The sequence below is a fragment of the Caloenas nicobarica genome, chromosome 4, assembly GCF_036013445.1.
Source record: "Caloenas nicobarica isolate bCalNic1 chromosome 4, bCalNic1.hap1, whole genome shotgun sequence".
Taxonomy (NCBI): Eukaryota; Metazoa; Chordata; class Aves; order Columbiformes; family Columbidae; genus Caloenas; species Caloenas nicobarica.
This window is the reverse complement of record NC_088248.1, coordinates 50,531,333-50,602,979: the sequence shown is the minus strand read 5'-3', so window position 1 is coordinate 50,602,979 and position 71,647 is coordinate 50,531,333. Positions and strand designations below refer to the sequence as shown.

The 71,647-nt window shown below is 44.0% G+C and overlaps 1 protein-coding gene across 2 annotated transcripts; it reads left to right on the top strand.

The window, feature by feature from the left end:
- The first annotated feature begins 21,447 nt into the window (after positions 1–21,447).
- PDGFRA (platelet derived growth factor receptor alpha) lies at positions 21,448–56,146 on the top strand. 2 transcript variants are annotated; one of them, XM_065633777.1, is made up of 23 exons: positions 21,448–21,579; positions 28,585–28,645; positions 30,030–30,344; positions 33,361–33,624; positions 34,321–34,451; positions 35,822–35,993; positions 36,097–36,286; positions 36,810–36,925; positions 37,406–37,532; positions 38,537–38,730; positions 39,093–39,187; positions 39,298–39,430; positions 43,405–43,509; positions 44,208–44,318; positions 44,595–44,748; positions 45,839–46,005; positions 47,152–47,267; positions 47,813–47,935; positions 48,548–48,659; positions 50,476–50,575; positions 50,696–50,801; positions 51,505–51,740; positions 52,778–56,146. In XM_065633777.1, exons 2-23 carry the CDS (start codon positions 28,597–28,599, stop codon positions 52,923–52,925), a joined length of 3,264 nt encoding a protein of 1,087 aa, XP_065489849.1. In that variant the 5' UTR covers positions 21,448–21,579; positions 28,585–28,596; the 3' UTR covers positions 52,926–56,146. The 2 variants fall into 2 exon arrangements, with proteins under 2 accessions (XP_065489849.1, XP_065489848.1); XM_065633776.1 differs by lacking the exon at positions 21,448–21,579 and adding an exon at positions 21,883–21,984.
- The last annotated feature ends 15,501 nt before the right edge of the window (positions 56,147–71,647 follow it).

Genomic DNA, 71,647 nt, shown 5'->3' with positions numbered 1-71,647 from the left:
ATTCTCTGACAAAAATGAATGGAAAGCTATCATTGCCTTTATGCTGCTTTAGATGATTTTATTTATTTATTTAAGATTCTCAGTTTCCTGAAATAGTAGAAAGTATTGCTTGTTGGATCTTTCCCTGATCTATTTCTTAGAGAAGAATTATTGACATTCCTCCTTCTTATGTTGAGTGAGGAGGATGAAAATAATGGACCACTGAGTACAGCTTGTTGGCCAAAGACCAAATTTTGGAAATGCTGCTGGCTATATTAGTTACAACTCAAGATCAGCTCAACAAAAAGGAATGCTGGTGAAGGCTGGTGCATTTGTCCGTATCCACTTTTGCATTCAACAGGTTGCCATTCCAGTCTTTTGCATCTTCCAATAAGTTACCTGGAAGTTTGGAAGAAAAAAGTGTCTGATTTCTAGAAAGGCCTACACTTTTAGAGTATGTTTGTCTGAAACCAGTGACAAAGTACTATTTGATTTCATTGACTGCAGAGTCAGTTCCCAAGGTAATATTGATGGACATAAGAACTTTCAATGTATAAAACCTAGATTGTATAATAGTATAACACAAGACAGCTACTCCTATGATACTCTCCTATGCATTCAATCATACGTTATTCCTCAAACACATTTTCAAACATTTCATACATTTTCAAACAGCAAAAATTAATGTGCTTTATTAAATGCTCAGTGAGATAATTTTTATGTTGAATTACTGCACACATGAGGTTTTTCTGTCATTTCGTGGCCATCAGAATGTTGACTTTGAGATTCAGGAACACTACCAAAGCCTTAGTGCAGATTCAGAAAGATAAATATATTTCTGGTATTCAGGGTGAAAACTTGCAGTCTTCAGTCTGAAGATGGTAAGACACTATAATGAGAGGGTATTTGTTACAAAAAAGAAAACAGAAATACACTTTCAGGTTGTAAGGCACCTTGGGAAGAAATTTCTTTTCTTTCTTTTTTTTTTTTTTTTTTTTTTAACTGAAATGTACACACAGATTATTTTCTGTTAATAAAGAATGGTAATAATTAAAGAACACATTTGAAAACAATTTTACTGCAAGCATAACAACCTAAGGAAAAGTGAAATAACATTTCTAAAATACAGGCTTGAGCCACTTCAGCACAATTATTTTCCTCTATTGACTGTGTCCCAGCCTGCTTAAATAAATAGCTTAGATGCCTGAATGCCTGAAGCAAGGCAAAATGAACCCTCATTGGCCAGAAGAAAACTGAAGTATGGGAATTTGCTATGCTATATATTTTACAGGGTGTCAGAGCTTCCCGTTGTTTCCCATTTATTCGGACTTCAGAAATGTGAGAACTGTTAAAGACAAGACAACCTCCCACCCTTTGCTCTACGTAATGATTGTAAAGTGTTGTAAGTATGCCTCAGCATTTATGCACTTTTTTTTTTTTAGTAGTGAAATAACATCAATATTGCCAAAAGATTGATTTTATTTTTAAGGTGCCTAGAATACCCAGCAGTGTGTTCAAATTTTTTGAGAAACATAATCATTAAACTGCATAGAGGATTTCAGCTTGAAATACTCAAAAGAGTGTCAGAGAGAGATAGACACTTTACTAGAAGCAAACAGTTCCCTTGCTTGGAGCACAAAGAGCTGTCTTGTTTATAGTGTTTCAAGTGAACCATTTCAGAGGTACTGCAGAGGTTTTACAAGAGGAGTTGACAGTGCTATTGTTAATCCCACTCATCAGTATACAGGGATTTCCCCTTGGGAACCAAGCCCAACAAGCCTCTGAATCAGAAGACTTTCTTATTTAATGACTTCTTTACAGACTTGATCCTGCTCCCACTTCTGTTGGATGAGCAAAAGACATTGCACACATGTGCTCTAAAGAGAAATCTTGCAAATAGTTTCTAACAGGAGGGAACTGTAGGTCGGTGCTTTTAGAATTTCATGACCATTGATTAATCTCATCACTATGGCTATACACTGGAAATGTATCCAGGCTTTTAATTAGAGAATTCAGTATCGTTTAAGCACACTTCAAAGGTTAAGTATGTGATGAAGTGTTTTCCTGAATCACTCCCTGGAGACACCTCCCTCTTTCCATTGAATGCAGAGGCAACCAGCTCATCCTGGGTACCTGTGTGGAGACAGCCAGAGCTGCCTGCTCCAAGTTCTTTCTCAGTGGATATAGCTCTGAAATAAGGTTGGACAGTTTCCCGTTTCCCCATCCTGTATGACAAACCATCAGACAGTGTCTCTCTCTCCAGCTCTGACTCTCAGCGTAAAAAAAACTCCTTCAAGCTGGCATTAGACTCTTTTGGGCAAGTTGTGCTGCTCTTTATATCAGAGCTCTGAAGGCTGCGGGAGGCTTCTTCAGCACAGGACTTCTGCTCATAAGTTTATCTGGACCCCCCGTTTGTTTTCTTAATACTAAATGTTGACTCTTAATGCCTGGGGGAAAACCAGTTGTGGATGTATTCCCTGCCAGATTGGAAAATTTCCCAACTTTTACGGGGACATACAAAGGCATAGCTGAGATTTTTCTACTTTTCCTAGATTTTCCTAGATTTTTCCTGCTTAATTTGCACACAGGGGTGTTGGTGTAGTAAGAGGCAGGAGGATTTTCAAATTTGGGGTTTTTTTAAATGTATGTGTGAGGTCTAATTTCCAGTCCTGCCCTCTCCTCACTCCATATCTTCATCTTCTTGTGAACTTTCTACAGTTCTTCCTGGGCAAGTTTATTCCTTAGAGTGAGTAGCAGCCTTTCAAACAGGCTTTATTTTGAATTAGGGGATCTAACGGAGGAAATCTGAAATACCTTTGACTTAGGAATAGCAATTATAGGCAGATGCATAGGCAGCCTGGGCTAGTAATTCGACATCAGCCCTTTGGCAGGCAAGAAATGAAACCCACTAGCGAGAAAACAGGGGATAGGTGGGTCAAACCCCTTGCTCCTCCCAGTTCCCCCATCCCCATCCAACCTGTACCATGGCTGTGAGAGCATGGGGTGGGATTCAGAGTGAGCTCATAGAGCAGCTCATGCTTGGTTGCTGGATGGCAGGTATGTGATGCCAGTGTAAAGGATGGGAATTTCTGCTCTCCCCATCATGGAGCTGAGAGCTGTTGAGGGAATGCAGCTCATGCAGCCTTGGCAAAGAGGCAAAGACTGGGCAAAAACCAAAAAGGTCTGATTTATATATGCAATACTATTTTGACAGCTTTATAAGGAAAAAGAGAAGGAAGTAGAAAATGGTATAATACAGGTAACCACACATAAACTTCTGTGAGGTTTTATCCAGAAGCACCTTCACACATGATATAGAGCAGTTCTAGATGGAGGCAGCACACACAGCATAAAATATTAAATGTACTTTTATCAATGACATTACTTCTTTATATTAATGTTGACCTCAGTTTCAAGTCATCTTTATAAGTTTCCGTATTGGGCCCCAGAGTTACTCTGCTGGTATATTTTCCAAACTGGGAGGATTTCTTGGCATTCTTTGCTTCCTCTTCCTCAACACTGCTAATTCATGGAGCACTTCTGCAGTTCCACAAGGCTGGGAAACTCATACTGCACACCCAAAATCAAGGCTGGGATGATAAAAGAACCTTTCATGTCATGGGTGAAAAATACTGATGCCTTTTTTAAATGAAAAGGAAACGATACTTTGAAATGTCAAACACACACATATATATACACAGATTTTTTTTTCAAGTACACGTAATACGGATGAATAAATTTAATATGAACAAGTGTTCAGTTTGAGAAGACTCTCAATTGAACAGAAATTTCCTGGCGTAGTTTATATTAAATGGCAGGTAACATACACCTGCTTTGTTCTCCTACCTGATTCTCCTTTCATACATAAGGTGTGCAGCAATGTGGTGTTAGTGCAATGGGACTCCTCCTGATTTGGACCTATGTAGGCAAGAGTGGGACCTCTTTATGCTGAGCTGATGAACAGTTTGTTAAACTGCTCAGGAAAATATTTTGACAGATGAGAAAAAAAGCCTATAACACAGCATTCAATATGTTCAGTTGGTGTTGCTGTCATTTAACAGCGGGGTGAAATTTGACAACATAAATTTCTCATAAGTTTTCTCAGGAAAGCCAAATTTTTTTCTTGATTTCAGTGGTACAGAACCTGGTCTATCAAGCAAGTACTGTCATTCCCAGAGGGCTCAGCCCATTTTCAGATTTATGGGGTTAACTCCCTTACAGTTTGATTTAAAATAGTTATAATGGGCTGTGCGAAGGTTTCAAATGATTAATTATTTGAGTAATACTGCTTTTTGCAGTAAAAGGACCAACTGTTATTTCCATTCCTCCAGAGTTCTTAAGAGTTACGGCCTCTTCCTGGCATAATTTGGAAAAGAGTGCTGATTTGCTCCATTTTAAAAGCAGCTCTAAGCATGATGGGAAAATGTTACGTACCAGATCTTCTTTCAGTGAAATCACCACTGCTGCATTTTAATATTTAGAAAGAACAACACTAGCAAGAATCCTGCGATCTGTTTTTATTCTTGCATAGAAACATAATCAACTGTCTCAGGAGGGAATAAGACTTCATGAAACTGAAGCCTGGGAAAAATGTTACGCTATCATGTCAGTGGTTGTGTTTATGATGATAGGAAAGTTTTTCTGCTTTGAAACCAAGAGCAGGTGGAGCAATATGATTCGTTTTCTACATTGGCTTTCTCTCCTGTAAGAATTGAAGTGTATCAAAACAAATCAGTAAAGGAGTTTTCTGTTTGTATTTGTTCTACGTGCACTTGATACCTATTTATCAATATCACGCTGAATCCCAAATCCCTGACCTGGAGCTGAGCTGCAGCTTTGCTCAAGAACAAAACAGTTGTGTCAGTGCCTGAGAGTCTGGGTAACAGAAGGCTGCAAGCATTGCCTAAAATAAGATGTTTAGGACTTGGTGTGCTGTTTTTAAGAGAGAAAAAGGTGCAGCCATTTTTAGATGACAGGCCATGGTAATATTTCTGGGGTAAAAACTCTTTGGGATAAATTCCTTGGTGTAAATTCTTTGGTGGCTGGGTGGCGGAAGATGTCCTAGCACAGCTGTTTGTCCTTATCCTCCTACCACTTGTGTCTGCCTGTGGAGCAGCTCCCATAAAGCCCTTCCCTTTTTATAGTCAACAGAGATGGTCCAGGTTAACTTAATTGGTTTAAAGAGGGGATTTTTGCTAACCTGACCTGTTTTATCAGAAACATATTAGGGAACAATTCATGAGCAGCTGAGCAGACAGTACAGGAACTGATGGAGTTTCCATGTGAGGATGGGTGAAAGGAGCAGAGGAGATGAGACGCTCTAAAATCCAAGCTGCTATGATGGTAACAAACTCAGTTGCTCAGCAGGTCATATTAGCCTGGGCATGGTGCCATGCAGCTGAGGGGACAACGCGCAGTCAGCAGTGGCTCTGGGATCTCTGTAACATGTCCTGCTGTGTACTGTAGACATCTACTTTGTGTTTTCTTCAGACCATTCATGCTACAACTGTTTTTATGAGGCAAAAAGAGCCTCAGACTTGACAAGATGCACAGACTTGAAGTCCAAAATGAAGTTATTAGCTCATCTAATGTGGGCTCCCATATATCTCAGGATATTAAATTTCACCTATTTATTTTCTGCAGGCTGGAACTAATCCAAAGCCTACTGCAGCCTCTGGACTTATTCCAGCAAATTCAATGGGTTCTGATTCAGGCTTTGAATCAAGCCTTAACTTTATACATTTTTGATTATTGAAAGGACTCTAATCCCCTCCTGCCTCCATGTGTGCTGATACAGAGACCTCATTTTCCATTGGTTAATACTGGAATTTGTCACTCTGCAGGAAACACGCTACATTTTAAATCAATGCAGTCAATCAGTGTATTTTTCTAATAGATTTTGTGGGTATGTTAGTGGAGCCATGTGGCACAAACTCAGGACATGGTTGACATTAATTATTTCTAAAACTCAATCAGCTGTGAGCATAGAAACAGAAGTATCATCCTTCAGCTTCAAAATACATGTCTCTGCCCCCTGAGTCACAGATTATGTCCCCAGAGGTGGAAGGTGAGTCACACACTCACAGGGGTAAACCAGTATCCCTATTCAGGTACATACTCTCAAAGCTTTGTGGAAAAAAAAAAATCTGACTGGCTGCTGGAGTAAGGAAAAGCAGGAATTTCCCTTACACTGTTCACAAAAATAACAAGTGGAAAGCTGAAAGTTTGGTCCAAGGCAAAATGTTTTTGTTTCTGGAAGCAGCAGAGAAAAAGGGGAGATGAGAGATGACAAGGTAAACTCATGAAACAAGGGTGGCATTTGCACTGTGAGCCTGAGCAGACAGAAGGAAATATTTCCCTCTGCCTTGGGGAAGTCTCCGTTCTGTGTCTCTCAGCAACCAAGAGGCAATAAGTATACGCAAGTGAGAGGAAGCTGGCACAGTACCAGCCCCTATATACAATTATTTGAAGAAACTTAGATGTGAGTGCTGAAGAGAAAAGAGCCCCTGAGAACATGAAATGATAGGAGCTGTGTGCAGAGTTACTTAGGAAATACCCACAAACTTCATTCCCTTTATAATTTCAAAAAGAAAATAGAATCAACGTGTTGAAAGCAGAGTGCAAGGGTTAATCGTTTTACAGATATAAATAACAGGAGGTCCAGATCACTCTGCAAATACAGCTTCCAGCTATGCCTGACTTAGCAGTGTTCCTTTACTTGGGATAGTGTAATAAGACAATTCAGCACATCGTCAAGGTATTTTGCGGTACTCTGTCATCTCCAGCCAACTTCTGAAGGGTTGTGTGGTGAGAAGGGAACTTCACAAACTGATGCACTAACAACGTGCCGAGCTGCTCTCAGAGGAGTGTGCCAGGTCTCAGTGAAGTTAACAGGTTGCAGTCTTGGTTCCATTCCCATTCTTTTTTCTGTCTCCTGCTCTAGAATTTTAATACAGTACTGGGGAGAAACTGTAGCTACCAGCTAATTAGTGCAAGCTTCAGAAAAGTGTAATCTTCCTGATGACCTGTCCAGTAACCTAGGAAATCCTGAGCAAACACTGAGCTTCTAACAAGTCAATTAATGAACTATTGGGGCAATTAATGTTTTCCTTTTATTTAGGACCTTTAAACATCATAATGAATAAATTTATTCCTCTCTGCACTGCAGTGGTTTGTGCAGTGTCGTAATTCAGCACTAATTCTCAGCATGGGCAGATCTCAGCCTCTTCTATGTAACTATAAGCTATGGAAAATCAGACTGCAGTTACTACAGCCACCAGCAAGGGAAGAACTGGTGTGTATATAGTGGAGATTACTGATGAGGGAGATGCCTCCTCCCCGTAACAGGAGCCATTACCTCACAGCTTGGTTCTCCAAGCTGGGGATGGGATACAGCAGTTTTGATGCCCATTTGCCTTTGCTGTATCATTCTTCTGGCAAAACAAATGCTCTTCAGGATTATACGGAGCCTGGTCCTCTGAGACAAGGGCCATGAGAGGTCTTTTACCTCCTAGGTGAAGCTAAGCACAGCTCTGTCCTCGCTGCTCTCAAGCTGCTGCAGGCCACTTGGTGACCAGACCACCGTTTTAGAGGACCATGTCTAATCTCATCACTCTGGTGCTTGGAAACATTTTGATCACCAGCCTAAATATGTGCATGATTGATATTTACTTCTTTACTGTTATTTTATTTACCAATATCTGTTAATACATTTATTCTTTTGCTTTTTCTTAAATGAGTCTTCTCCCTTCTGGTATTTACTCAGCTGATACATTCCTGGATTAGCTAGAGGAGGAAACAATGAATTATGGAAATCTTTCTCTAGCAGAGGCATCTTGTAAAGTTATCTACATTGCTACAGAAGTGCAGCAATGCCCTTCTCTTCTGAGAAAAAAAGATGTGTTCTAAGGGATGAAAACACAGAAGAAGCATTGCACAACTTTGCTGGCTTATGAGAATCTGTCAAGTCATGTTAATAAAATAATATTCTTGAAATCAAAGTTTAAGGTGCTGCTGCCAACTTGAAATTATGCCCATGTCTGCAAATTAGGTTATTATCAAAGTGGCAAGCAATATATAATACAATAAACAAACTTGGCATATCTTCTCTCTTTTATGAGGGAACTATTCAGATTATTTTTTTTCCACTAAGAATACCCTTGTGAAATGTAAAACCCAAAGATTAGGAAAACAAACTAGTAAGAACAAATAATGTGACAAAAATATTTCAAAGAGATTTCAAAAGAAATGCTAGAGATAGCATTTCAAAACCATGCTATCAGGACTTGATTTTTTCTAAGTTTTACTCCAACAGAAATCATAACAACCTGATAGTGATCAAAGTTTGTAATGAAGCAAATTTAATGCCATGATATAATTTTTTGATCTATGTCACCACACCCTTTGGAAAAATGAATGACCTTTGCACCTCAAAATCCTTTGATACGAGTATAGGAAATGAAAAATCAATCTAAAATGTTATTTTCTGTTCAAAGCAGTTGTCAAATAAAGTAAAAATCAGCCAAATCAGCCTAAATATTGTGTGTATTCACATTCTTCTGAGATTTCTTGTATGAATGTTATCTACATTACTGAAAATACTGCATATCTCATTTTCATGAGGCAGCATACCACACACTCATCAATATTTTAATAAAATTGAGTATTTTTTCAAACTCTCCTGTCTTTTGATGTACTATACGAACACTTACGATTACAGTCACGCTGCCCGTTGAACCCCTGCTCAGTCACATCAGCTCTAATCAGATGATACTGGTGGCAGAAGGAGAAGGAGCTGGGAAGGAGCTGTCTGCATTTTATTGGTCCCATCCGTGTTTTTCACCACTGTCTATTCTCAGAATGTTTAGAGAAGTCTTGGATTCCTAGATGCACCAATCCCATCACAATCTCCCTCTCTCTTGAGTGTGTATCTCTTGACTCAGTCCAGAGCTGCAGTATCTGCTCTGCCTGTGCCACCAGCACAGCTCAAAGCATCAGTGCTGGTTTTGCCTCAAAGGAACAAACATCGATCCGTCTTTCTCTTGACCCAATTTTTCTCTGTCCTTGGTCCAGTAAATGGGAATATGCTTCAGTCTGAAGACAGACAGATGGAGGAAGAGTCTCAGGATGTGTCTGTCTGTTGCAATAGCTTGAAAATGAGCCAGCACGACTACACCATTGCACAAAGTAGTAAACAAGCCCAACTGGAGCACGGAGTTGAGATATGTCGGGTGTTCAGTGTCAGCTCTTGAGCTGGGGAAGGTCACTACACAGCAGGGATGGTTAAATTCTTCTCTCTTTTTTTTTTTTTTAAATTTTTTCTATATGTGCTGGGAAAAAAGTGAAAAAAATAAATTAATAAAGAAATGTGGAAGTTGGGAGCCTGACAGTGTTTAAATGGATTTTTCTAGTTTACAATTTGGGTTTTTTTAATATTGTCAAAAAAACCCAAGAGATCTATTAGAGAGAAAAAAACCAAACCAAACCAACAAACAACAAACCCCTCTCACAAACATCTGTTAAAAATTTCCAGTAAAAAGCAGTGACCTGTTTTGGCTAGTTGAAGCTTTTTCGTTTATGTTAGCTGCCAGAAGGCCATTTGAAGCAGTGATTTTGCACTGCTAGCCATAGAGGCATTTTGGATGGAAAATGCCCTACTGAGCTACACTCACTGTCTCAATTTTCTTCCATAGTGATGCTGAAAGAGAACCTCTGACATGAGGTGATGTATATATGGGTATAGCACATTGAAGTTTTTTAAACATCTTACAGTAAGTTCTGGGAACATTGATCTCAACCTAGGTGCCAGGTAGTATAGCCAAACAGAAAGACGTTTTATGTATGATATCCAGAGGTACAGGTTTTGACCAAATGCTTGCGGAGTCCCTGATTAATTCTTATGTAGTTAGTACCATGATATGTTTGGGAAAGATCAATGCTTGCCAAAATATGCTGTTTGGTCTAATTAATTATTTTTCAAGATTAAAAGCTACTATACTACCTCTGAGTAATGTTGTTCACTACTTAAATCCCTCAGCAACTTCAGAAAATATTTAGTAAAATATTTAGTATGTTACAGATTTTTTGTGATCTTTTTAAAAAAAAATTATCTTACATCAGTGTAAACCAGGAGAAACCCCCCCCCACTTCAGTGTGCTTGGCTATTTATTCTGCTGCACCAGTGCTGTGCTTCTGGGATGTCACCATCAGCAGAATTTGGTGAGAGGAGGGGGAAGCAGGCAGGGTGGTGGTTTACCAGCCTACAGCAGGCATAGGTGTCCTGACAAATTTAAGATTTTTACTGATGCAATTGTCCTCAGGATCAGGACCTCTACATTTGCATAGCTGTCTGGTGATTGCAGAAGCCTCTTTATCTGCATCCTTCCTCTACACGATAGCAGCAAATCCAGTGTCTCCGTCAGATACAGTGTACAGCCTCTGTGAAGAGTGTCAGATGTTGCTAGCGTGATGCTCGCCGCACTCAGAGAGCATCAGCCCGGTTGCTCAGCAGGGAACAAGGGACTGGCTCAGTAATATCCACCAGTTCAGAAGACAAGTCCAGAGAATTTCTGCACAATTTTGGGAGTATGTGCTAGGCAGGTAGGATGCCCACTGCCTGTGTGCAGAACGTAGAACAATGGAAGACACTACAGAGAAGAATGAAAGATGCAATAGTTGAAAGCAGCTCTTGCAGGGTTATGGAAGGATTTAATGAAACTCTGAATCTACTTTATGAAATCTACTTGCTTGCAGCATCATTAGCTGGCAGGTTAACCTGGCTGCAGATAGCAAGGGATCTCCTTGCCCCACCACTCTGTGCATTGCCACTGAGGGGTCCTGGGCAGCCTGTGTGTCTCACCAGCTCTGTCCCACCAGCTCTGTGTGAGGTGGAATCCCATTGTGTTTCTTCCAGAGGCGCCTGTAAATCCCCAGGGGCAGGAGCTGATTTCGGATGGCTTACAAGATCGCTTGACACGCCTGTGTAGAGCCTGCTGCTCTGCTGTGAGGGGTTGAGGAATCTAAGCAAATGGTCAGCTTCTTGAGATTTAGGAAACAGTCTGGTATTTAGGCTAGAGTAAAAACAAATGTTCCCTGCAAGAGCAGATGAGGATGCTGTGTTTCACTTCCTGGAATTTAGGGCTGGCGAAAACAGAATCCTTTTAATTCATATCATATCAAGGTCTTCTGCACATTCTTTCTGAATGGGAGATGCTCAAGTGGAAAGTTGGCTCCGATTTTTATGTGTTTCCAAAACAAAGTCATTTTGTTAGTATTCTTAACATAGATCGAATGAGAGAAATGAAAACACTAAAAACTTTTCTTAGAACCCTACCTTTAGAACACTGTTTTTTCTGAGAGACATCTAAGAGACCCCTGTAGATACAGTTTGTTACATATAATGTTATACTCTCAGATATTCTGTATTACCATTTCAGTTTTCCAAAACTGAAAAACATCACAGGTGATCACTGTGACTTCGAGGAACACAGGGTCATCCTCTTGGTCCAGTTCTTTGCTCATTGTAACTTATCGTCTCTCAGCTCTGCCTCCACTGTTAACCTGAAGAATGACACAAAGCATAACTATAAAATTGCTTTTTGGCTAGGTTAGAGCTTCTGTAGAATCCCTCTTCTTTCATCTCTCCTTCCTGTGATCCCCAGAGCTGAACCCTCCTGGTGCTCCAGGGCTGGAGCCACAGGGATGGTCTTTTCCATGCTCCAAAGCCACGAAGACATGACGAGGAAAGAGTGACCTCATGAGCAGCCTGTGACCTGTGTGGCTGGTGGCTGCACACCTTCCATCTCTGTTCTGTCTCAAGGACAGCCAGGTTGCTGCTTGGGCATGCCAGCAAGCATGTCCTCAAATGTGTTACTGTCCTGCCCCTCTGGCCACATCTGCAGGCTTATTGTGTGGTGGGACTGGTCCTCAGGCCTCCCTAGCAAATGGTAGAGACCCAGGTCCACATGGATATAGTCATTACATTGCCATATTAACGTATCACATTCAAGTTCTGACATCAGGGTGACACCAGATTTCTCAGCGCTGACTCCTTGCCAAGGAGTGCTTGCCACAGTGCTGGGATCTTTTGGGCTCACCTCCTGCTCTCAGAATCCAAACAAGGTCAAAAGAGTCACTTCGCGCATGTTTTACCCTCTGGAGAGGTTGAAAGCTTTTGTCCCTGCAGAACACCTCACCACAGACTACTTTAGGTTTGACTTTTGTGGTGTCTCCTTTCTGCTGCGGCTCCTGGAGACGCCACAGGAGTTGCAGAGCTGGTGGAGCTGTGGAGCTGGGTGGTGGGAGCCCGTGGTGCCTGTGCTCACAGATGCCACTCGTTTTATTTTTGTTTCTGGGTGGAAAGCCAGCAGTTGATTCTAATACCATTTTCAATGCGTCTCTCTCAGAGTCTGGCTCTCTTCTTCTGTAACACTGTGACGCTGAGATATTCTGGGACACTTTTACTAACCGTGGCAGATACACATTCCTGGAGGCTGGAGCAAGGGCGTTTTTTAGTGCAGGGCCACATGTTTGAGTGATTCCAGCTGAGAAACCCAATCTCTCTGGTGGTCTGACAGAGCCCAGGTTTCCTGACCTTCATAAAACTGTGCCACCCACCGCAGTAAGAACCCTCCTCGATGCCACACACCATCTCCCTTCTCACTGCACACCCCAGTGACCTGGGACTTCATACCTGCTACTCCTGGGTTTGGGCAGGCAGAGCAGTTTAGAGGCAAGGGGGGCGCTGAGGAGAAGGGAAGAAAGGAAGCTACCCATGAATTACAGCAGGCTTCATTCAGGCTCCAGTAGACCCTCTGAGGGATCCAGTGTGGTTTTTTGAAAGCCAATTTGTTACATCCTTAATTCCAAATAATCCCTGCTACTGAAATGGGATGCAAACATCCTCTGCTGTAATCCTGCTTCCACCTTTACTCCTCAAAATAATTGAGGGGTGATAGTTACACAAGGTGACTGCCTACTCTAGCTCCTCTTGTCCCCCTTATCTCCATTCAGATGCTAATGATGGTTTAAACCAATGTTTGTGATTCACGAGCCTTAAGCAAAGCTAGGCAGAAGGTCTGTAGACAGTACAGGAGCTAGCTACTCTCCTTCTTTTCCTAAGTCAATATTGGGATAGGCAGTAGTGAAAAAAGCCAACATACGGAGAAGGAATTTGAAGCCGGGAGAGCTTCAGAAGCTGTCAGAATAGGCAGCCCCACAGGGCAAAGGGCAGTGGAGGGGCACTGGCAGGTGCTAAGTGGGCTGGGGGACCATTTGTCTTCCAGAAGAAAAAAAAAGCACTCAACTCTTCAGATATTTACAACGGCTTCTGTCCACTCAAACTGTCTAACAACCTATATATTTTAATCTCCCATAAGCAGAGCTGCATACTTATGACTTTCCTGCTAATGGCAAAGGCTACAGTTGTACTTCGGAGCACTGTTTTGATCAGCCCCCAGCTGCGCAGCTGCTGATGCTTGTGGAGTAAAGCATTTCCTTGCACCCTTCATCTTGTCAAGCTGACTAAATCCTACTATGTTTTGGAAAATGATAATCAGAGCAGGCCTCATAGATTCATTCAGACCACCAGAGACTCTGCTTGCAGTTTTCTTAACATGAAAGTTCCATAGAGGTGTGGATTAAACTGTACTTTTTCCTTATAGTAGCATAAAGCATATTGGGAGAAAAATAACTAAGGAGAGAAAATATAAGTTCAGTGATAGATAGGAATTGGGAGAATTTATTTGGATTTACTTTGGCTCTACAAATGTTTTCTCCCATCACAAAGAGGGAGGGAAAGGAAATTCTGTATTCTCTTGACAATGAGAGCACATTTCTATTCCCTTTGACTATGAAAATAGAAAATAGGGATGAAGTGACCTGTTCCTACTCTATTCCTTCTTTGCGGTGTCATCAATTGATGGACAAAGAGAGCCAGCAAAGAGCATTGTTCTGATTTGGACTTTTTTTGTATCCTTATAGCTATTTCTTCGGCACGTAGCCTGTTAATGTGGGACAAAGGAAGCAAAACACAGATGGGAATAGGGTCCAGGAAGGTGAGAGATTATCCCATTATTCCCTTTTTATGAGAGAAACCTCAAATCGGTAAAATCAGGCTGGTACCCATCTTCCTGGCTCTTGCAGTACAGGTCTTTTCAGAGCTGAGGTCTGGGCTCTCCCACGTTTGCTTCCTGCATCCCTCTGAGGCACCCATGCAGGGCGGAGGAAGGATGGTGGATAAGCTCGTGGCACTGGGGCATGATGTGTGTCTCACTGCTCCGTAACTCTACAAACCTGCTCAACAAGCACTTGAAAAGGTCGCTCTGTGAAAGAGTCAGCTTCACCATGACGTCTTTGTTCACTGATTCAGCAAGGAGTCCTCTAGCAAAAAGAAGGTGGACAAGGCTTGGTATTCCTGTACTTTTGAAATAACAAACAAGATTTGACTCCTACATCCCAACCACACTTTAAAAGAGCAAAACAAATTTTCCAAGTCAGTGCTTTTCATACACCACAAGGAATCAAAGAGAGGTGCAGCTGATTCTCATTTTTGCCCTCTTTTCCTACAGACTCTGAAGAAAGATCTGGTTAACCTGTGGTGAAAAACTGGGACCACTCAAGAGAACAATATTTTGTTGGAGCTGAATGTTAGGCCTGAAAAAAATCAGCCAGTGTCTTCTCACCAACTATTATACAATCAAATTATGGTGAAATAGTTTCTATGAGGGACATGGGCCTAAGAAATGAAGTGATATTGGACACAGAAACTACTAAAGGACATCTTGTTGTCTGATTCACAGGAGCTAGAAAAATGTCTAGTAATTTATGGATCTTCAGTTTTTCAGCATTCCTTTCGTGACTGTTTTCAGAGTTTGCTTCCCAGGGACATGAAGCCAGTGTGTTGAGTTTAGCAGTCAGATAACAAGGTTTTCACCATAAAAAAAACTGTCGACAAGTGAGGTATAAATTCAGATTCATTGCCGTGCCTGTGTTGTGGCTAGAAGAGTGAAATGCTCACCAGCAAGAAGAAACTTGCTACTGCCACAGCAGCAATCACATCATTTTAACTGTTTGTTTGTTTGTTTGTTTTAATTTGGAGGAAATGCCTGCAAAATGATAAGTTTCTGTACATAACATATTTTAAACACAGTTGGTTATCAAGGGTTAACTTGGTTAGTGGAACCAAAGCGAAAGTTTTAAACCACTGCTGCCATGGAGAACAAATGCTTTCAAGGCTCCTATAGCATATGTTATTTAAAACAGCACTGAAACAATGTTCTGGTTTGAATTATTTTTCTTCACAGTACTTCTCTAACTTTATTGCCAAAGAAAAGTCTTCCAGAGCCAATTTTTAATTGTAATTATACCAGATTCAATCTGGCATATTTCCCTTGAAGCTGGAGTTACACCAGATTTACACAAAGCAGAACCTGTCCCAGTTTTCACACTAGACACTTTCTCAAAAGACAATTTAGGTTAAAAACTGGGGTATCTGACTAAAACAGCCAGAAGTCCAAGGATCGACATCTACCTACATACTGCTATATCCTCTGTTCATGAGTCATGCCAGAGCTCCCCTGGCTGAGCTGAGCCTGAGCTGTAGCTTCACTGCCATGGCTGCAGGAAGGGACATATCTCTGCATTTTCCTCTCATCTCACTTCTTATTTCTTCCTCTTCAACCACCTTGCTCAACTGAAGTGCATATAATGGAGTACTCTAAAGGATCGTCAACAATGCACAGGCAAATGAACGTGTAACTGAAGTAGCAAGTGTTCCCCGCAGAATTAGATGAAGCTCAGAATGAAATCTGGTTAACCTCAGACAAAAGGAAAAGCCCAAATAGTCTTTTCTAGAAGTTACAAAAAAGAGAGGAACAGTTTCCCCTGACTTTTCAGTGTCAGTCCCTCTTGCCTCCCAACTGAAGGAAGAAAACTGAGTGTGCAGGCTTCAGTCACCGGCACTCTTGGAGTGGCTCTATGTGTGATTTGCATCTGTTTCGTTTCTTCCATCACAGATTACTGTTACGGAACAGACCTCAGTTTTGCGTCTGAGTAGAGGAAACACACAGCGCTGCAACAAGAATGACAATGTGATTCACACCTCCTGCCAATGCACCTCCAGCACTATCTTGGTAAATATAAGTAAAATGAATGCTTGAATTCAATGACTAAGAGGAATGACTACATTTATTTCCAGGTCTGGAGCTTTCTGCTGATTTTGTCAATACCAATGCTGATCCTTGCAGTTCTTAATAGCGGATTAGGGATTGGCCTGTTTTGGAAAGTATTGGATGAAACTCAAAACCTCCACTGTTTCCATACAAACCCCAACTCTTCATGCTCTTAGGAGGCATTGATGGCTTTTCTTCCCCTTCATCTCTGGCATGAGGAGACCTATGCTTAGAATCTCCATTGCCACAGAAACAGAGGGACAGTGTTTTGTTTGTCATGGTATTTTGGAGCATGAAATATGCAGAGGTGAGGGATCCTTTTGGAAGGCCAATTACAATTCAGAAACCTTGGCCATGGCTCCAGTTATTCTACAGCAAATCATCACAAAGGGATGTGTTGTTTATCACTAAGCATCAGAAGAAAATCTGTCCTGAGATGAAGCAAAAAAATGACATCCCATGTCTGGAGCATAGGCAATTCAGGATAGTCAGTAAACAGGTTTGTCTCTCTTGAGTTTCCTCCCTCACGATGCTCAGACTACCTTGGCTCTTCTGTGCCCATGGGAGGGAAGTACAGTGGATGAGGTCAGCCAGGGCATGTGTGGGGGTTGATGCTGACACAGACCAGGGCTGGCCTGTGCCCATTGTGTCCAGGGTGACTGTGACCACTATGTCCAGGGTGGCCTCCGCACCAGCCAGGTTCCCCATGCAGATCTCAGGGCTGAGTCCCTGAGCACAGCTGCCCGAGAGAGCAAAGCTGATACTAATAGTAAATAGACAAAGAACCAAAGCAGCCTGGTCTGGCTGTGTTTGTGTCCTGCTGTAATCCATTAATTGCTGCAGCTTGAAAGAACAAAGGCAGAGATAATAGTCTCGGGAGTTATGAACCGAAATCAAACCTGGGCTGAATCAGCAGAGGAGGTCCTTTGATTTCAGAGAGAAAACGTTTCATTTGTGGCGCGGGAGGAATTGCTCTCTCTTCTTTACTTGCAGCATGCCACATCCCGAGCTGCTGAGCCCGGCTCACGGCAGCTCGGGGACGTACAGGGCTGGACCTGCAGGGAAGAAGTCCTCAGATTCTCGAGGATGGGAGGGCAGCCCGTCTTCCCCGTCCTCACCAAACCCGGTCGATCCCGTAATTAACAACAGAAACACCAGAGACTGGCGGGGCGCCCGATGCCCCCGGCTCCGCCGGTCTCGCTGCTCCCGCGGGCTCCGCTGCCCTCTAGTGTCACGGGCGGCGGCGGCGCTGCCCGGGCACCCACGTCTGGTGGTGAAGGGGGGCTCCGGGGGCTCCCCGCCCCGGGGGCTGGGGGGCTGGGGCAGCGCGAAGGGCGGAGCAAGGCGTTGGTGAAGCGCTGGCGGGAGGAACAACCCGTCTTCCCCTCGCCTTTCTGGGCTGCCTTACCTCATCTCTACCTCATCAACTAGGTTCGGGCCACTTCTGAACCAGAGTGGCCTTTTCATTCTGTTTCAGTTAAAAAGTCAGGGCGGGAGTAGAAGGAAAAACAAAGCTTGTTTTTCAAACATTAAGGCTTCCACGGCTGTTTTGGCATCTTTTAATGGCAAGAGCCAAATGGAACAATGAAGGCAAAACGTTGCAGCAGCAGCGGTCTCAGTGAGAAAACGACGGGCACGGGGAACTACCTTAACCAACCATGTGGAGAATCAAAATAAAGGTTAGCGAGGGCAGACTGGGCAACTCAGGGCAGCCCATAATTTCTTTTGTCTGGCTTCCTGCTCTCCCGGTAATACGGAATCCCTGCTATTCAGAGTCACATCGCTTTGAACAAACAGAATAAGAGAATCTGATGCTGTGGAAAGAGGGAAAGAAAAAAACAACAAACAAACTAAAACACAAAACCCCCCACCCCAACAACTGGTAGGACTGCAAATGCACACAGTGCCCTCCTGCAGGCAGCACACCTCTCCCGGGGGGGCTAGGGGGCTTGGCGGTCCCCTGACTTGCTCTCCTTCTGTAGCAGGAAGCCCTCACCGCTGTGTTCTCCTCCCTCCACGGTAGATGCGAGCACAGATTTATAGCGACGATGAGAGGCTGTTCTGCCTCCTTCCTCACTCGGGGGGTTGAGAGGTCTCTGCTCCAGGCTGGAGCTGCTCTTTACCAGACTGGTGCTCCTGCTCCAAAAGCCTGAGCCGGCTGCGGCTGACCCCCGTACCGTGCGTCTCTGCAACATGGGTAACGATAATCAAACCCAGACCTGCCTTCCCACCGAGACAAAAGGCTGCGGCCCCGTGGCGGGGCTTCCCGCGGGGCCCCGAGCCGGGGCACCCCCTCTCGCCCGCTCGCGCCCCGCAGGAGGCCGTTCAGACCCCACATGAGCCACCTATTAGGCTGCCTAATAGCCTCAGCCAGCTAAACGCTGCCCGGCTCACCCTTGGGAGCGAGTTGCAGGGCAGGGCTCATTATTCGCAGCAAATTGGGACTCCTTGAGGATGGGGGGGCGCTGATCTGCTCCCAGCTCCCCTGGAAGCGTCCGAGAGCGGAGCGAGCCGCCCTGCAAAAACCCGCCCCGTCGGAGCTCGCTGCCCGGACTCTGCGGGCGCTGCGGGGTGGAACACACCCCCGGGGGGGCAGGTTGGGAGCATAAACAGGCGAGAGTGGCTCTAGCCCGGCCGCCGCAGTTTTGTTTAAGACGTGCAGCTTCCATCTGTTGCCGCATAAACACACGCTAGCGGGATGCCTTATGCTCCAGCCTTTCAGGGGAGGGGAAGGCGGGAGGAGAGGGGCGAGGAGAGGGGGCTGCAGTGGTGCAAATCCCCCCACCCCCAGCCTGTCCTCTCGCTAACCCCAAGTCCCCCGCTCCTCCCTGGACTGGACCCCCCTGAGCCGCACGGGGCGGGGGGGAGAGCTCAGGACCCGTCCTGGAGGGTTTATTTTAACTACCACCTCCTCTGCGCGGGACCAATCCATAGGCACCGCCGGCATTTCGGAGGGGGATCGGCCCAGCAGCTGCCCGTCCCGGGCTGTGCGGTCTCTCCCCGGTGCGGCGAGCGTGGGGACAGTGCGGTCCGGTCCTTCGCGTGGGGAAGGGTGAAGCCACGTCGGGGAAAGTGTCACTGCTCCCCGGAGAGGCCCTGGGCGACGGCGACACCACCGTCCCTTTCCCCACAGAGGCCGTCGGGCTCCCCGCCCGCAGCGCCAGGCTGGCCGGGCCGGCAGCTTTGCCAGTGCTCCAATTTGCAATTTTTGTTTTTCGCTGGGTCTTGTGAGATCCCACGTGGAAGCCGTTAACAACCGCTCGATAATGATCACGACAAAGACATTATTCAAATGAGGCAGGTAATTGCAACCAGAAGGCGCGTCCTCCCCTTCCTTTTGCTCCTTTCTTTTTGTGAGGGTAACTCTCGCATTATGTCCCATCCTGGCGGTACTTCGCCAGGAATCACCGCCATCGCCTCGCACGTTAAACCAGATACGTTCACGCCGGTAAATCACGGCCCGAGCCTGGCAGGGCAGGGCGGGATCGCCTCGGAGCTCCCAGGCAGTTATTTGTCGTCGGTCTGAACCGCACATCTTTATGCGGCTTAAATTTGTGAGAGCCTGCAACTCTGACCCAAATCATGAGAGGACCTTGCCCTCCACAAATTAAGGGGTTCAGGTTGCTGAGTGCGCTCGCCCCCCCCGCCCAGGTAGAGAGTTCCAGGGTGCAGGGTTGTTTGTTTGTTTCTTTCCCCCCCCCCCCTTTTTTTTTTTTGGCCATGCTTTTGACTCACTGGGAGCCTGTTGTTTATTCACAAGCATTACGGTATCCTGTTAGCATTCCGACCAGGGGCTGCTCACAGCCCCAACTCCGATGATTTCCTGGAGGAACATGTGGAAGCAATAGCGGAGCTGTGCACTCACCCGAGCCGAGGATGCACTAGTGGAGGGCGTGCAAAAGGCCGGGAACACCGCCGGGGACCCTGCGAGCCCAGCCCGGGGCACCTCAGCCTGAGCGTGCTTTTCAGGGGAGACGGTTTTGCTTTCTGTCCCCGTTCCCTTCGGGGCATCTTTGCTTCAGAGGCTTAATTCAGCTTCGCTTAGGAAAGAGAAAAAGCATCGGATCCTGCCGCTTGACTTCGAGGACAAATTTTCTGTTGTTTAATACTAAAAGTAAAAAAGAGGTGCAAGGGAAGAGGGGTCGGGGAAGGAGGGCCAGACTCGGGAGGAGAGGAAGCGGGAGAAGCCCCGGGGCGCAGCTCTGGGGCCGGTGCCCTCCCCAGGAGGCAGGCGGGCAGGGCCTCCCGCGCTGCGCCTTTCCTGGGGCTGCAGTGCCCCCTCTCCCGCGGCCGCCGCATCGCCCCGCCGGCCGCTTTCCGCACGGAGCCTGCAGCAGAAGGGCTGCGAGGGCAGCTCCCCCGGCCACCCCTTATCGCCAGCAGATAGCGACGGCCAACAAAGCAGAGATACCCGGTGCTGGCTCCCCAGCGAGGATCAAAGCTCCGTCTGGAGCGTGTTCAAACAGGACGGACTCGGACGTGCGCTGCCCTCGCCTCCGCAGGCACCTCCGGCCCTCGCCGTGCCCGCTGTCTTGGTCATTACTGGGGTTTTTTTTTGCGCTGGGCAAAGCAAAGGCAGAGAGCAACAGAAGAGCTTTCCCGGTCCCGGCGGAGCAGCGGGGTTTGGGGGGGCTGGCTCCTGTCGAAGGTTACCTTTCGTTGTGTCTTTCATTCCTAAATGTTAGTGATTCGTCTCTCCCCCTCTCTCAGTGCCTCCTGCTCCCGGCTGGCTCTCGGCCGTCCATCCGTCTCTCTAGCCCAAGCCCAAGATCAGTGGTGTATAAAGGACACAAGGAAGCCGCAAATTCGTTTCCAGATCAACCTCCCCATCCATAAACTCACACTGTGACCGTGAACACCGAGCCCGGCGCACGACCCACTGTCCTAGAGGGTTTGAGGAGGGAAGGCTCATTCATGAAATTGGGAGCATTCGGAGTTTTCATGAAAGTTTTTTGGGTTGGCTTTTTCTTTTTTTTCTTCTTTCTCCCCCTGCAGTGCAAAACTCTCCCCTTTCCTCCCCCTCGCCCCTGCCATATGGCTAACCTCCCCCCTCCCCTGCAAGGCTGGTGAAATCTGGAGGCAGAGATTGGCCCCCCTGCCTGCGTAAGAGCCTCCCGCCGGCGCGCCCGCCTCCGGCCGCGGGGCTGGGGGCGCCGGGCGAGCCAGGGCGGCTCTTATTCTGAAGGGGCCGGAGGGGGGCTTCATTTCCTGACAGCTATTTACTTAAAGCAAATGATTAGTTTTGGAAGGATGGACTATAACATTGAATCAATTACGGGACGCGGTTTGTGAGACCATTACAGTCGGATCGGGAGGGAGGGCGAGCGGGAGGGAAGGAGCGCGGCCGAGTGGGGAAAGTCACGAAAGACGTGGACGTATTTTGGATATTTTACAATCTGCAGGACTGGGGCTGCGGATTATAAAGGAGAAGGTAAGCTGTGAGCGGCAGTTTCCCTACCCTTTCATTTTTTTTTCACTTTTTCTTCCGCTTTTTTTCCTCTTTTCTTTCCCGCTACACTGTATTTTTTTCTTTTTATTTTATTTTATTTGTCCCCCTACCTCAATGCTTTGAGCCGGGCGTGGGGCTCCGTCCCGCGGGGCGCAGGCGGCGGCGGGCGCCGGTGGTCCCCGCGGAGGGAAATGGGGGGCCGGCGCTCCGCGGACCGTCGGGGCGCGGCGGCGAGCGGCGCAGGCAGCGTTAATGACAAACACATTGGGACGGCGGGGGCCACCGCGCCGCATTCCTGCCGCGGGGGCGGGAGCGACCCGCTGGGTCTCCGCGGGAAGCGGCGGTGCCCGCCCGCGGGGACGGGGAGACGCGCTCCGACAAAATAAGGTAGGGTCGCGCTCAGCCGCTTCCCCTTTTCTCGCATCCCTTGCTGCCTTCACCCCGCTTCTCTCTCGTCCCTTCCCCCATCCCTTGTTTTTCGCCACCTTACTCTCTTCGAATTCCCTTTCCCACCTCACTCCCCGTGCCCGGGTAACCTAAAATGCTCCGAGATCTCGGGAGGGGGCACGCACACAAACCTCCCCGCAAGCAGCCCGATCTCCATCTCTGCGCGCCCCGTCTTTTTTTTTTTACACGTCTCAGAGGAAGGGAAGATGCTGAATTTAGGCAGGACTGGTACCTGGAGCCTTTCCAGTTTACAGCCTTCTCTCGCAAGGGGAACGCCAGCTCTGCCGCATGCCCCGCCGGACTGCTGGAGCCCACCGCCTCCTACCCTGAGGGTGGGCAAAATCTTCGCGGCCACCGTTTGGATTTTTGTCAAGCGCGAAGATTGCAAACTTGCCAGCCTCTGCCAGGCTGGAGTCCCCTGGAAAAGTCCTAGGAGCAAGTAGGAAATGGCTTTTTGGCTGTCTGCGGCGTTGCTCAACATTTTTGGACGCGGATCCCACAGGAGCCGTTCCAGAGAACAGGACTTGGACAGCTTTTTCTGGAGCCAGCATCGACAGAACTAGCGAGGCAGCAGCAGCCATCGGACGCAGCCGCCAGCCCCCGGGGCTTGCCCGCACCCCGGCAGGAGGCTTTGGGGCAGAGGCGGGGGCGATGCTCTGGCTCTCGCCCGCGCCGGGGGCAGGTTTCCACCACCCCTCGACGGCATTCTCGGCGCGGTCTTTGCAAATGCTCCATCTCTCTGGTGTTCCTCCGGGGCCCAAAGCTGCGCACCCGGGACGGACAGGGCATCACCTCGGCCCAAATGGGGACCGATGGACCCGTTCCCAGGGCTGAGAGCACGTCGCCCTCCCTTGGTCCCACAGCTTAGAGCCAGGACGCAACGTCTGGTCCCCATGCCGAGACTCCCACCTCCTTTCCAGACCCCGCGCCCTCAGGGTCCATGCCTCGCCTGATGGAGAGGGCTGGAGAAGAAACCCGCGGGTAGCAGCGCCAGCAAAATTAGCCAGCCCCGGAGAGAAACACGGCTTTGCTCTGCTCTTCTCTGTCCCCCTTACCCCACTTTTCTTTCTCCTGGCTACCTCGCATTAGAAAAAATTTAAAAAAAATCTCTCCAGTTTGGCAAAGGCTTTCCTATTGTTTCCCAGACAAACAGCGGAGTGGCTGGGAGTTGCCATCTCTGCTAGGTTTGCTCGGTGTCCCGGGCAGCCTTTGATCAACAGCAGCTCCAGCCGTCGGGCTCCGCCGAGAGGCCGCGGATGAAGGGGCAGCCGCGGCAGCGCTGCTGCCCCGCTCCCTGCGGGCTGCTGCCCGGGCTCCCCGCGGGCAGGCAGGCTCTGGAAAGCCTCCGCAGGCTGATGTGGGCTCGAGAGTGTAAATGTAACCCTCCCCATCCTTCTCATCCCCATCCCCACTGGCCGTAGGCTGCCCACTGTCTGCCCGACGGGGCGCACCAGGGGGAAGGGGGGCTTGTTATGCCCTCGGCATCTCCCAGGGCTCATGCAGAGCCCAGTTGGGGTCCCAGTTTGGCTGCCTTAACTCCATGTCCCTGGATGGCACAAGACACGGGATCAAAGCAAGGAGACAGGCATCAAAGGTTCCTCTGTCATGGGTTGATCAAAATCTGAACTGCTGAGATCCGACTTTTAACTCTGGGTCTAGAAACGTTAGGGAAAGGTCTCCCAGCAAGGGACTTTGGTTTTAGCTTCTAATTAACAAAGAACATTTTAGAAAGGCCCTCAGCTAAACAGTGGTTTAGGCAACCTCAAGGCTTAAAAAACCCCCAAAAAACTTCGAAGGAAAATGAGACTGCACAAAGCCCTGGGATTTAGGAGTCCACAAGCAAACCAGCTTTCCTAGCCTACCGGCGCTCTCCCACTGCTTTAAAATGAGACCCCTTGTTCTAGTAGTCCTCTCCAGGCAGCAAGGGGCCGGAGATGTGCCAGTCTGGTTACCATTGGGTACTGGGGCCATCTTCACTGTTATTTGTTCCTTGATGTATGGGAAATCTTCGTGCAGCTGTGAGAATAATACATAGGTATTAGGTTTCAAGAAAGCAGGAAGTAATAAATAGTTTAATAAAATACCTCTCTACAGTACTACAGTACCAAGCTAGGATTTGAGTACAATGTATATAGGCAGAAAAAGTCTTGCATACCCCAGACCTCACTGGTTATTTCCAGCTATACCAGTTGGTCTAAAAATGAGGGTGAAATGTATAACCTTGTACACTCCTTGCCTCGCTTGCATCGTTAGGTCATCGTGGCCACAATGGCACTGCTTCTGTGCATGAACTGTGAAAATTTTAATAGAAGATGTTTGCTTCACTTGATTAAAGACTAGGGAATGACTTCTGAGAGATTTCTTTTTCTGGTGGTGGCAAGAATTGCTGGTAATTTTAAAAAAGCAAGCAAGTAAGCAAGTAATCCTTTCTCTCCCTCTTGCCTTGAGCTCCTGCTTGACTCATCTCTTTTAAGCCAATAAAGCTTTGCGTGCGCACCCAAGGGAAAAGTTTGCAACAGCTAGGCTTCCTAGCTCTTGTGGTCAACAGAGATGGATTGATTTTTCCATGCAATGCTTCTGAGCACTTGAGTTGGGGTCTGAGGTATTCTTTGGTTTGATCCTGAGAACTTAAGTGAGATGGAATACTTGTCTGTTTGCTGAGACAGTCTGGAAAATCCTCTTTGGACTAAGTGAGGAAATTTAAACTTTACAAATTTCCCTCCACCTTTAGCTCCTTGACTGGTGGAGTCTGTCCTTGAGGGTTTGGCTGAAGAATCAGGGCTGACTGGAAGGCTCGTTGGGTAGCAGCCATCACCGTGTGTCCTGCAGAACCTGAAGTGCTCTGCAGGAGCCCAGCACTGGGCTAGTCTTGGTGTGTAGTTATTCTTGCATACAGGCTATGCTGGATGCAAATACTTGTAAAGGGCTGTGGAACAAGCTTCATTTTAGGAGAACATTTGTGCCAGTCTTTTGCATTGAAGAAATTTTCTTTTGTCCTTTGTGCCTTTTCCCAGTGAAACCTTTAGACCTGCCTGTTAGTGCTGTGGGGCAGCCCTGCCCTTGTGGAGAACTGAGGTTGCAGTTTGGGAATAGAGAAACAATAAATGTTTCAGGAGGTCCTTTCTGAACCTTTACATTCGGCTAGTGACATATACCACAAGGTAGAAATGTCCTCCTCTTTTCTTGGGCTTGTTGTAGCTCTTCCTGGAAAAGATCAGTCTTCCCAGAAGGACTGACTGCCACTCTGACAAAATCACCACTGAAATTATCCAGCCCTCTCATAAGCAGCATAATCACATCATTACGTGCCAAGATTTGCAATCCAACTACTGTTCTATCACTTATGCAAATACATAGCAATAGGGACCAGTTTGGTTTTATTACTTTTTTTTAAATTGGAGAACTCTCATGAAATTAAAATAGAAGAATTTTGAATTTTTAACTTGATCCAGGAGACCCAGTTTAGATTCCATGTGCTAGGGAGACTAGCTTTGCCTTCTGTCTCATTAATGTGGATCAACATTGCCATCCTGTGGCCAAGAGGACGAACTGTTGTGACTGAGTAGCTGGCAGGAGAGAGGTCTGTATAGTCTCCAGTCTTGTGGTAGGTCGGCTAGTTTTCTGTTTTGAAAGAGGTCTCCGATTTACAGCAATATGAAAAAAATATATACCGCTGGCTCTTCTTGGTCCACCACCGTGCTTTCTCTCTAGGTCATGTAGAGCAATCATTTTCTAATCACATACTTTCATCAGCTTTCTGGATATTGCTTTTGTTTTCTATGGTGCAGTCAACAAAACCATTCTTGATAGGAAGCCAGCACTTCGCAGTGAGTGTTTAGAAGATTGAGCCCTTGCTGATAACAGTTCCTCAGATGTTCTTTTCCTGATTTTTCTTTCATTGAAGCACATGAGAGATACCAACATTTCAGTCAGTTCCTTTCAAAACCCAGTGGTTAAAGTAGATGCAAGACTTTTTTACCCTGGGCAACGAGTCTCCCCGCAGAGAGTTTGGCAAACCCTTCATGGCATCATCTAGCTTTCACTATACATGTCCAGGTTTCTATTTTAGCTAGCAATGTTCAAGGTATGCAAGAAATTAAGGTTGGCTCAAAGTTATGCTTCAGCTTGCATAAATCTACTGGCTTCAGCGAGGTTATGCCAATTTATGGTTTGATAGAATGGTGTTAGGAACTGAACCTGATGCTGTTACTCAGAGCTGATTTAGGACAAAGAGTGCTGCTCTACTGCAAGGAAGGTAAACAAGCCAAATAAGTGCATACAAAAAATTAGGTGATTGTAAATAAACAAAACCGTGGTAAGTGTAGCGGTTTGGTGTTGTGGAAATGAGAAGTGGGAAATTGTTCTCACATTAAACCTTGACTTCAGCACTGATGTGCGAGGATATGCTCTAGATGGGACTCTAGCATGCTTAAGTTGGATGCATGTGTAATTAAATCCAATTCAAATAGATTCTGAGTACAGATGATGGTGAATCCTTAGTATATTATTCTCTTTCACAGTGTGGAAGTGTTGCTCTGGGTCTTGATGAGATTAGCAGGTCATTGGAGAAAGATCAAAGCTCTGGGTTGTGAAAGAATAGCCAGCTGGAAAACACAAATTTGTTTAAGTCCTTGTGTTTTTAAACTGCAATGGTAGACTGAGGCGCTCAGCTCTTCTTGATTTCTATGGCAGTCCAACCAAGACAGCAAATTCGAAGTAGCACTTTGGAAATGACATCACCTGTACTTGCATCAGCATAGTCATGGGGCTTCACTCCTCACTACATGCACAGACAGCTCTGCAGCAATGCAAGTCCACTTTGGCAGAGCTTCTTCAGACTGGTGTGCAAGAGCTGAGCTAGGTTTGTGTTTTCTCCTTCTGTGCTGCATCACTTGCATTGAATAGTCTGCAAAACTGCACATTGTCTTGCGGATCTTGGGAAGCTAGGAGTCAAATCAATAAAGCAGACCTTGGTAAGTCTTTAAAGATTTACAGTGGGTTGCTTTATCAGAAAAAAATACTTACGGGATATAAATGTGATAAAAATGAAAAAAGAGGCTGAGACTCAGGGACTTTGATGTCCGAGAGTCTGTTATCAATGGGAGACAGATACATAAACACATGGCAATTGTTGCTAATTGAAGAATCAGGCAAAATGCCTTTTCTCTGCTGGAATGTTGTCAGCTGAATTTCTGAAGTTGTTTGTACATATTTTTGAGGCTGGTAGTTTGTAAGTCTTCTAATCCTGCTTCTGAGCCCTTTAGGTTTGAGTCAAGTATCAAATATGTTTTGCTTTTCAGAAGCACGCTGTCTGCTCCACATGTTGTAAAGGGAAAGAGGGACTAATTCAAAAACACGCCTTGGCATGTCATAATCATTTAACTCCCATACAGCACTGGCATAGTCATAATAACTACATGTACCTGTGTGCTTTCTTAACTCAGTGTCATGAGCTGAATACCAGAGGATGGATAGAAACTCTCCGGAACCTTTGAGAAGTAGTCCCTGTCTTGGCACATCATCCTTTATTTTGCTCCTTGGTCTGTGTTTCAGATTAGGGACTTTTCCATGCAGTCTTTTTTTTTAATCTGTATTGGCTTTGGGCCAGATCCAGTTACTATTAAAGTCACCAACAAAACATCCATTGATTTCAACGGGACCAGGGGTTGTAGGAGATTTTCCTTTGGAAATTATCTAGCAGGCTGCTTGAGGGTTTTAAGTAGAAATGTCGTTAGATGGCACAAAAATTACATAAATGCTTATTGTCATGGTTGTGTCTTCAAGACTGATGCCTTAGGATTATATGTTTGAAAGCTGAAATTATCGCATGTGATCTATGACTCTCCACACTGTTAGGGAGAAGAGATGCTCTCCGAATGGCAGTGCTGGCCTACAGTCTGCCATGGGTTTATTCCATTATAAAATTTCAACATATGTTTTAAATAGCATGTCTCTCGATCAAGGGAATTCTTGCTAAGTAAGCAATAAACACTATTGTATTGTATTGTATTCAGTAAGCTATATATATACACATATGTACAATGGCAAAACAAAAATATCACTCAGGATTGTATGATTTGTATGAAAAGTAGCTTTTAAATATGCTTTTTCTCCACAAAAGCTACTTGCAGCTAAAAGTTCAGAACTTACTGCATCCTCACCGATGCTTGTGAGGGTACTGCATCTGTGCAGGGGGGGTTTTGTGGCTCGATCCTTGGGCGTGCAGTGGCTATCAGAGCTGTTTGCAGGCTGTTGGAGACAGGGGTGTGCCAGGACTTTGCTTCTCTATGTTGCCGGTGGAGAGAAGGGGTTGTGGTGACTCTGCTGCGTTTCCCATGCCGGTGGTGTGTCTGTGGCCCCATGTACCTCCAGGGAGGTGGTTGCACGTGTCTCAATGGTCTGTGGGTGTGAGCCAGGGTCCCTGGGCCATTTCTCTTTGTGCCACTATGCAGAGTGCAGGGGAGCTGTGCTAGGACACTGCAACTCTCATACTGTTCTCAGTCCATTAACTGGCTCCCTCTTGCCTTCTTTCTGTTTCAGTTGTTGGTAGCTATGGGCACTTCCCCACGGACGTTCCTGATCCTGGGATGTTTTCTCACAGGTAATGCTCCTCAGTCCTCTAAGCCTTTCTGACTCTACTCCTTTGTAAATACTTATTTAAATTCACTTTCATTGTGCCTACAATAACAAATGCCAAAAGGTCACCAGCTGGCTACAGGCTCAATTTTCTGCCCTTTGCTAGGCCAAGACAAGAACTACTGAAAAGGTGGTACTTTTTCTAGCCTGTGCTGGTTGACTCGGCACCCCTACAGCTGCTATAACCTCGCGCCCGGTTTGTCTGCCGTGCAGGGAAAGTGAGCCCGCCTACCTCCAGTTGTCCCGGTCCTGTCCCACAAGGGGTTTCTCCAGCAGCGTGGTGCAGGCGAGGCTGCCTGTGTGGGCTCCCCGCATCCTCCCACGCCACAGCACCTCGCTGCAGGGCTGCCTGCCGAGCCTCCCAACATCTGCTGAGAGAATGGTGCCGGGAGGGGAGGGTTTGCCACAGAGTGCCAAATATAGAAAGGGTCTGTAGACTGAGGTAACATGTGCAGGAATGAGAAACTGGTTTCAGAGACAGTCTGGATTCCTGCTGATGGTTTATTGCACGGAGCCCACTTTCACACTGTGCACCTAAGTGCTTGTTTATCATGGTCTGCCCTATATGTTTTGTTCAGGTCATTTGGCAGACTGAAACAGCAAATCTGTCCCTGGTGAATTCCCCATTTTTTTAGGGTGTGGATCCTCTAATTTTCCTTCCGGGAGTTGGACCTGCACCAGCCCACCTACAAATTACCTAGGCTTGCAAATCTCTAACTGTAGATTGCATCTGAAACCAGTACCACCTATAACATCTATTTCAGTGAATTACAGTTTTATTTGGCTATAAACATGTACATTTTGGCTAGAGGTAGACCTGATGCACAAATTTTGGATCTAAGCCCCGGCTCCGGCCCTTTGCAAGAAATAGAAGCCAGATGTAAAATGCAGGTGTTGGTCTTGGGAAGTGGTTTCTAACTTTCAGTTGTGAGCTTACTCAAAGGCTGACAGAACTGTTGTTTTCCTGATCATTGCTGCGAGGACGTGTAAGATGCCCATGACCCAGCAGCCATGGTGTGGGATTCACTGGTCTGCAGCAGAGCAGTTCCCACATTTGGGGCTGGGAAGTTGAGGTGTGGATTGTCAACCATCTCTAACTTCACCTCTGTCTTTCACCTCTTGATTTGACAAACAGAAGTCAGCAAGCAAATACTTAGCATTTCAAAGGGAAGCCGTTTGCCATCCTTAGGGCAAAGCTCTGGCTTTTAACAAGGACAAATTTGCTGGGATATCAGCATGTCTGAAATGGTCAGAAAAACAGCTTCTCTGGATCCACTTTGTTTTCTTTCACATCCTGTGCTGAGGCACTTCTGTGTGTTCATATGCTATTTATTCATGTCTTTTTGCAGGACCGTTCCTAACACTTTGCCAGCTTCCTCTGCCGACTATTGTTCCCAATAGGAATGAAATGGTGGTACAGCTGAATTCCAATTTCACACTCAAATGCTCTGGAGACAGTGAAGTGAGCTGGCAGTACCCAGTGACTGAGGGAAGCCACAGGATAGACATTAGACATGAGGAAAACAACAGTGGCCTCTTCGTGACAGTGCTCCAAGTAGGAAATGCCTCAGCCGCTCATACGGGCTTATATGTTTGCTATTATAACCACACTCAAGTGGAGGATGGGGAAGTGGAAGGGAAGGACATCTACATCTATGTGCCTGGTAAGCGGTGGATGCCACAGCCATACTGGGAAGTTTGGATGGGAGGGCTGAACCGTGGATGTTAAGAAGAGATGTGTTTCTGGTGGTAATTTGCTGCCAGAGGAAGATAAGTGGCCCCAGGGCTGTTTCCTAAAGTGTAAATCAAGACCAACCCCTGTGAGTCTATGGATATGTTCCTCTTTCTTTCTGCCAGTTTTCACTTTTTTTGGTAAGAGTTTTAGTTCTCAAGAAGAGGAATGAATTCACGATTTCAGGAGTGAGGTCTTCTGACCACCAGGTAGTAGACCTGGTTGGCTGTGGGAGCATGTCCAGCCTTCAGATTTGCCTGGCCCTGAGGTAGGGATTAATGTTGACGCCAGTCCTTTCAGGGGTCACTTGGGTAGACGTTTTGGGATGTATACTGACCAAACCAGTGCTATGTCTGACACTAAAGCAGTTGCCAGATGAGGAAGACCATATCTTGTTCTTAACCCAAATTAGGCTCGAACTGAGGATTGGAAAAAGCTCATGTGTGCACAGGGTCTGGGAAGCACAAGAAGCGGAGATGTCTTGGGGGTGGCTGTCACAAGGGAGGGTGAAACGAAAAGCGTTATTGCTGGTTAGTCTGATGCAAGATTAAAAATACGGTGCTACCATGCAGTGCCCTGTAATTTTCAAAGCAAACACAGCCTTCCCAGGCCTTGCGCTGCCTTTCTCTTTAGTGGTGGAAAACCTGTTGGACTCAGAAGAAATGGCATGCCTTCTTTTAGGAAGTACCTATCCCCTGTTTTGCCTTCCCACTTCCTTGTTCCGACTGCAAGTCTGTTTAAAGGCTTTCCGCGCTATCCACGGGATGAAGATCTTTATTGTCATAGCTGAGATAGGCACCCGAGGCTGAGCCATAACCGCTTGCCTTTGTAAAGCCCCGTCTGGATGTTTCCTCGGCATTGGCTGGAGTTCAGGGGATTGAGTGGCACAACTGCAGGGCCAGGAAAGATCAAGCCAGTAGATTTGCAGTAAATATTTTGAACAGGAAATGAAACAGAGAAGAAGAGATTGCAAATAATCCTGAAAACATGCAGTATGTTGTGAAGATGATGTCTGCAACTGCAAGAAAGACTGTGGAAGAGGAAAAAGTAATGAAGCCCTAATGGGACTGGTTTTAAAGGCTATTTGGCAGTGACATTAAGTTTGTGGAGTTCAGAACATGTGACTTGAGGACAGTGATGCTTCCAAGACTTTTTCTCCATTTTCCATAATAAATGTAAAGTGTTTGCATTCATTCTTGAAGCAAGAAGATGCTCCAGCAGGGGCTGCAGGCTTTGGCACATGTATCTTGATTTCCAAACAGCTCTAACCAAATCACCAGAAGATGTTGTTGGTGTTAAGCAGTCTTGTAACTCACTCAGTGAAGGAATATCAAGGCAAGAGATGGAAAATTTCTTCAAGAGGGCTTTTTGGGTCGGTTTTTAAATGCCTCTAGACATCAGCCTACCAGATTTGCAGGGCAGAGACACCCTGTAATTTTTTCCACTCACTAACCATCAAGATGTCATAAGTGCAGTAACATATCCTTTTCTTCAAATTATAGAGAATGTTTCTGTTTCCACTATAAACTTTGTCTTTACAATTGTTTTTCCTGCAATGAATTAGGAGGGCAATGGGTGGCAGAAACACACTTTAGCCAAGGAGGATTACATTGAGACTTCACACAATATCCTATTTTCACTAACAGCACACAGAAAAACAAGCTAGGTGAATCCTGTTTCTGTTTTAAATTACAGTGGGAAAATGAATACATGGAGTTGGCAGCGTGTTTGGGATGGAGTGCTGTGTTTGGAATATTGCTACAAAGAGCCTGCCAGTGCAGCAGAAAGTCTATTGTTGGAGAGATTTGGATTGTGATTTATTAAATTTTATTATAAAGCTTCACACAGAAGCTTCACTCTATCAGGGATTATTTGTTTATTCCAAATGGCCAAACAGAGATAATTTGCTGGCTGTGCTTTTTAAGCTGGATATGTTATACAATTATGTTTTAAAGTCAGACTTTGGACTAGCCAGATAGGAAAGCTGGCATGTATTTTGTTGACTTTAAAAGAAATAAAACTACTGGGTATTTGTTTGCTTTTTTTTTTTTTCTGGTTGAATACCATATTTTGAAAACCGCATGCTATGACCATAATTAACTATGTCTCATAACTGTGATGTTGGACATGTTAGAAATGCATGAAGATAAGTACCTTGTACTATTTTTGATGAAATGTGGCTTTAATGGTGTTCAACATAAACAACATGAAAATAATTTCTACTTTTCGACATTGAAAGTGTTTGGATTTTTTCTTCATGTTCCCCCCCCTGCTTATACTTATATATTGGTTAGGGGACAGATGCTGTCACCAAAGGAAAAAAAATCGAACTGACAAAAATAAGTGATTTGTGACAAGAAAAGGCAGGCTCTTCAATAAATTTTTGTGTGCAGTGAATGTTGTACCTAAACGCACAATCTTGTGTCATAAAAATAGGATGTTTAAGTCCAAATTCTTCCCTAAGATCTTTGCTGTACATATATCTTGATAGTTGCCTATGATAACATGAAGTTATCTTTATTTTCGTCCCCAGCAATTATGTGAATGTTTTCACACTCAGTAGTGATTTTCTTGCTTTTTATCACTTAATATCCTTTTGCCCTCACTGTAGGAATATCTAAGGGGAATAATAATAATACTTTGTGGGTGGTTTTTTTTTTTTGGTGGGGGGAGGAGAGTGGGAGGAATCTTTTGCATTTTTCATTCTGTATCCTAAAGGAGCCCAAGCCCATTTCTGTTCAGTTCTTAGGTCAAATGCCTCGCTACATGCCACATCAAATAACAAAACCAAGACACTGCATGCAATTACCATGCCCTACCTCTGAAAAAGTGGAGTAATGAACTGTACTGGTTCCAATTAAAATCTATAAGCAGTCATTGATATCCAGTTCTTGTATGTGGACTTACTACAAACAAGACAGTACTTAATTACCTCTTGTTTTTTACAGACCCAGATATGCCTTTTGTTCCTTCTATACCAGAAGACCAATTCATCCTAGTAGAAGAAGGTGATCCCACTGTTATCCCTTGTCGGACGAGTGACCCAAGTGCTCAAGTGACTTTAACGAACAGTTTGGACAAGGCTGTCTATGCTTTCTATGACAGCAAACAAGGCTTCGTAGGGAATTTCCCTGCAGGGTCATATACATGCAAAACAATGGTTAATGGTGTGGAGTTCAAGTCTGATGAGTTCCTCATCTATATTTTAAGAGGTATTTATTTTTATTCATTAAAAAAAAAAGTTAGAATATTCAGCCCAGTTTTTTCCTCACGCTGTAGGGGCCATATTAGCGTCAGGATCACAGGCTTCTATCAGATACTTCCTTGGTGATGAGCTTCTTGCTTCTGTGGAAGTATTGCTAGTTATTTAGTGGCTAGTTTGCTCAGTGGTTATGTACAATTTTCATGAGAATAAAGTGACCTTAACTTCATCTCCTCTCCCAAATGGTTGCAAGAAAAGTCTTCTGTAATGTATGCATTTTCATCCTGTTTGCTGAAACATAAAAGACTGGTATTTCCCAGAAGCTTCAAACTGTAGGATGTCAAGTAGTCTGAAAAATATAATGATTTGAATATACTGAAAACAAGGTTTTTATTGGCCAGCAGTGGATTCTCAAAGAGAGTCACTGATTAGCAAAATGGGAAGTTGCCTTTATACCAAGTGCCTTTTCACAGAGGAATTTCAGATAGATCATTCTTTGTGAGATTGAACTCAATGCCTGTACTCCTCATGCTTTAAATACACAAAGTTTATATCTATATAAATCAGTAGTATTTTCACTGAATTTTCCAGGTAATTCCTCAGTAGAGGAAGTGAAACAGAAATGTCCCCCTGAAAGCATACCATGTGAAAACTGCATACTGTTTCAAAATAAATCTCTCTCTCTCTCTTTTCTCCTTTCTCTTAGCTACTTCACAGCTGCCAGTTGAAATTGAAGCTCTTAAAACTGTCTACAAAACAGGCGAGACCATCGTAGTAACTTGTGTGGTCTTTGACAATGAGGTGGTTAATTTACAGTGGAATTACCCTGGGAAAGTGGTAATTTTTTTTCTTGTTTTGTTTTGTTTTTGTTTACATGTTTGTACTTATTGGGGAAGAAGGTGTGGTTGTAAAAATAGTCTTCTCTTCTCTGAATGAGTAGAGAAAACAAAGTAATTTCTTTTACTCTTAGGTTACCACAAAAAAAAGTCAGTCCCAAAAGTTAGAGCCTGCTGTTAGTAAGTATGCAAAACACAAAAAGAAGGTGATGTGTGACTAGGAGTCCATTCTCTAAGGGGAGGAATGTTGTCTCTCAGGTCTTGTGCTCATTCAAAAAATAAATGTTGTGGAAATAGAGACATCTAGGAATGTGTTGGACATCTGCATGGAGCTCTGCTGTGGAGGTCTGAACCTCTAAAAAGGCTCTCTTAAACCCTGGATTATTGGGCATAATAGAGGACAATAAAGACTCAGATTCATAGACTTAGTTGTTCCTCACTATGCAGACGTTAATTAAAATGACTCTTACAGTCAGTCTAATTACTCACTAATGAGAACTGCCTAGTAAGAAAATCTTAAAACTTTTGGAGAACCTCAGAAATTTTCAAACTGGCTTAACATCCTCCTGCAGTGGAAATTATTATTCAGTGAAACTTGGTTAGAGCCAGTTCCGGTTAATGGAGAATCTCAGAGTATCCCATGTAAAAAGTCTGGTCACTGAAGGGATGGAGTAGTTTAAGTGACTATCTAATTGTGGCCCCAACCCCCACCTTTTATTAAGTAAGCCCAAGAGGAAAAATGATTTGAGAAGGTTCTGTTCTATTTTCCAGGTTACACATTATAATCTTTGCCATATCCCACCTTTCAAAACTACCCCCTGCATATTTTTTATTCCAGCCTCTCACAATAACATGCGTTCTCAGCATCCTTTTAGTCACTGCACTCTTCTCCTTGTCTCCTTGTTTTGAGAGTGGGCAGAACATAGCATCTAGCAACTGGTTGCTTTTTGTCTGGTGGAGGGGATAAAGATCCACTCTATTTCATGGGAACTGAACCAATAAAATTCAAACTAAAACCTCACAGCTTTAATGTCTGAGAAAAAGGTAGTACATGAGCAATAAACCAGTCTTTTGGTCTGCTTGACCAAATTTTGAATGATATTTTGTTTTGTGTGAACAAACTATGAGCTTTCAACACCCTCACCCTTCTGTGCCTGCCCCGAAAAGGGTGTATTTTTACAGACACACCTTCTGTGCCTGTGGCTGAAAAATACATCCTTGACTGAGTAAGTAATTCTTCTGCCATACAGGGTTTAGATGGGTGCTTTCACTTCAGTGGGGTCATAGCTCCTCGGTGGTGTGCTTTCAGCTCAGTTACTTAAGTAAGGTTTGTTTTGTTTTGTTTTGCTTTTTTCCTTCTCCAAACTACAGAAAGAAAAAGGTTTGATAAAACTTGATGATATCAAAGTCCCATCACAGAAACTGGTTTACACCTTGACCATTCCTGAGGCATCAGTGAAAGACACAGGGGATTATGAATGTACTGCTCGGCATGCGACCAAGGAGGTTAAGGAGAATAAGAAAGTAGTCATTACAGTTCATGGTATAGTTTGATTTTAGTGTCCCAAAAAAATTAACATTTTGGAAAACACCATTTTTGAAAAATGCTGCACAGGGTTGTTTACGCAAGGCATTTTCATTTACAGACAAAGGGTTCATTCACCTGGAGCCTCAGTTTAGCCCTCTGGAAGCTGTCAATCTACATGAAGTCAAAAATTTTGTCGTTGATGTGCAGGCATACCCAGCTCCAAAAATGTACTGGTTGAAGGATAACGTGACTCTGATTGAAAATCTTACTGAGATTGTTACTAGTTCAAATAGAGTCCAAGAAACAAGGTAAAAATATTCTACTGACCCTTACTTTACCATTTTGGCTCGAGATTCTCCCGCAGAAACCTGGGCACGGCTCCTGCTCTGTCTTTCCGCCACAGTTTGTTGCTGCTTCTTCAGTGGCATTTAAAAATAATTTATTTGTTTTCTACTCTGGAGGGAGATGCCTAATTTTCCTCTTCTTATTCACTTGTTAACATCAACCTCTCCAAACTGTAGAAGTCTTGGTTTCTGAGTGCTAAGCCTCTTCGGTCTCTCCAACATGTCTCCACACCAATAACTTCTAGCTATTTCCAATAACACCGGGGGCTGTGTCAGATCCCTGCAAAATATAACTATGCTCACCTGTTTCTCAGTTGTATTTTGGTAATTATTTACTGTTTGAATAATGATTTTAGTGTAAAGGCATCCTAGAAGTGCCAAATGTCACTACATTATAATCTCTGCATACCTAGATTTTATATTGCACCAAAGTGATTTTTTTTTTATATCCACCCTAAAATACAAGCAAAACTTCTCATTTTTACAGGTTTCAGAGTATATTAAAATTGATCCGGGCCAAGGAAGAAGACAGTGGATACTATACTTTGGTTGCTGAAAATGAAGATGAGATTAAAAGCTACACCTTCTCCTTGCTAATACAAGGTAAGGAGCCCCAAAGCCTTCCCCACCAGAACTGATGGCACACAGCAAAGTCTTGATCTACTTACACATTTGTTTCCCTGGAGTATTGAGATAAGAAAGTCATGAAACAGAGTGTCTGAAGGAGTGTGTGCATGCTGAGTCCTTGGAGCTCTTGTACCCTGATCCTGGTTTTCACTTTGACTCTGGCCTTGAACCAATAAGTAACTTTATCCTCCTGCCTAAGTTATTCCAGCTGACAGCAGGGATGATAGCTCATTTAGCATGACATGAAGACGTGGCATAACCGCAGCACTTCCTTTTCATGGCTCTAGCCTAGGATCTGCTCTGTCCTACAGGAATTAAGGACCTCCTGCATGAGTCCGGGTCTCTGTCCGTCACTAAGCTGTCGGCCAAACAATACCTGTCGTGGTTTATTTGAAATTTCAGGCTGCATTTGCAGAACCTGATGAGTATTTTAACAAACTCCTGTCTCCCTCCCAGTTCCAGCCCTGATCTTAGATCTCGTGGATGATCACCATGGCTCTGCGGGGGGGCAGACGGTGAGGTGTTTGGCAGAGGGGACCCCACTTCCTGACGTGGAATGGCTGGTTTGCAAAGACATTAAAAAGTAAGAAAAGAGGGTTCTTTGTTATAAAAATATGACTTGTTGCATCCTTAATTATCTTCACAGTACTAGTTATTCTACCATGCTTTCCTCATCAAGGGCCAGTAAGCTATAGATGTTGTTTTTCTTTTTAGAGGCATGTTGCTAATATTTCAAGAGAGATTGTCAGTGCCCTTCCTATTGCATCTTGCAGCAGAAGACACAATGCATCAATTCAGGAGGTTTCTCTCATAAAAGCCTGATGTTCAATAAGCAAACTCAGCAGATTTCACAGTGCCAGTTTGAGTAAGGATCTCAAGGAATAGCTATCCCTCAAAACAGGGAGTTCTTATCGTTTCACAGGTAGCTCCGTCTGCCTCATTAAAACTCTTGTGTGCTTCCATATTGCCACTTGTAATTATTTACCCCCTAATTATAATTTTCACCTTCCAAGTATTTTACGTGGAGTAATTTTATTTATGTGGAGTAATTGCTCTCATTGTTGCTAGTTCTAGACTGGCTCCCGTGACTGCTGGGAGGCAGGGCTCTCCCTGGGAGGTTATCCACCAGGGAGAGGGAGACCATGCGCGGGAGAAGGCTGGGAGCCCTGGGCACCTCCCAGGTGTGTTCCGCTCTCGTTGTGCTAAAATCTTTTGCTGCCTGGTGGGACAATTGTCCTCCTAGCCCTGCCCCAGGGAGCCTTGTACAGCAGTAAGGATTCAGGAAGAAACAGAAGTCCATCGAGTACTGTAAGTCTATGGGATACATAGTGACACCAACATCTATCTATACCAGACGGGGCTGCATTGTCAGGCCCTCAAAGTGGCAGCAGCAATGAGGATCTTAAGGTAAATTATTCTGAGGGAAGAAAGATGTAGGCTTTTTACAGAGGTGGTCTTCTTAAACATTTCTGGTGTTTAAAATGATTGTTGTCAGAAGAAATAGGGAAAGGTGATTACTGTTCTGTTCACTCTTCTTTATCCATACCTATGCCCAACTCCTGTTTCCTCTGTGATTCTTCTCTGCAGGTGCAGCAATGACACCTCATGGACTCTTTTGACTAACAATATCTCTGATATACACATGGAAGCCCACCTGGATGAGAAAAACATGGTGGAAAGCCAGGTGACCTTCCAGAAGGTAGAGGAAACCCTGGCTGTGCGATGTGTGGCAAGGAATGACCTTGGTGCTGTTACTCGGGAACTGAAGCTTGTGGCTCCCAGTGAGTTTGCTTTGTCCTTCTGTGAAATTACAGCAGACAGTTTGATTCCTCATCTGAGGATGAGGCATTCTACAGGTCTTTATGGTGCATCTGTTTTTCACTTATTATGTGGTTCCATGATTCATTTTATCATTTTATGGCCACGGGCTATGGGATGTTCTAGACAAGCTCTGCATTTGGTTTTGAAACAGGAAGGCAGAGCAGCGCTGGGCTTGGAAAGACTTCACAGTCACCAGCCCTGGGAACTACTCCTGCCACATCTGCAGGACACAGGAACTGTGATGGTAGGGGAGGTGGGTGTCTTATGTGTGTGTCATGCTCTTAATGGCTCAGGAGGAAAATATGGTCTTTTTGCTCCACAGCCTTGCGATCAGAATTAACGGTGGCTGCTGCAGTCTTAGTGCTGTTAGTGATTGTGATAATTTCACTGATTGTCCTGGTCATCATATGGAAACAGGTAATGTAGGAAAGTATTTCAGTTTGGATGCTGAGCCCTGCTGGGTTTTGATCTGCTCTGAAGTCAGGCACAGGACTAATGGTCGGTTTTGCATTCAATGTGCTTTACAGAAGCCAAGGTATGAGATAAGATGGAGAGTCATTGAGTCTATCAGCCCTGACGGCCATGAATACATTTATGTGGACCCAATGCAACTGCCTTATGACTCCAGATGGGAGTTTCCTCGAGACGGGTTAGTGCTTGGTAAGTTTCCTCTAAGGAACTAATCTCATCCTTCTCTGGAGAGAAGGACAATCAAGGGCAACTCTGAGGTCTGTGCTACTGGGATTTGTGATGTAAGTTGTGGTCATGATGTCCAGAGCCTCTGTATCTGTCTGTTCTTCTCAGTTCTCCTTCAGCATCCTCTTCTCCAGTGGTGTCAGCCTTGAGCTCCTTGTGTCAGTGTCTCCCACGCCTCCGTTCCAGCTCTCCTCCACATGCCTTGTGTGCAGTTTCCACCTCCACTTGGCCTACGAGGCCTGTCCCAGCATTAAATGCCCTTTTCAACACTCACTGCTGCTGATGTAGCCACAAGAAGTGCACCAGCATTTTTATTTGCAAGACATTTATATATTTATGTGCAGAGGCCAAGGGAAATCTGCAAGTAGTTATGCAGTTTTATTAAAAATATTTTAAAAATTATTAATCCACACTGTGCACATATCAGTGCTGAGCAACTGCATAACTTATTTTTGTGGCTACTCTACTTCTTCCTTCCCCTTCTGCTTTCTTGCTTTGCTATTCCTGCATTGCAGTTCATACAGAGTTCACTTGCAATTACTTCTTCAAGGATGGCCCGATCTGCCATTTGTATCAATTGAAAGTGTATTGATTATAGAAAACTTTAACATTCTATCCAGATAGTGCTTTAAATTACAAGGCTTCCCTTTCTTGGAGGCATCTGGGCACCAAGTTGTATCACAAAATACAAGAGAGGAAGATGAAATATGGTTTTTGGTTGATATATTTTAAGAAACATACTCCCCTGGTGTAGTTCTCCTTCCCCCATCAGAGGGAAAGAATTGATGTTAATTCTTGAAAGAAGCAGCACAAAAATTTCTGGTTAAGGAATGATATCCTTTAATTAAATTCATGTTGCTAATTGAAAACTAGAGGAGGGTAGATATTTAATTGAATTATTTTATTACAGCCCAGACTTTAATTATATGTCTAAACAGGATTTGTCAGATCTGAGTTGTTAACAGACCACCACTGTGACTTTGTCTCCCTCTGACTCAGGGGGACCAGCCTTCTTTGATGCCTTCCTGTTTACAAGCACATTCAGGATAGTCAGTGCTTTAAAAACTAACGCTACATGTCCTCTTAGTGATCTGGATTGCACAAGTGTTCTTCTTGACACGGTTAACGTTCACTCACTGGCAGCTTTGCCATATGAAATGCTTGCTGGTGGGGACCTCTTTTGTTTCTAGGGCTGATAATTCTGGTTTGTGTGGGTTTTCTCCTATCTAAGTGGGAGATGACAGCAAAGTAATTACACCTTTAGCTCAGGGAGGCTCTGAAGCAGGATACAAACCCATTTTGGCTCAGCTAGACGAGCATTTCCCGTCCTAGCTGTGTAAGCCAGCTGGCATTTATTTGTTTTTTCTAGCTAGTAGTGCCTGGAGTGCAATGCTGTGTTAAATGCCAACTCTGAATGCTGGCTGGCTTGAGTTCCAATTGATAAATTTGGGTTATGCTGCAAATTTCCCATTGCTATCGCTCCTGCACAATGTGTGTAGCACTCTGCAGTTCAGAGCACCCGGCAGCCAGCACAAGACTAGGAGATGTGTAATAGAATGAGAAATGCAATAACACAGTGTGCTGCTTGCTTGCCACTGTCTTCTCCTGGCTCTGCTGATGAGCAGCAAGGTCCCAGCAGGACTTGGACCTTCTCCTTCAGCTGAGATGGCCTTTTGAGGAGTGGTGTCTGAGTGCTGCCATTTCTCGGGATCTTGGGGTGGCTGCAGAGAGGTGGCAGAATTGCTCCTATCACTTCCCAGCAAGCCACCCATTTGTCCTGTTGGCCTTAATGAAGTGAAATGCTGGCCTGACACAGAATCAGACCCATACTCATTTGCAAAACGCAAGTTAACATTCAAGTTACACAGTGTTTAAGGATGTGGTACCTAATTTCTCATGAGTCTAGGAACTCTGTGTGGATTAAAAGCTTGTCGCTTGTTTGGCTTTTGATATAGACCAAGAGAGTTATGGTTTAATTTGGGGTGGGCTGATCATTCCAGTTCAATTTTAGCCAAAGAAGTATCCAAATTCGCAGACTTCACCTTTGTATTTGTGTCCCCTGGAGCAGAAAACCAGCACCTCTCTGACAGTCTCAGCAGATAGGATCTGTGAATGGGTACAGAGGCTGAAATAGCTCTCACCCCCAAGCACGACCCCTCGCTTGGGGAGGTATAAACACATGTTATAATTTCGGGCTCTACTGAAAGCCTCGACATCAAGAATGTGATGGCATTACAGATGCCTCCAGCTCTTAAGCAGTCAGCTCCCACCTGGCTCCAAATTTCAAGTGTCAAGCACATGGGGCTTGGGCTACGTCTCTGGAGAGCGGTGAAAAAGGGGAAAGCACAGAGGTCGCTCTCCGGCACTCCGGAAGCGCTCGCACCGTCTCCACATGCACCCCAGCTCAGCAGAGGTGATGGAGAGGGAGATGTGTGCCTCGTGCTCAGCCGACAATATGGTTTGGGGAGGAATTGGCTTGTGAAGACAAGAAGATCAAGGAGCATCAGCAAATGCCATCACATTCTGAAGGGCTGCATCCTGCCATGTGGCTCCCAGACCTTTGGTCTGAAAAGTTTCGGTGGCCAAATTTCAGATTCAGGTTGTTTGAATTAGCTGGAAATTTAGTGGGAAGCTTTCTCACATCCTGACTGGGAAGGATAACCTTTGGAGCACGGGAATCTTGAAAAGAAATTGCATAGTTTTTGTGTGCATGACAAACTATGCTGTCATGGTCTTGGAGAGGTTCTTCAGTGTTAACTCAGCTAAGCATGCTTTAACCATTTCTTGTGCTTGTTAATGATGTAAATATCATTTGGCTGGAAATTTTCTTTTAAAAGTGTGTATACAATAAAAGTGTGAGCTGTAGCTAGGGGATAACAGAAACACATGGCATTGCGTGCCAGATAACACCTTCAGAAGTGTAAATGGTGGCAAGTTCAAACTGCAAATGAATGTCCAAGACAAAATGCTGTATATCTCCATAGTAAAAATCACTACTCATTCTTCCTGTGCTGGAAGATAAAAGTAACATAAAATAAAATACAGAGCTTGTCAGGAATATGAAAATATTCTGGCATCTGGAGCTCATATATGGGTTTGTTCACTGAGTAAGCGCTGCCTTAATGAACTTGCTTTTCAATATGGAACCTATGAAATATAATATCTTGGAGTGTATTTGTGCAGTTCATATTTCTCTAAAATCTCACTCAATCTGTATACAATTCTTTTGCATACTGTATCAATGTCAGGATACAGGATACGATAATCCAAAATTTTTGTCTAAGTTGATTTGTGGGAAGAGCAAAGTGTGCATAAACGTTAGCCATTTTGTTACAGCGCTTGGAAATTTGCAATAAAACTTATTCAAGCATATGAAGCACACTTGTACATTAAACTTCAGAGAAGCTTCCCCTCATATGTGATCAATATGTATTTCAGCTTCGTGCAGAACACTGATGTCCTGCCTGTCTGTTTCTAAATGCGCTGCTGACGTGCTTCAGTCTATCTTACTGCTAGGTGTATCCAGCACCGATATAACAGCCCGAAACCACGGCTAAGGAGTTCAATTCAGATTTTTTAGGGCACGAGTGTACTGTAGTCAGGCACTGACTGAGGCAGAGAAGTCCACTTAATCACAGGAGAATCAGTGTTGAGAAAGGATAAAGTAAGGGTGGCAGGGCAGAGTGGGAGACAAATTCGAATGAGTTGTTTCTCAGAGTCCCTTTCCTACAAGCTCCCATGTGCAGATGTACTCCTGATGTTTGCTTACTTATTTTTATTAAAGAATTGTACTTAATGACAGCCTTTCTTTAAAATATATTTACCTTTTCTGCCTACCAACAGTAATAATTCTGAACAACCCGTGGAGGAATGGCAGCAGGAAATGAGGCAAATTGCTGTTCCTTTCTGAAATAAATAACGCTTTCCCTTGTGTTCAGGTCGAATTCTTGGTTCTGGAGCATTCGGAAAAGTAGTTGAAGGAACTGCTTATGGATTGAGTCGCTCTCAGCCGGTGATGAAAGTAGCTGTGAAAATGCTGAAACGTAAGTTGTTGCGGTTCCATCTTCCAAGCTAGGTAGGGCATGTTCCCACAGGGTTATTTAAGCACTGATTGTGTATAAATAGATTCTACGTATCTGAAGCTGAAAATGAACTGTGGAATGAATGAAATTTGAAATTATACTTTAGATTACTTCATGGTATTTCAAGACTGAAAGTATCCAGGCTTCTGAAAACATCTAAAGTTTGTTTTTAGCTGTGTGGACTGTAGCAGTCACAATAACTCAACAAGTTCAGAAAAAGCTGAAATAACCATGAATGTTTATAAAAAAAATGAAAGCCATACAATAAAGGAGGAATTGTGAGAATCTTAAGTTTACTGAAGATTTCCCAGTTCATGAGCTGAGGATCTGATGCAGTAATTCTGGAGCAACCATGAGGAGCTTTCTTGTGTTGAAACTGACAGCTTGCAAAGTGCCTCTGTGCCACCTGGGCAATCCACTGTACCCCTGGAGAGGGACAGACGGGCTGGGTCAGCTACTGAGCTGCATCAGATGGGTCGTTTATTAGTGATTTGTGACTCCTCTGCAAGTCTTAAGAAAGCCCCTTGTCAAGTAAAGGACATGATTGTCTGCAAGAACCCATGGTAGCAATGCTTTAATGTGGCAAGGAAGGAGAAATTGTTTGTTATTGTGAAAAAGGTGATTGCTCTCACTGAGTGGCTGGTGTGTTTTTTCAACAGCTACAGCTAGATCCAGTGAAAAACAGGCGCTCATGTCTGAACTGAAGATAATGACACATCTTGGCCCCCACCTGAATATTGTGAATCTGCTTGGAGCTTGTACAAAATCAGGTGGGTTTGGCTGACAAAATGGAGGTTTGCTGTGGAGCCATCGTTCACTGTTTGACAGGCACACAAATTTCAAGTAAGAGATTTAGCAATAAATAACAAATAAAAGGTTTCACAAACCTACTTGACATTTGGTAGTAGTTGCAGTCATAACTTAGTAAACAAAAATGTATTAACCCACAATACTTTTTATGCTTAATACTCTATTTTCTACTAGTTTTGGAGTATGTCTTTTAAATACTCTACTCATCAATGCAGTATTTTGCTTTATTTCATCAGGTCCTATTTACATCATCACTGAATACTGCTTTTATGGTGATTTGGTGAACTATCTGCATAAGAACAGGGACAATTTCCTGAGCCGACACCCAGAGAAGCCAAAGAAAGATTTGGATATCTTTGGGATGAACCCAACTGATGAAAACACAAGAAGGTGAGGAAAAAAAAGAAAAAAAGAAGAAAAAAAAAAAGACTTGCAACTTAAGGAAATATCATTACTAACCCTCACTCCATTCCTCTCATTCACTGGTTTAGAATCCTCCCTAGCTCTTCTTTGAACTTTTGTTTATTAGGCTTCAGAGGTATGGCCACGTTTCAGCAATTTTGTTCAGTCTCCCTGACACGTGTCCTAGATCCATGTTTCCCCTCTGTAGTGATGTCTGCAGTCCCAGGACCACTGTGGGTTCTCTATAGACGCCCTGAGGTCCCAAAGAACATTTCTATTAATAAAGCATGGTCCAGTGTTCCTCTTTTCTCTAAAAACGTCCTTTTGCCTCTACTCACCCAAGTTTTAAAAGTAAAGCACAACTACCTGGTTTCCTTGTTTCCCTGCTTGAGGAATTCCCACTGTCTAAAACTCCTTCCCTTCAAACAACCTGGCAGAGTTTGTTCTCCAAGCTCAGTCTCAGTAATTTCCTTATGGTTAAGGTTCATCCCAAAGCTTTTTCCAGATGATAGTGGAGGAAGTGTGTCATCATACGTTCAGCAACAAAACAGTGTCATAACGTTAGCCAGGATTTAGAAGGTTAACAGAGATTCCTTCAAAAAATCACTCAGGCAAATAGATCAACTGACTGGGTAGCTGGGTACAGCCAGGACTGTTCATCTGAGCATGTGTTTGTTCAGCAGGACTGGATTTGTTTCTAACTGTCTAGGTGAATATATCGCATCTGTCATTTGGAGTACCTTGAACTAAAATCCCTAGATAGTCATACTTGAATTCAGTGGGATTTTAGGAACTTAGACAATATGTGTTTACATATCTGACTATTGACAAAAGGATAAGTTTGAAGAACTTGTGTTTGACTACAATGATACATGGTAACATGTACTAATATGTGAAAATACATGGTGATATTGTAATACATGATCTTTATGTATTCCCTATCAAGATACCAGCTCTTATATTTCTTATATTTCACAATTGTACACCAGAAGAGAACTGTTAGATCTACAAGATGCTCTGGCAGGGAAGTTACCTAGGCAATACTAGCTGATATACCTGTATTTTTTTCCAATTTCAGTTATGTGATATTATCATTTGAAAACACTGGAGAATACATGGACATGAAACAAGCTGATACCACTCAGTATGTGCCAATGCTAGAAAGGAAGGAGGGATCTAAATACTCTGATATTCAGAGATCTGTGTATGATCGGCCTGCTTCATATAAGAAGAAATCTGTGTCAGGTAATGTAGAATTGTCCCTTCTGCATACATCACTAATACAAATTATTCTTGCATAAATGTGTATTTTATTTTTGCCCTCCATATGGACATAAACTACTCAGCTGTGTTCTGCAAGCATGTAAGTATAAGCTAGAAGCTAAAAGCTTGTGATATTCATCATGCTCTGGAGTGCCTGCTCCTGGAGCAGAAGAGCTCCCGTCGTATTTGCTTCTGCACTGAAGCGCTGAGGGCTGTCCCCTGCCACGGGGCTGCAGGCACCCTTTGGAGGCAGTGATTTTATCAGTCTTGTAATTGACAAGATTTTGAGCTATAGCAATAAATAATAATAATAGCAATTTATATTGTTCTGTTTCTACTTACATTTCACATTAACTGGCGCTTACCAAATGCAGAACACTCCCAAATACTTTCCTGGATTATGTAATGAAGATAATGAAGTCGTCTCCCATTCCCTGGCCCTGTGCTCAGACACCAAATATGCTTTGCTTTAAAAACAGGCACTGTCACTTCTGCCTGTAGGCCTCGGAAACTGAACCATATCCAGCCCCAGTTTTACATGGCAGACTAATATACTCATATTGTGCTCTAGGACAGCCGGGGTAAATGAATCACTGATTTTTGACTGTTTTTTTGCTGACATCTTTAAAAAAAAAATAAGAACTGTTGCCATAGAATTCCTGACCCTTTTTGCTGGTATTGGATGAGTCCCACGAATACTTGCTGGGAAACATAACAGTGTTCAGCAAAAGTAAACGGATAAGAATGTACATGCATGCACAAAAATCTAATGAAGGCACCACCTCTAAATAAATGTTTTTGTACCACATGCTGAGTATTGTAAACAACCTTTATAAGACTTCAGTGGGCCTTTTTAACTTCACCTTTTCCTGCAGTTTTCTGGGAAAAAAAATACAGTATACAGACAGGAGAAAAACCAAAACCTATATTTAATTCTGGATGTTTTTAAGAATGCAGTATGTGTCAGTGACTAATGTAGGCACTAAAAGTGGTTAGTTATTATGAAAAGGCTGGTTTGGTCATGGTACTCTGTTAAAGTCATCAGCTCAGAACCATGATAGGTAGGGAGAAATGAATGCTGCTTTCACACTCCACAGCACAAACACATTTTTCTCTCTTTTTCAATAGAATCGGAAGTCAAAAATCTTCTTTCAGATGACAGCTCAGAGGGCCTCAGCCTACTGGATTTGCTGAGCTTCACCTACCAGGTTGCACGGGGAATGGAATTCCTGGCTTCTAAAAATGTAAGTAAATAAAAGAGTAAGTAAAATGTAAGAAAGTGTAAAAACATCTTAATCTCCAACTATGGGTTTCAATTTAGATTTTGAAGACAGGACACAACGTAATATTCTCTCTGAGGCTGTAGACAGCTTTCTCTCTTACCTGGAAGCTGAGATAACCATCAAAGCACTTCTCATGGAGTGAGCATGCCAGAGATGGTGGTGGATCTAGGCAGGGTCTGGGTGGAGAGCCTGTCCAGCTACAGGCCAGCATGGTCAGAAACATAGATGTATCATTAGTACATGATGGGTAGGAGGGGAAAGGGTGGAATCGCTTTTGTTTCCACCCCATTGCAGTGCATCCGGATGAGACCTCGCTGGTTCTGAGCACTGATGCCTCCCTGCCCCTGTTAGTGGGGCAATGCAGCAGATAGGCAATACTGTTCAGCAGAAAGTCTTGTTAAGACTGTGCCCAGAAAGTCAACAGACCTTTTCAAGGGATCTTTGTAAGAGAAATGACCCTCATGGAATTAGCACATCCTTGAACAACTTAATTTCTCTCCGTACAGTGTGTGCACCGTGACTTGGCAGCTCGTAATGTCCTCCTGGCTCAAGGAAAAATTGTGAAGATCTGTGACTTCGGGCTGGCTAGAGACATCATGCATGATGCCAACTATGTCTCCAAGGGCAGTGTATGTACTTTGTAATCTCCTGAGCTCTACTTTGACTGAAATCAGAAGTGTCAGTTTTAAATGCTGTTTAATGTTCTTGCCATTCACTGTTGGTTACATTAATTGACCGTTGGGATGAATGCTCCTGAGAACAATTTTTCTTCAGTTCATTAATTCCTGTAAATTTCCTACTTCTGCTTTACAGCCGAAAAGTACTTGGCCACTCTTAGTATTTCACAGACTTACATTTAAACTGGCAAGTTTTTTGACTGGATAAATAATTAAGGAACTGTTGCTATGATATGTAGAGCAGTGACACATCAGTCAATGATGTATCAGACCTAGATGGGCAGTGCCAGATTTTGTATCATACCTTTAATCAGCCTGGTTTTTGCTAGTAGTAAAATGAATACAGTTATGGCTTAAATAGTTTTTGCAAGGAGCAAATAGTAGCATTCCTTATAATCCTGGTACCTCTGTGTTATATGGAATTAGAAATACACACAAGCCAGGTTAGCACAAATTTGCTTGTTAGACAGAAGTTAAACCTGACTTTTAAACAATAGTTGTAATGGAAAGCATTTCTTTAGTAACTAATCTGTGTGGTTTGGGGTTTCTTTCTTTTTGCTACAGACTTTCCTCCCAGTAAAATGGATGGCACCTGAAAGCATTTTTGACAATCTGTACACAACATTAAGTGATGTCTGGTCTTATGGCATTCTGCTGTGGGAAATATTTTCTCTTGGTATGTACTGTGAACACTTTCTTATGTGTAGTGATTAAGCTTTTTCAGTTTAAGCCGTTCTACATAAAATATTTCAAATTCTATAGTAAAAATATATGTGTGAAATCAACTGTTAGTTATTCTTCTGTATAGGGTTTTAGATCCCAATGTTGCATGTGAAGTAAAATGTCCATGCTCTCCCAAAATTCTCCTTAGATTTTTTTGTGTGTGATACTTTCTTTTTTCTTCTTTTTTTTTTTTTCTTTTTTGATTAGAAAACTGAAAGCACTGAGTGAAAAGCTTTTGTAGAAAAGTATTGGTGTGCCAGGCCAGGATGGATTTTCTAGCTATTATAATACGAGAAGGAAAATGCTCCTCCCTTGCAATGGGGTGCTTGGGCTGCAGCCCAGCCCAGTGGCTGGTTTGAAACAGTCTCTTCATGCATGTTTCAAAAGAGCCTGTCTTAGTCCCATTACAGAAAGAAAACAAATGTCAGTCTTCTGGGATGCTGATTTCTCATTTCCAGGTCAGCACTGTTCACACAGTTGGTTTATGGCAGCATAAAGTGGTTATGACAATGTATAGCAGTTACAGACAATATATAGTTCCCAGCTGGGAGCAGCCTGGCTCTTTCCTCCGCCTGATTAATGAGGGTCCTGTGTGGGTGGCTGGCCTGCTTCAGTGAGCGTGCATTGCCCAGATCTACTCTGAGCAGAGTTAATCACACCTGTATGGTATCTGCTACTGCCCCACTGCAAGCCCAAGCCTAATGTTACTTTCTAGAATAAGTTGTAATATGGCTACTTCTCAGAAAACAGCAGTTGTGCCACTCTTTATGGTATGGTTTACTGTAATCTCTGGGCTTCATTGGATGCTGTAAATAGCCATTCACCAGCATCCTTGGGAGGCATGGGAGTGCCATGGGATAGCTCAGGAACTGAGGCACAGCTAAGCCTGTTCTTCACTGCCCTACCTGTAAGGAGGGTTCTGAAGCCCAGTTTTAGGTGAAAATCCTGCTTTTGAAAGGGCTGAGGTTTCTGGAGTAATATTATGGTATGTCTGCTGCTCTTTCTCAGAAAGCAAAACAAAACCTCGGTGGTGTTTATTAAGCAGGTCAACTTTGACATCTTGCTGCAACACTGACTTCAGCTTGAATGATCCTTTTACATGTCAGTGACAACTGAGCACAAGTGCTCTGATGTCTATATGCTGCGGCCCCAAATGGTCACTTAACCTGTCAGCTCAGCAGCCAAGTCCCAACTTTTCAATAACCCGTGTAACCAATATGTTAGCTATTGTCCAAAGCTGGTTGCTCAGGTGGGAAGACTTGGCTACGGCAGGGCCAGACTCACAGCAAGGCTTTGGCCTCACAGCTGGGATGAGGTGAATGACTCGGGCCATTTGACTCTCAGCTGTTGTACAGGTGCCAAAGGCACTAAAACCAGACAGAGCAAGTGACTTGCCCAAGATGGCACAGAAAGTCAGTGGCAGAGCAGAACCATGATCTCAGGTCTGCCGACTGCAGGCTGATGACCTGATTTAGGTATCATCCAGCCTCTGTGCCCCCTCAACATACTCTATTGACACCATGAATGGCTTTCTTTCTTTTTTCTGAGTAGTACCCACTTCAATCTTTCCTAGCCAATATTTCATGTCAGGGCTTAATGTGGTCAAGACAATAGCTCTGATGTGAAACGTTGGCTAGGGAATATTAATCTTGTTGGCACGTCAAATTATAGTGTTAACACTTTTTGACATGAACGGCAAGACAGTATTTGGGAGCTCTGCATGGATAGTCAAGTATAGAATAATATTTTTTCTTCTCTTTTACCTGCAGGTGGCACACCATATCCTGGCATGATGGTCGACTCTACTTTCTACAATAAGATCAAGAGTGGATACCGAATGGCCAAACCCGATCACGCTACCAATGAAGTGTATGTGTACATTTGGCTTTCCCACAGCTGGCCAGTCTCTGGACAATTTTGGCTTTAGTTTTTGTTTGGTTACTCATTTTCCTTTGCCACCGGATAAATTGGTTTCCATCTCACCTGCAGGTACGAGATCATGGTGAAGTGCTGGAACAGTGAACCAGAGAAAAGGCCTTCTTTTTACCATCTGAGTGAAATTGTGGAGAGCTTGTTGCCTGGAGAGTACAAAAAGGTTTGCTGTTTGGAATCGACTCTGTGTTTTCTACATACTAGTTTAGAGGGAATTACAACTTGTTCCAGCCATCAGAGCCATGAGCACTGAACTGACACACCCTAACTTACATGAATTACATGATTTGGAGAGGGACATGGCATGTTCAGGGAAAATTAAACCAAGGTTACTGAGAGAAGCACTTCTGCAGTATTAGCTGGGAAGCAGAACTCCCAAATTTTAATGAAATCCTACCAGCTCAATGTTTCTATTGGAGAATGAGCTTTATATATATTTCACAGGATTTTCTTGGCAGTGAAAGAGTTCTAGAAAGGGGACAACTTGGTCCATGTGTATAATCCCCCTATCTCCCTTTTTGAACCCTGACACCAGCAAGTTTTTCCCTCATATTTCTGATACCTCTGGACATGTTCTGCCTGCCACATCATTCAGTGTTTCATTTTCCCACCCACCTTCACTCCTTTCTGCCACTCCCTGCCTCTCTTTCACATCCATTTGTCTGCTCTGTGCTGCCACACTCACTCTTGTATCTCCTAAAACTGGCTTGCCTTCAAATTCTCAGTCACTTGAAGATGCTGGGCTTCTCCATCCAGTGTTGCTGGCTCATAGAACAGAATATCTCCTGGGTTAATGAATCACCATCTGAAGAAAGGCAGCCTCAATGAATAGCATCTAATGAGGTGTTTGAAATGAATATTTTCAGAGCTATGAGAAGATTCACCTGGACTTCCTGAAAAGTGATCACCCAGCTGTCACACGCATGAGAGGGGACTGTGACAATGCTTACATTGGTGTCACCTACAAGAATGAGGACAAGTTAAAGGACAGGGAGAGTGGATTTGACGAGCAGAGGCTGAGTGCTGACAGCGGGTACATCATCCCCCTGCCTGACATTGACCCTGTTTCTGAGGATGAGCTTGGCAAAAGGAACAGGCACAGGTATGTGAGATTTACAGACCGCATAACCCACAGTCACCATTCTGGGTCATGTTTGGTGATGTGCATTAACAATTTTTAGCATTCTAGTCTGCAAATGGTTTCCTTGACTCTGTTGGGACTACTTATTGGAAGGTCCCATGTAAGTATGGCAATATGACTGGCCACACTGTTTTCAATTGGAAAAACCTAATTTTGCCTCTTTTCTGACTGTCAGGGGAAGGGGACTACTGGTAGAGTGCTCCTGTATGTCACTGGGACTCCTTCGCTAGCTTGTCCAAGTCACACTGGCTGGCTGGTGGCTCTGTGGGCACATTTTGCAACACATCTTGCCCCTACAGATTGGTGCCTTAGAGCTGCATATGACATCTCGAGGGATTGATTTGTTCTGTGTGAGACCAGGTCCAAAATTTGGGAGAAGTTGTTTTTAATATCTTTCATAGCATTCTTTTGACTGACAGCAGGGTATCCAGGACATTTTACTGCTCCCTTGTCAGTTTGCATAACCGCTTCCACTATAGCACCACACTGTGTAGCCCTTACTGTGAGTGGTGGTGGTTTAATTCAGCGCTTAATTCATAGTATATAGAATTAGCAACCTAGAAACTTATTTGTTTTGATATTTTTTGTAATTTTCAAATGAAGGATAAATAAAGTCTCTAAGAAGCACTATCCAGGTTAAGATTTATTACCTTTCTTATTATTATCTTATTCTCTGTTATTGTCATCTTATTTTCACCTGACCTCCCTAAATGACTTATTGTCACAACAGTGTTGTAAAGCTATTTCTCTAACGAGTGTCTGGCAGAACATGCTTGGAGGAACATATGAACAATCTGCTCTTTTAAATTCCAAGGTGGTTTCTTACTCTTGAGAGACAAGATGTGTCATGTCTTAAGAAACGGGCGGTCAGTCACCCAAGATTGTGCTGTGGGTCAGGAAGCATGGGGGGTGGCAGTGTTCTCTTCTGCTAGAGGCTGGAGTACTTACCTAGCCACATTTGCCACATTTTTTATCTTTGAGATGTTTGTCTCTTCCAGTTCCCAGACATCTGAAGAAAGTGCCATTGAAACTGGTTCCAGTAGCTCTACTTTCATCAAGAGAGAGGACGAGACCATTGAGGACATTGACATGATGGACGACATTGGGATCGACTCCTCAGACCTGGTGGAGGACAGCTTCCTGTAAGCCCCTGGACACCTCCCAGCCCTGCACACAGGGAAGTTTGCCTTGTTGTCTACAGACTTCTGCTCCACAGAGAAAACCACTTTATTGCAATGTCAAGGATGTGAAGAGGAGGTGGATTTGTACAGAGAAACTCCCAGCAATGGGCAGAGGAATCAACCTGAGTATGAAGGAAAGAGACACGTCAAAGATGGATTTTTTTTAGTGTTGCTTCTTGCAGTACTTCAGTAGCATCTCAGTGTTGTTTGCTATTAAGACTTTTAGGAGGACAAAAGAAAAGGCCACAAACAGACCGGTTTTGTGTTTCAAGGGCATTCATATGACTTTGATGGATCAAATTTCCACTACAGCAATACTTCACCGTTGTAATTATGTAAATAACTGTCTACTCAAGGATCTTTTGCGGTGCACATCGAACATATGCCATGGATTTTGGAAGAGATTGTTCAAGAATTTTGTGTACTTCCTCCCTCAATCTCGATGTCAGCTGCTGTTGAATTATCATGTGAATTGAAGAACATGCAAAAACCACTTTTGGACCAAAAAGGTCTAAAACCACAAGGGACTGACCGGTACTACAAAACATGTTACTTTTTACCATTAATGCAAGTAAAGGGGAATAATAATAACAATAATAATTAAAACCAGTCTATAATAGGTGTTAGAAACCTAGTAAGTCTATTAACTATAGAAGATAGTTTTTTTCAAGATAATACTACTACTGTTTTCAATAACACTAAATGTATATTTTATAATTCATTGTCCTTCAGTAAAAGCACAGTCTCAAAAAGCCTTTTTAGAGTACAAGGAAAAAAATTGTGACCTGAAAATTTTTATGAAACAGTTGTTTTATTTGGCTGTACACAGAATCGTAACTGCTCTGGTTAGCTAAAACTACTTTAACATGTAGAAAAATTTAAGATTTAGTTTTCTATCATAAGCTGAGTAGTTTTTCTAACCAGATATACTAGAAGCAATTATTGTCCTCTGATTAAATGAGGTTCTAAAAATTTAATTTAAAAAAAATTATGCCAAATTTCCAAGATGCTTGAGAATGGAAGTTTATGATAAAGCACCAGCAACATCACATTATTAGCATTTCATGGGTACTCAAAATCTCGCCCTGGGGTTAGTTGTCAAGAATTGATTTGACATTTAAACTGCACAAGGAACAAAGATATGTCTCCTAGACTGGAACTCCAGATTAAATAAGCAGAAATAGTTCTGCAGTGAATATTCTTGTCTTAGTTTTCAGGTTTAAACAGAAACAGAAAATTCTGACTATTATCTTTGCAGACCGTAACTACAAATGGTAATTGCATCCAAGAGCGTTTTTCAGAAAGTGCATGAAAACAAACCTGCTCTCAGCCCGCAATAGTTGTTTTTTGACACCACTTACACGAACAAAGTACTATGATTACTGCTATCACTGTACAATGTGTTTTTGAGATATGATGCTTTAGAAGACTTACATGTGAAGAAAGGTACATCGCTGCCAAGGGCCCCATCCTTTCTGGTGCTCAACCTTCAAACTAAGCCTTAATTCAGTGTGATGAGTGCCTCACAGGACGTGCTCAGCCTCTGGCACAACACAAACAATGCAAATGTGGTGCAAACTCATCCCTGTGTTGCAGTATTTTTCCTAGGAAGTGTGAAAGATGGACCAGCAGTGGCCGACAGAACATGCTGCTGTATGAAACTACAGTTTAATGGCCCTAAGAAGTGCTACACAAGTCCCTGTGACTTCACTTGTAGACAGTTGTGGATCAAATGGCTGCAAATGTAATATTGTCAGTGTTACAGGCAAATAATTCTGGGTCTGGGCTTCAAAATGTCACCTGGCTGAGGCTACGTTGAAGCATACTGCAGATGTGAAAACAGGACCTGAAGCGAGGCACCCGTGTTTTCAACCCCGATGGAGCCTGACAATCAGAAGGAATGGCGAGTGATGGTGCATCCTCCATTTCTTGCAGTCAACAGATCAAGACCGAGTGTCTTCCTGGGAGCCTGTGCTTTAGCCAAACACGTCACAGCTCTGTATGGGGACAACTGTGAAATATAAAGACTCTCAATACAGCCAGAACAGATGAGGTGCTGTAAAGTCTCCCTCTAACTAAGAACTATGAAATGAGGAAACACAAATTGTCTATCGGATATCCTAGATATCTGAATGGCCACTTGAGACCACACGTGCCTTAATTTGCTTGTGTAGTCATTACAGCTACACATTCAAATTAGGCAAGCAATTTCACCTGCATTTTTGCACATGGCCTAGTATTCTTCAGGGTTTGAAAATCAGCCCCAGCATGTTTTATTATACCAGTTACTGGAATCTAAGGACATTTTAATGTGGTCTCCCCTTCCCCTCGCTGGTTTAATTCTGTATCTCGCAGCGCATCTTGGGGCTAGACCCAAGCAGTGGACATGAACCAGAGCTGGCTCACTTTCCAATGCATAGTTACGTTGATTCTCCATCCTGTCATGAATATCGTGTAGATGGACTGCATCCATAGCAGGGGTCTAGTCAAACCCAGCGCAATGCAGGCTTGGAATCAGATAAACTGGCCTGGAAACTGGAATGAGAAGCAGAGGAAGAGAGAGGATTTACTAGAGAGGGAGAAGTGCGAGAAGATGTTTCGTTTAGTTTTACAAGATTATCAGTGTTACAAACTTTTTTTTTATGTCTTAATTTTGGAGAAGCCACTGGAAGAGATATTCCCAAACCTTTCACTACAGTAATTGTATAATGACAATCAGTGTTAGCCTATGAAACACAGCTTTTGATTTGGAATGGCCAACCAATTCCTTACAGCGTGGTCTGCAGATTGTACAAAATGGTCCTATTACATGATGAAGGACGTGAGATAAGGTGATGTTATACATCAATATGTATATAAGTATTTTTATATAGACTTCTAGAATACTGCCAAAACATTTATGACAGCTATATCACTGCCTTTGTTTATATTTTTTTTTTACTGTGATATACTCCACAGGCACGTTAACTGTTGCACTTTGAATGTCCAAAAGTTATATTTTAGAATAATAAAAAAGGAAGTGTTTCCAAAATGGTGGCTGTCGTGACATATTTGAAGAAGGGCAAACTGGCCTGAGTGATGGTAGGCACAAAATGTATTTCAAAAATGCCCCTGCTGATATTTTGTCTTTGAAAAAAATCCTGTAAATTAAGATCTCTATATTTCAATAAATGATATATAATTTAAGGATATGTGAGGGGTCTATACTCACTTATTGAAAGGTGATTACAAAGAATCAGTCCTGCTTGGGAATTTTTTCCTCCAAAATGTTTTTTGGTTAACTGAGTACTCTGCAGAGGCATTGAGCAGCAATGACAAGCAGGTGTCTCAGCCCTTCCAATGGGCACAGTGGGGAAGTGCCCATGGCAAATGACCTGGATAGCGAGTGGCACCTGTGGGGAGCTATGTTGTCCCCCAAACCATGGCAGATGTGGTGCTCCAGTGACTGCTGCCCAGTCATTTGTCCAGGAGGGCACTGGGCTCCCCACATGAGATGAAGCTCTTCTTGGCCTTGGCATCATGTGTGCTGGTGGCTTCGACACCTGCCAGTCAGCACACACCGAGGAAAGGGGGGGCAGGGGATGCAAATGGACACACTGTGCTATATGCCCAAAATGTATGCTCTGTACACTGTGTATGTTTTATGCAAAGGTGTTTTTCTTGAAAGGCACTAAAAGTGACCTGTATCAGACTTTAGCCTAAAGCTCTTGATGATTACAGAGGACTAGACAGCCCCACCTTTAAATGGCCATGGCTTTTCTGCCTCCGGCTATGGCTGCAAGCTCCCCTTATTTATGAACCAAACTAGATTTTGTCCTATGCCTCTGTGCTCCCACAGTAATTAATTTTACACAGTGAATATAACTGATTGTGAATTTGAGTTTGCCAGCAGGAGCTGGGCAAAGCCGGCCATGGGAGAGCCCTGTGAACAGGCAGGTTAGCAGCCTCCTGTCCCTGGAGCAGTCACCCTTGTTAAAACCTATTAATACATAATAAATTAATTAATACATAATACATTAATTAATACATAATTAATAAGAATAGAGACATTAGACATATTAATACTTGGAGATGAACTCTCCACCTAACATCTTCACCTCTTTCACCACTTCATTGCAAAGCAAAACCCTCCTCTCTTCGAACAGGGTGCAGCAGCCCAGGCCCTTGCCTTAGGTAAGTGTTTAAGCAGATTCCCTCTCCTTTGTGTCCTTGCTGAAGAGAAATCTTTATCCTACAACACTGCGTGGACACACAATGCCTCGTGCCACCTTAGGGGTTTGGGAAAGAGTCATGGCAACACTTGTGTCCTTACATCTGTCCTGATCAGTCATGCACCTGCTTTTCTGGATGTTCAGCAGCTGTGTGAGACATGAGGACTGATGGACTCATTATTTTGGTTGTGCACAGTAAAGGCTGGTGGTACCAAAATCCCTCCCTGTGCAAGAACCTGCAGCTGCGTACAGAGCTTGTATTCAGTTCTCCATCCTCTTCCTCCTCTTTGCAGAGTGGGAATGCAATCTCCTGTGTGTAGAGTGTGGCTGTGGGTGCCTATGAGGGTGTGTCTACTTTGGGGAGCATGGACGATGAGTGTCTCACCCTTTTGCTGAAGCAGATCCACTCTGAGCCAAAGTCTAAACCCTCACTGCACTGAAAACTGCAGCCCGGGTGTCCAGCAGAAGTCACACTCGTTGTCTTGCTCCTTGGCTCAAGGTCTCTGCAAGTATTTGGTTGGAAATACAAGGGGGGAGCCTGCTGGCACAGGGCAGGGGCAGTCAGCCCAGGAGAGAGGAGCTGGGGGGAGAGCAGCACTGTGCTCAGAGCAGCAAAGGGGGTTGACTCCTGGCCAGAACGGGAAGGGAAAGGTAAGGAATAGCTTTCTACATGGGCCCTATGTAGGAGACTTCAGCTTCTGCAGGTAAACAGACCTTTGGCTAAGCTTCTGAATCATTATGAGTGGTGCAAAAAGGGGAGCAGCAGGTTCATCAGCCAGAAGCAAGTCACCCAGCCACCTCGAGATGTTCCTGGTGGTGCTGGGAACCTGAGGCATGGTGCCCTTGCAGCTGTCTCAGTGAGATGGCCACATCCCATCACCTTATCCCCATCGTTGGAGGGTGTGTGGTACAGGAGCTGTGTGCTGGGGTAACCCCCGGGAAAGGCAAAGGAAAGTCTTATCTATGCTCGAAAATGAAGAAGAGGGAAAGTAACCTCATGGACCTGGGCTGGTCCATGAAGCCAGCAGTTGGAGAAGATTTGTTATGCCATGGGACTCTTATCACCGATGCCCACAGCAAGGTAAAGGGCTGGGCTCAGTGCTCGTGGGCTTGTCCACCTGGTCCCATCCCAGTCCTGTGCCCCTCAGCACAGCCAGGGTGAGTGTGAGGGCACAGGCATGAGGCCAAAACACAGTGGGTGGCAGAGGAGACACCAGCCCCTTCCTCTGCTGGCACTGACATTCAGTGCCTTTCAAATGGAAAACTTCATCTAACCTCATCTTCATCCATATAACTGGAGATAATGATTTGGGACACCTTTAAAAATTCTCATGTAGCCTTACCTTTTAAAATACTTTTACTGAAATCAAGAGCCAAACTTTCCTTTTCTGAGTTGGCCACAAGATGGAAGCATCAGACAAAAATCTATGAAATTATTATTTTCCTCATCTCTTTTCTGTGTTTGTTTTCACAGCAGCACAGATGTGCTGTCAGTGCAGAGGCAGAACAGCTGGAGCCTTTACAGCAATAAGAAGAAATGCATACATTGTCCATCAGCTCCAAATGTTCTGTTTGGAAGAACTTTGAACCTGTTCTGATAACCGTAATTTTCCATAGGATGAGACTTGGGGTAGACACTCCTTTTTACAAATGAAATGCATGCTCAAGTCTACTCTTACCAAAGTGAAAACTAAAGGAGCATCATGGAAGTCAGGGAAGTTGCCTAGAATTTTTTTGGGCCATAGTTGTCCATTTTGTGTTACAGCACAGAGCCCAAATTCAGCAAAGCTGGAAACTTCACTGATGACTGTCGAGCTATCCCTTATGGCACTGAAGGACCCTTCGCCTCCAAAAACTTACCTCTAGTGAAGAAAGGGAGGGATTTAGAATAGAATGTGATTTTAAATATTGTGAGCAATGAGACCTTAGATATCCTAAACTCAGCTAAGGCTGTATCTCTTACCTGTACATTCATTCTCTTCTTGCTTTAGTATTGGGCTGACTTTAGATGAGGGGCCAGAAGCACTCCTGAGCTGAGGGCCAGATCTATGCGCCTTTGTGATACTCAAAATACTATAGTGGGACCAGTCTAGCAGAACCTCTAAACTCTACCCCTCAGAAAGCATGCACGTTTGAGGGTTAGTCCAAGTTTGTAAACTACTCCAAATTCTGCAGCAAATTCTGATGTATCAGGCATTTCCATATCTACCCTGCCTTCAGCACCGCTGCGCTCCACCAGCAGGAGCTTCACTGCTTCATAATTTTTCCATAAAAGTCATGCAAACTTTGTAGGAAGGGGGATGTGATTTATTAGAGCAACTGATAACAACTGAAAAAAATGAGAAATAACTCATGTCGGGACTTGAGGTAGGGCTTGTGTATTTGAAAACTGTGTATTGTTGAACTCTACTAATTAGCCCCCAAAAAGACATCTTTTGCATATTACTTGTGGGTGGCTGAGACAACAGCCATTGTGCTGCCATCAGTAGCACGTTCGAGCTGATGCATGAGTCTTAGAAATGCCTACTTAAAGACAGCTCTGAGCTTTGAAATGGGAACCACCTTGCTAAAGGTAAGCCAAGCATGCACATGCTACAAGCAGCAGCTCTGCAAAAAGGTGGCTCCCACTGGCAAGTGAATTTAGGTGTATCTGTATTTATACCAAGTGCATTTGTGAGCTTGTTGATCGATTGCTTTCAAAGGTAGAGTTTTGTTTTGCTCACAGTCTATTTGACATGCAAAATGATGGGTGCTTTGGTAGGTAAAAATGCTGCTATATTGATGTGGGAACAAAGTCGATGCTTTAAAACCAATCTTCAATTATAAAAAAAAGAATCTAGTATCGTCACTTGATCTGGCATGCTGTATGACACAGACCAGAGGGTTTTCCCAAATTAATTCCCATTTGAACCAGAGCCTGTCATCTAGAAAAGAAGCAGTCTTTTCTCATCTCTGTGAATCCTTGTGTAAATATCAGGTTTTGCAGCTGCTTATATGTGAGACAAGTGTTATTAGTTCAACACTCCGGGCATGCATCAGACCAAGACTTATATTTCCACACTGTTTTCTCAGAGGAGCTCAGAAACCAGTTAGCCATAATTTCTAGTCTGATCAGCTGGATGAGCGGGGGAGTGGGATTTCATCAACACATTTCAATCACTTTCAGTGTAGTTTTTGGTGGCTGCCTTCGGCAGTTTTGGTTATGTGTGTACAATATTCTGATGCTCTGTGTATGAAACAGGAATTCCTCTGGCTGGAAGTTAGTGGAGGTGGATTGGCCTGAAGAAGGAAAGATGCCTGTAGCCAAAATAGTGGTATAACATTCCTACCCAGTAAGAAATGTGGGAGGATTCAGTTAAATGTGTTTTTCCTCTCTGTCCCAAGACCTTTTCCAAGTTGTGTCTCCCCATTGGATGGCCCAGGGAGATTGCTCTGAGCAGAGCAGGAAGGGTGCCGCTGCCAGCTTCCCCAGGGCTTCAGTCCAGAGCTGCCTGCCCTTGGCTTTTACATGTGCAAAAGCAGGAGTGGACAGAGGACACTCTGTACCAATCCCAGCTATGACATAATTCAGTAACGTGAAGGTTTTTGCTGATGCCTTTGGCTGCAAACACAGGGGACTGTCCCTATTCTGTTACAGCTGTGAGCTGGTCAGGAGATGTTCTCCTTGGCTGCAAGGCTGCTTGTTAAAGCCTTGGCACAACCAGTGGGACGATGCTGGGGCATGACATATTTTGCTTTTTTTTCTGCTGTCTTGCTAAGACTGCACAATTTGTTTGAAGGTGCATTTGACTTGGCTTTTTTTCCTCCCACCCACCTTTTTCAGCTTTCCCCCCTGGAGAAGAGGGCTCTGCCGCATCCCTGCCCCAATTTGGACTCAAACAACACCAGCCACTGCCACAGGCTGGGGTCAAAGGAGTCCAGCACTGCTCCAAACCACTCCTGAGAGTCTGCGTCGCTAACACATTCCCACAGCTCCTCCTTGGATCCTCGGCTGTTCCCCTGGCAGTGAGAAACCCACAGAATAAAATACTGTGAAAAAGCGTTGTTGAAAATGTTCAAGAGAAACTGCATTTTGAGAGAAAATGCATTTGAAAATGTCAGCATTCTGTAAAAGAGGAAGAAAAAAAAACGGTGAGAATATATGTTGCTTTACTGTCAACTGAGCAGCCCAAACCTGTCCTGAGCTGCCAAAAATTAAAAACTTTATTCTTTGGCTTGAATATTTTCGTATTCAAATTTTCTCTTGAAAATGCCATGTTCACTATGCAGAATGTAGAAAGCAAGCTTTTATTTTTTCTCCCCTGTTAAAATCTACTTTTACTTCCTCCCTCTTGAAAAGGACCCCCCTTTCCATCCCGGGTGTTATGACATCTTGTGCTGACACCAAGACTGCACTGCTACAAGGACCTTTCATAAGAACAGCTGTAAGAAGTTTCCTTACAACTCCACGGGAGTATTTATGAGGATTTCTTATCCTGGCAGCTTCTAAAAAAAAAAAAAATCTGATGAAGGACAGGAGTGCAAGAGCTGCTCTTGCCAGGGTGCCACTCAGTGAGTAAGCAGGGGACTGGCGCAGCCTGCTCGGGCATGAAAGATGCATTTTGTTCCTCTGCTCCGCCCTGTGGCAGCTGGCTGTGGGAGCTGGGGAGATCCTCCTTTCCCAGGGGCATTGCTGACGCAAAGACTTACATGTGTCCATGAGAACATAGTGGTGCTTCGGTGTGGGCACATGCCTGCCCGCCTGCCTGCCCACAGGGCAATCACCTTTATGGCCCAGGACCCATGCAAAGGAGGGGTCTGAGCCCCACCGTGGCCTTGCAACCTCATACCGGTCAGAGATGTTGCCGGTGCTACCTGGGTTTTACCAGCCACTGGGCAGGGCTCGTAAAAGATGTCATGTCTGTCTGTGAACCTGCCAGACCGTCTCAGCTAGGGGAGCTCTGCTGCACCAGTACTGAATTTTGTGACAAAGCTGCTCAGGTTGTCTTCTTCTCCTGCAATGAAGAGTGAGCATGGGGCTTGTGAGAGCGCTAAGTCAGAAGAAAGGGTTTTCTTACATATCTACAGAATGGTGGTGATGTATCTCATGGCAAACCTCTCTCCTTGTCTTCTTCTATCTCTAGCAGCTTGTCCACCACACTGTCCCCAGCCTCCCGTCATTAATGCACTGCTGGTCCTACTGCTGGAACCCATCTGACTTGTGCCTTGGGGAGAATGGTAGCTCTGGCCCAGGAGATCCCTCCAACAACAGGAGATAGCACTGGGTCATCTGCTAGTGAGGGAAGGAGATGGACTCCTGTATGGTTCTACGTGGTGGGAGTGAGAATGGGACCATATAAGCACTGGGACAGGGTAAATGTCATCATCTAGCACACCCTATAGTCCCAACAAGGATCAAACCCTGTCACCGTTGTCCAGGACAGAGCTCCTCAGTTCTCATTCACAAAGGAGCATTTCACAAGGATCTGGCCAAGAACAGTTAAGTCCAAAAGCATGACACTCCCAGACACGGGGACAAATAAGGATTTGGCCTTGAAAAAGTCACCAGAAGAACTTCAGGAAACCATAAAAGCAGCCACTTTGTCCTAGTTCTGCACTGAAGGATGCTCTTTCAGGGTTCAGTGTTTTTTGGTTCTGTCTTGAAGTTTCTTACTTCCAGGTGTTCTTACCATCACTCAAGACACACTTGCTGGATTTTGTGCATTGATATCTCTCTTCTAGGGAGTTGTCTGAGAGATTTCATGGTACTGCCTAGAAACTAGAGGATGGGTAACCTAAAAGTATTGGAGTTGTCCACTGACTAATTTCACTTAAGCCAAACAGCTGTCAGATGGTAGCAGTGATAGCTCCATTACTACCATTATTCCTGTTGGCAATCTGAGCTGGATTCAAACAGCTGATAACCGATCCTTCTGTCAACTCCTCAAATCACCCATTCTTCCTTCTAGCTAGAGTTTTAAATTGAGTAGTCATAGTGTCACAAGATTGGATTGTTTATATTTCTGAAAACAGATACATACATGTAACACCTTCTCCCTTTGAATGGTCAAGTACTCCAAATATCGGTCATCTGCTGCATAGAAATATATCCCCTGCATCGTTCATGAAATGAAAATAAACATTTTACTTATTTTTTACATTTAATTAAAGTATCTACCAGAAAGTTTGGGGATTATTTGGAAGTTTTCCACTTTTTATGGATCTGGAAAAAACAAGATTAGAAGAGAGAAGAGATTTAATTTAGTAAAAATTATTTTAACAACAGCAATAGAAAATCAAATATTATCTGTCTTATGTGATCCAGTCTAGGCTGAGACTAAATCTTTTTAGTAGAGCAGGCACATCTTGAAGACATACCATTTTTGCTAACCATCTGAATCCTTCTAGCTTTAGTAGTTCTGTGACTGGAAGTGGTCAAAGGCTGGACAGAAATACTAATACTTCAAAACAATGCTGATACTTCAAACTCTTCATTATCTTAACAGGACTGCATCAAAAGGGTTTATTTACATTTTGTCTAAAATCTAGACACGCGGTTCCAGCGTATCAACCTTTGCATGTGACTCTGTCAGTAATTCTGTAGAATAAATTCTGCTAAATATGTAGATGTACAGCACTATATCTGCCGAAAATGGCCATATTTTCTCTCTGGAGACAAAACTTCACATGAGATAAAATTGTTTTGGATGGAGTAATAAAAGCAAAGTGTGGCAGGTAATAAGACGGTCCTAGGGAAGGAGGGACAATCTGTGCAGTGAATGGGCTTGTCTGTGCCCTGCTGCCAATGTGTCCTGCATCAATATAACCCCTCCCCAGCTTAGGCTTTAGCAAGCTCAGCTCTTTTTGCAAATAGTCAGAAAGGTCTCTTAGTGTGCAACAACCAGAAAGTGGTGACTGATAAATACTTGCCTTTCCTGCTTCTCTCCCTGTTAATTCTGCAAACATATCATGACGGAAGTCACGAAGTAGCAATACCACTCTCCTTTCTTGTCCTTCCCCTCCCTTAAGGCCACATCACCCCCATTATACATCAGCAGTCAGAACTTTGGAAAATCAGTTTGACTCCTTCTTCCCTTCCTGCAGGTGCTGTGACTCATTCATCTGAACATTGCTCTGGAGGGCGCAGCTGCTTTGCTTAGTGCTCACTGCAATACTTCGAATCACTGTTTGGTCTTGTGTTTGAAACATACAGATTTTGAAGGGACATACATGTGAGTCACTGTTCAGGACCACAGCTAGATTGTCTCCTCAAAATACTTATTTTGATGCAAGACCTTCACATTGGAGAAGAGAAAGAAAAAGCAAAGAAGCAGCATTATCAAAACAATAAATGGACGATATGCACCAGTGCCCCCAATACCATCTCCAGATCCTGAATTCATGACTCTTCAGTACTTTGTAAATGAAGGTCCATTCCTGTCTCTGCTTCCAACATATTATCACAGAGTTATCCAAAATATCCTCACGTGATGTTTCATCCCTATTTATCTTCTGGTGCAAGTCTGGAAAAATTCCTACTATGTAGAAGGATTTTGACTCAAAGTCTGTCTTGATTACACAGAGTTCAATGTGCTCCTCACTGGCTGACGTTATTAGCCCTGAATGATGTTTAGGGGGCAAAATGATGATGATGTTTAGGGGGCAAAATGATGATGGTGCTCAGGAAAAAAACTGAAGCATCGCTGTACCAAATAACAAAACATCATAGGCTGATCCTCCAAGGTATGATTTAAAATCAAGGCAAAACATGCTGGGTTCTTTCAGTTCCACTTGGTGGACTTTCAAGTCGTGCTCAGTTCATACGATATTTATCTGCAATTATGAGAGCTAGCAATGCATGGTCTACAAAGGAAAGTGAAGAAGCTGTGATTCCAGCAGCTGGGACTTCACCATCCATCACAAAGACATGGCAAAGCAACTTGATACAACGCATAGTCAATCCAACTCTCCTGCCAGCACAGAAGTCCATAGGAGTTCACAGAAGATTTTAGGGTTCCTTCTCCAGAACTTCATTCTCTGGGAAAACCACCAGTATTCAGATGATTAAGTAGTATTATGTGCACCATTACCTGCTTTGGCAGGGGAAAAAAAAATCTTTCTCTTGTCTTTTTCAATTTGCTTGTAACATTTTAAAAATGAGAATCCCAGAAGCTGTGGCTCAACAGTACTGGAGATTGACTGGATGAGCTTTTATAATTAGCAGTAATTTGAATAAAACTGAAAGAAAGTTCAAGCGCTATACTCAATAGGAGATCCGAGCACTGCTTTTGGTCTCAAGTATTCACATCCATAAATCAGAACTGCAAGAAAACAATGATTAACTTCTATTTATCTCCCCCTTTTTCACAAAGGGCAGGTTTATACTCTGGCTTACGTGCAGTCATTAGCATGTAATAACATAAACACCCATATTCCACTATCAAGCTGAGTTGTTCGTCTGCTTTTCGTCTTCTACAGGTTCGGATGGCTGTGTGTACACAGTCGCAGGTGGACGTGCAGGGTCTGGCTTGGATTTGACACTTCCTCTTTCATCTCATGCATTCCTAGGGAGGCAGCGATGAACGTTTCATATCTCTGAAGTCCATTTCCTTTAGCTGCTCCCTGTCATTTCCTAGTAGTATTTGTCTGTGTATGTGAAGGCACAGCTGGATCGGGGTGGTGTTTGCCCTTTTTTTTCCTACATTTATGCTGCCTGTGTGCGCGGAAGCTGTCAAGGAGCCTGCAGAGCTCTTGATCGCCATGAAGAGCAGTACAGGAGTGTGGCCTCAAACTCTTCCCAGCACAAAAATAATCTCCCTGGTTTAAATTTGGTACTTCCTGGGGTTTTAGATGTGTAATTATTTTCACTTTTTGCTTCTTGGAAAATAAATTAATGAGGAATGGAGAACTGAGAATCAAAACTGTGTGTTTTACGCTAATGAGAAAAGGCAGGAGAAGAGCAGGGACAAGTCCACAGGTCGGAAAGGTGCTAGAGATTAAATGAACCAAAGTTAAACCTGGCTCAAACTTGCAGTAAAGGAGCAGCTGTAGGTAAAGAAAGGGCACTATCAAAGGCAAAGCTGGTGTTTAGTGCTAGAGTTAGGTTGTGGTTGGACTCGATCCTGAGGGCCTCTTCCAATCAAAATGATTCTATGATTCTATGTTTATACAGCAGCTGTGAAATCAAAGGCAGATACTAATAGACTTCTTTCAATTTGTATCATACCATAGCTGCCATTTAACAATAATATTAAATGCACGAAAAGTTGAATTTAATATGTACTTTTGTAGTCTGATTTCACAAAATCTCCCACTCCCACTGTGATGAAACTGGCATTTTTTATTTACCAACAGAATGAGAACTGGGTCTGCGAGGAAGACCACATCTTACCATGGGAATCTCTACCTTTGTTTGCTAAAGGGATGCTGTCAAAATAATACCTGCTTATTTCCTAAAATCAGTTGAAAGTAGCTGGAGGATTACACCTGTCTTTGCTAATTTCTGTCATTAAGCAATTTCCTGTCTCCAGTTTCGTGCTTTATTCCCTGTTGGTGCCCGAAGGATGCATGCTGACAGCTGAAGAAAGTGACTGTTGTGAAACACTGGCACTGCATGTGAGGCCGTGAGCAGCAGCAAAACTCACTGGTGAGCCTGGGTGAGATGTTTTATTTTGTTTTGATCAATCGTTTAGAGTGAGAAAAATGCGGCTTTGGCAGATCTGGTGCTGTTCACTAATTGGGCTGAATGTGCAGATTGACTAAAGCATGTGTTTATGGTTTGGGAGATCCAAGTTCAACTCCACCATCTGTTTGAAGCTCGTTTTCCTGCAGTCCTGGCTGAGCAGGCTTTGGGTTGAGCAGGGCTGGTGGGTGCAGAGTCTCTCTTGCTGAAGCTGTTACACTTTGCATACAAAGATTAAATATTTATTAGCGCTGATGCTCCCGCATGTCCCAGCTCCCACCCGGGTGCCCTGATCACTACACTGTAATGCTCCCTCTGGAGCAATTCATGTTCAAATATAATGTGCAAAGTGAGAGCATGTCAAGGGGAGAGACTGCAGAAGCCTTTCAGCCCTGTACAACAGTTTGCAAGGCTAAGATAGTCTCCCGGGGAAGGGATGCAGATGCAAATCTCCTTGCTCAGAGGAAAGCAGAGCAGAATTGGGGTTTCCTTCACCTTGAATGTGTGCTGAGCGTGCAGCTCTGTGGGGTTCCCCTTGGGTGTGTAGTCTTCTCCAGTCTCTGAGCTATGCAGAGAACCATGAAAAGTTTTTAATAAGCCTAAGCCTGCGGAAGAAGTTTAATATCCTTTGTACTAGAGTCCTCACCTGGTAACTTTGGGGGATTTCAGTAAACCAGAAGAGCTAGAAACAAGTGGTGGAGATGTTTGGGTAAAGAGGTGCAACACCTGGTAGAAGAAGATGAACTAGAAATAGCTGCATGCTTTTTTGGCTTTTATCAATTCAAGTGAGACACATGAAAGTATTTCTGAGGTCTAGAGACTGACACAATCAACGACACAACCCCAGAACCAAGTCTTTCCTTCCAAACCTCACAGGCCATAGTGGGTAAATATAGTTTAGACACAAACATGTTTTTAGATGAAGAGTGTTCTTTTAAATCTTTTTTCTCTCTGCTGAGAGTGCCAAGTAGTACCAGTCTGGAAGTAATTTCTGAAATGTGGACATCTGTCTTCTAAGATCTGTACTGAAAACACCATCTTTTTTCATATGGCTCACCAAACAAGTCATTCATTAGTAACTAATTTCAATCTGTAATGACTTGGTTCTGATTCAGGATTGTAACTCTTAAGCTTTGTGACCTTGTCGGTGAGGTTTGCATGAGCATACACCTTGGGTGCAGAAGTGAATCTGGCCCTCTTTCTGGTCAGACTAATGACTGTCATACAATGTGTCACAGCTCTTCATCAGTCTGCAGAGCCCTTCTAATGTCTGAGAAAGAAAAAGCTGCAGAATAACATCTACACCATAAAATTACTCTAAAAATAACAGCTAATCTGCTGTTTGAGATGTTAATTTATAGAAGGAAAGGCTTTGGAATAAACCCCAAATCTTGTAATTATGTCACTTTTTTTTTTGAGGAACATAAGCAATTCTTCTGTCCTTAGCTGAGAAAGTATGTGCTGTGTTCTACCCCCAGATCTTTTAGCATTAGCTAAAAGGTATTTCACACCAGTCCACATGTAAGAAAAAGCTTTTCATCAGTCTGAAGTAAGGTATAAACAACCTCAGGAAGTTTGGAATACATTATTAAAACTGTTCTCTAGTATCCTTGTTACAGGTTGTTTTGGCATCACATTCTTTAGTGTAAGCTTATTATGTAAGTCACTTGTTGGCTACACTCTGATCTGTTCCATGACCTCTAATCAGAAAATCACATTCTTCTGTAAGCAGGTTATGAAAAGAGAGACAGTGTGCTGCTGTTCATTTAATGATTCATCCATCTTGCTTCCCTCCTCTTCTAACCCCTCTCTGTTTCTGGATTTCAGCCTGCCCGTGTCTTGGGCATGTCTCCTGGCTTTCTCCATCCCATGCCTTGGGCATACCTGCACCCAGATCTGTCCAGTCTGGCTTTGGGCACCTCCCTGAGCACAGTGTCAGGGATGTGCTGGCCCTCGGGCCCTGCTGCAGTCAGGAGAGAGGCTGTGGCACCCCCTGGGAGCGATGTGCACAAAAGCTGGCATTAAAAAATTAAGGAGACTGAAGAGGAGCATTACAGGGCATGAGCTGAGCCTTCTGAGAAGACGGCCCCACACACCGTCCCCTTACAGGCATGCTGCTGCCTTCAGGTTTTGCAGAGAGAGATGATGGAGTGATCCTTAAAATTCTGCTGAAAACAAGAGGTTTTCAAATGCTGAAAGGGGAATGGGGCACCCAGATGTCCGTGATTCCACCTTCCAGACAGTGCCTCTGCCTCTTGCCTCACATTTGACATATTAAACTTAAGGATGCCACAGGCAGACCTTTTACCTAGAGGATTTTGAAGATTAACCAAAATGTCAGTCTTGGATAATGCTTTGAAGCCCCGTAGCTGTGGATGTGACACATACTATATTTATTATTACTAAGGAGGTATAAGTATACGCGGTTGCAGGAAAATATGAAACTATGGAAACATGAATATGAAGCATTTACAGTGCTGTACAAGAAAAAGCATCAGGTAGTTATTTTCTTTGACAGTGTATTTTGAAATGAATAGGTCAGTGTGTTCCTAGGATGACATCTGATACCTCACTTGTTCTCAAGAGAAGTCTTCAAAAGTCTTCACACGTTTGTCATAGGGCTATAATAATGTGTCTCTTTAAATAACCCTTCACTCTGTCCTTTTATCAGTAGTGCTCCTCACGCTGAACAGAACAAAAATCATAAATCACCCCGCAGATTAAGTAGCAGGGCTGAAAACAGCTGGGCAATGGGGACGGCAGAGCATTGTTACCACCAAAGCGGAACTCAGCTCGGACTTGTGGTGAGGTTATCTGAAGTGCCCAGAAGTCCCAGATTCATATGAATTCAGGCTCCCTCAGGGCTTCCTGCACTGCCCATCGGTCCATCAGGCAGCACCGGTGGTGGTGCCACGGGGGCCAGTGGTGGCCACAGGAGAAACAGGAGGAAAACAGGGGCCAAGCAAGCCTTCAGAAATCTTGCCATTTCTAAGGCATTACTGGAGTTTGACATGCTTGTGCAGGAGTAGCAGGAATAAACACATTAATGGTAACAGGTACAGGTAAAAAAACCCATGAGGGGGACTCTGCCAGTGTTTGCAGATACTTTTTCCAAAATTGCTTTGTAGGTGGAACCAACCCCAAATATTTCTTTGTTCTTTACACAGAAGTGTGTTTAACGCACCATTTTGAAAAGGTTGCTAAGTGGCTGAATGATGCTATATCAGGGTCTTTGTTAACAGAGCTGTGAGGTAAGGGGAGAGAAGCAGGAGCAGAGAAGCCTGAACGCTGTGGTGGGGCGGGTGGCGCAGCTGGGGAGGCACCTGTGTGGCTGTGTGGCCAGGAGGGTTGGCAGCAGCATGCATCGCTGTAGGAGAGGGAGAAAGCTCACTCGAGGAATATGCTGGCAGAGGGAACGATGACACAGCAACCCAGACATCTAGTCTGTCTTCCTGGCAAGTTGAAGCTGATAGGTAAAAGTTGCTATGATTGTTATACACTACAGTTACAAGCTGTCTATTGTCCGTCAGAAACTAAGCACATGTTAACGAACTATTATCTGTTAATAAGTACTATACTTTAGGTAAAACAGAATTTTTCTGCTCTTTCTCTGGCTTTATGTTTTACATCCACTGAAAAATGCAGGTCTGGATCTACTTATTTGCTTATCTGAATTGCTTTTGCTGCTTTTGCTACCACAGCTATAAATTTCCTAGGAAGCCACCCCTGCAAAGCCTCAGTAGGAATTCAAACCTTTTCGGCGATGGCATCATAAATAACAAATTTCTTCAAGGTCAGTCACATCAGAGGTGTTGTTCAGAGCTTTTTAAATAGCTAGCCTAGTGCTGAGTCAAATGTATTTTTCTTGACTTGGTTTGTATTAAAGGCCTGAGCTACAAACCTTACTCAGGCAAAATTCCCATTTATTTTAACCAGGCACTCAGCTCCTGTTGTGCCCTGGTTTTGCTTCCTTTGGCGGAAATCAACTCACATAATATTCTGACCTGCACATATAGTGCAACAATAACCTTCTTTAACCAGCTTACCCTTGTTCACCCAGTGCAGACAGTGGGAAGCAGGAGCGAGGGAGGGCTCAGGCAAGCCACCTGGCCAAAGCCAGCTCCTGAACCTCGGGCACAACAGGTTAAGGTCAACTTGGGGACCTGCCCATTCTCCTAGGACAGCAGAATGTCTTTCAAGGATGCAGAGGCGGCCTTAGCTTCATGTAGTGATACACCTGGGAACACGTGAGATTGTCTCAATTGAAGACAGCACTTCACCTATTCTTTATTATCCTCATGTTTGGTACCACAGGGTTTCAGGGCATAATTACTGCCATATGCTACCAGTGGGTTTCCACAGGTAATTAGCTTCATGACCTCTGTGTGTTGCTTGCCAGAAGCAGTTAGATCTTTGCAAAAAATGCCACCCCCCACACTGGTGTTTGCAACTCCAGCACCATTTCCCAGCTACCTTGTCTGTGGCTAATAAATCTTCCAAGGCCCCAGATTTTTCTCCCTAGACCAGAAGTAGACTAATTATCTTGAAATGTTATTTCGGAGAGCAGGAGAGTGAGGTGAGGCAGCAGTAAGCGAGGTAGAAAATGAAGGTGGCTTGTTCATGCAGCACAGGTGCTCCCAGAAGGTCCCGCAGCCCCTGGAGCTGCTCTGGGCACAGGGCCGGGTTCTGCGACCACACGGAAAGAGCAGAGGATCTGGCTTGGCTCTCACATGGGTGTTTACAGGGCAGGCAGAGGAAAAGTGGATGTTTTACTTGAAATGTTATGAAAATTGCTGAGAAATAATGCCTGTAGAA

What these genes read in the sequence shown, in the direction of transcription:
- PDGFRA (XM_065633777.1), top strand. Translation starts at nt 28,597, where the DNA reads ATGGGCACTTCCCCACGGACGTTCCTGATCCTGGGATGTTTTCTCACA. An exon ending in TCGAGACGGGTTAGTGCTTG is followed by an intron (nt 39,431 to 43,404) that starts GTAAGTTTCCTC and finishes CCTTGTGTTCAG; the next exon opens with GTCGAATTCTTGGTTCTGGA. An exon ending in GATCACGCTACCAATGAAGT is followed by an intron (nt 50,576 to 50,695) that starts GTATGTGTACAT and finishes TCTCACCTGCAG; the next exon opens with GTACGAGATCATGGTGAAGT.